This window comes from Cibotium barometz, chromosome 27 (genome assembly GCF_041138505.1).
Source record: "Cibotium barometz isolate CiBa-2024 chromosome 27, ASM4113850v1, whole genome shotgun sequence".
Lineage (NCBI taxonomy): Eukaryota > Viridiplantae > Streptophyta > Polypodiopsida > Cyatheales > Cibotiaceae > Cibotium > Cibotium barometz.
Window position 1 is genome coordinate 28,422,686 of NC_141072.1, and position 72,089 is coordinate 28,494,774.

At 38.3% G+C, this 72,089-nt stretch overlaps 1 protein-coding gene across 1 annotated transcript; it reads right to left on the reverse strand.

Moving 5' to 3' along the window:
* Positions 1-30,140: 30,140 nt before the first annotated feature.
* Positions 30,141-31,678, reverse strand: LOC147623256 (acid phosphatase 1-like). Its single transcript, XM_086821354.1, has 3 exons — positions 31,306-31,678; positions 30,918-31,127; positions 30,141-30,509 (listed from the first exon to the last, which is right to left on the reverse strand). Exons 1-3 carry the CDS (start codon positions 31,671-31,673, stop codon positions 30,332-30,334), a joined length of 756 nt encoding a protein of 251 aa, XP_086677480.1. The 5' UTR covers positions 31,674-31,678; the 3' UTR covers positions 30,141-30,331.
* Between the last annotated feature and the right edge of the window lie 40,411 nt (positions 31,679-72,089).

Genomic DNA, 72,089 nt, shown 5'->3' on the forward strand with positions numbered 1-72,089 from the left:
TTCTCCTTAGGAATAAAGCGACTAACGAGTCTGTAGATTTGGCAGGAAAGTCTGAAATTTCAAGGCCTGGAGTGATATAAAATGACACCATGTATCACTTTCAGCTTCATCATAATCATGGCCAATGAGAGAGGTTCTGCCTCAGCATCACACGCTGGTCGCAAGAGGTGTGGACATACTACCTGCAAACCACTTGTGCTGCCGTCTCTCCACTGGTGGTGGATCTGGGAAATACAAATTCTCGAAATGGCGTGCGAGTCTAACTCGGCTCGTTCGAGTTGTAGCGGAAGAGATGAGATGCTCAAAGGCGAACGCAGTCATGTCTTGTGGACTGAGTGAGGTCGAGAATACCAGATAAGTGTGGAACTTCCATCTATAAAAATAATTTCTTTGATTAAAAATACTTTATTAATGAAGCCTACGGAATGAAAATACAATATGAAAATGCTTTTTCTGAGTTTTTATTATCAATTTCTGTGATAAGAATTTGTTTGTCCATCTTAGCCTTTAAACAAGGCTCTGATACTAGTCGTGAGACCCCTGCCCCTCCATGATACCCTGCCGCCGTCGGTGGTGGAAGCGGCGTCGGGACGGGGATCCACACTCTTTGGGGCCTCGCCCGCGGATGTCTGGACGAGCGGCTAGCTTGGGTGGTTCCTCCGAAACCGGGCCCAGAAAAAACTCCCCTCGCCCGAAAGGCATGAGCGATTCCTCCATGGGAAAATATTAATACGGGGGAATTACTCTAACGAGTCAAAGTCTTAACTAGTTAAACTGATCTGACCGAACCTAAAGTCACATGGTCAGATCAAGAAGAGACTTGCTGTGAGATCCCTGTCCCCACCATGCGACGGATTCGGGGTACTAGCAACGGAAGTAGCACTTCATGCGCGGGGTAGGGATCCACACTCGGGGCCTCGCCCACGGATATCCGGACAAGAGACTAATCCGTCGGTTTGTCCAAAACCGAAACCGGAAAAACTTCCTTTACCCGGAAAGCATGGGCGATTCCACCAGGATAACTCTTTACTCTATCGTAGTCAAGATCATTACGGATCAACTGATCTGACTGCACCTTTAACGGTACTTGGTCAATTCAAGGAAGAAACTTGCACTTGGATCATTGGGATCAACGCTTTTTTCCCCATCAAGAGGCACAGCCGTTGATTCCTATCCATAGAACAATTTCTATCCGAGATTTACTTCATCTATCGTAATAATAGAAATTAAATCTCGATTTACGGATCCATCAGTCCAGCCTAACCCCATCCGATCCCACGGGTTAGCCAACCGCCCAACCACTGTAGTGATGGGATCCAATTTGGAATTTGGTTAGGTTTTGTCCCGGGTACCAAGGAAAAGAGTTCCGAGGCCCCCTAGCCGGAAGTTCATGCAAACATAAAACTAGCCACACCACTTACACACCCAATATGAAATTGCCTTTTTCTTAGCATCAGCTAACTTTAAAACAATCCTTTAATGAAACCATAGTACCACTGATCACAATCTTCCAATTTATCTGGTTGATTCATAATTTCCCATCAATCCTTCATCAGAGTATCTATGGCATCATTGGCAACTAGAACGCTCACCACCTGTCCACATAGGGGCCTTTTCAATAGTTCCTAGCCCATAATACTCGGCAAGATAATCACTTATAAAAATCAAGATGGACTCTCGTTGAAGATCAGCAAGATCAACCAACAGATCCATATAAAGAGCCATGGACTCATCCATTGAAGACCAGCAAGGTCAGCAACCAGATCCATGCTCGGTTTCGCAAAACAACTCTTACTCCTTGTTCCAATATCTTCCTCGACGCACGTGTGGGTATCCTAGGCGACCCAGAGCCCGAGCACCATATGGTCAGCACCCTCTAGGATCCTTTGCAGGTGACCTAGCGCTTCACTCATAGGCCGCTTCCTTGGTCCCTCATCCACCGTACCGGAAGCTCACCATTTTAATCGAACCGAGGCTGGTAAAGACCTCGGTCGACCTTGCTACGCGAGACGTCCTCCATTGACTCTCCGTCAGCAGTTGCAACTTTATCAGTTAGGTCTCCACGACCTTAATCACAAGACGGTCAAAATGCTTTCCCAGCATTCTTGACATAAAACAGCCATTTACAAACAGCATTTACAAACAGTTTACAAATACAATTTCTATATCAACTCTCATTTTTCCACATTTCCCTCATTAATCCACATTACTTATTCCACATTCCACTTATCTGTGTACTCATCTAATCACATCATTTTCCATCTCTTCACTTCAGATTCCTTCACATCACATATCATATATTCACATCCATATCCACATCCATACATCCACATCCACATCCATACATCCACATCCACATTCACATCCATACATCCACATCCACATCCACATCCACATCCACATCCACATTCACATCCATACATCCATATCCACATCCATACATCCACATCCACATCCACATCTACATTCATACATCCATACCTCCTTATCCACATCCATACATCCACATCCACATCCACATCCACATTCACATCCATACATCCACATCTACATGCTTACCTCCATTTTCACATCCTCATTTATACATCCACATTCATACATACACATCCATACATCCACATCCACATGCATACATCTACTATCACTTCCTCATTCATACATCCACATCCACATACATACATACATCCACATCCACATTTCCATTCACATCTATACATCCACATCTACATCCACATACATACATACATCCACATACATACATACATCCACATCCATATTCCACATTCACATCTATACAGCCACATCTACATCCACATTCACATCTATACATCCACATCTACATCCACATTCACATACATCCACATCCACCTTCCCATTCACATCTATACATCCACATCTACATCCACATACATACATACATCCACATCCACATTCCACATTCCACATACATCCATACATACATACATACATACATCCACATACATACATACATCCACATCCACATCCACATTCCACATTCACATCTATACAGCCACATCTACATCCACATTCACATTCATACATATACATCTACATGTATACATCCCTATCACATTCATACAACCATATTACATCCATTCTCGTCCTAACACATCCCATATGCATCTTAACACATCCTAACTCATCTTAACACATTCTATCACATCTCATACACATCTTATCACATCCTATCACTTTCCATACGTATCTTATCAAATCTTATCACATCTCATACACATCTTATCACATCTTTTTACATCTCATACACCTCTTATCACATCCTATCACTTTCCATACGCATCTTATTAAATCTTATCACATCTCATACACCTCTTATCACATCTTATCACATTTCATATCTTTTTTTTAGAAAGAGAATTCTTATATTTCATATAAGATTTCTCTACACATTTATTTATGTATAAATTCCATTTAAGGAGACTAACACTTTCGAAATTAAAATCAATCTTTTATGCATCTTCTTATGCATAAATTCAATTTGGTAGGAAATTACACTTTTAGAATAAAAGAATTTCTCTTATGCATCTAAGTTATGCATAAAATCCATTTATGAGGAAAATCGCACTTTTAGTATAAAAAGAATATCTTTTATGCATACCTATATGCATGAAATCCAATATGATAAAAGTAACACTCTTACAATAAAATAATCAACTTTTATGCATACCTCTATGCATGAAATTCAATTATGATAAAAGTCACACTTTTATAATAAAATAATCAACTTTTATGCATACCTCTATGCACGAAATCCAATATGATAAAAGTAACACTTTTGATATAAAAAATTTTCCTTTATGCATACTTCTATGCATGAAAATTAAAAATGATAAAAGTAACACTTTTGATATAAAAATTTTCCTTTATGCATACTTCTACGCATGAAAATTAAAAATGATAAAAGTAACACTTTTGATATAAAAATTTTCCTTTATGCATACTTCTATGCATGAAAATTAAAAATGATAAAAGTAACACTTTTAATATAAAAAAATTATCCTTTATGCATACTTCTATGCATGAAAATTAAAATTTGATAAAAGTAACACTTTTATGTTAAAATAATAATCTTTTATGCATACCTCTATGCATGAAATCCAAATATGATAAAAGTAACACTTTTATGTTAAAATAATAATATTTTATGCATAGCTCTATGCATGAAAATCAATAATGCATAATATAAAACAATTAATCTAGGATGATAATTCCTAGAATATGGTAGGAAGTCCTCTTTTTATGCTTTGGATGAAATTATTTTATGCATAATTTTTATAAAAATTTTGCCATAGCTCCGCTGCTATGACTGATAAATCTCAATTTTTCTAAGGGATAAAGCTTATCATTAACAAAATAAATAAAATGATCTCTAATTGGATCATTAATCCATAATGGATTGAATCATCAATATACATAAACTAAAAGCATAGAAAAAAGCCATTAATTTGGCCTCAAGCATAGCTTAATCTTGGGTTAAGGAAAAGCTTTATGAAAAGCTTGATTTGGATTGAGAATGGGTCATGAGTATGACCATTTCTTGAGTGAGATAGAGAATTTACATAAAAACCATTAGAATTTAAACATAAATGAAAATTAACTTCAATAGCATTTATTAAATTATGTAACTCTTCACTACTATTCACCAATTAACTTCAATAGCATTTAAAAAACCATACCAATTACGCTTCTCAAGCTTGAGAGGGGTTGAGAAGAGAGAAACATTGAGAAATTATAGAAAAGATCAATATTCACTAATTACCTTACAAATTGCTTGATTCTTTGTTCACGGTAGAGGCCCCCAACCAATCAATTGGTTAAGTATGTTGATGGAGCCACTAATGGGGATTGAAGAAAGAGGGAAGCTCCAAAAACTAGTGAATTATTAAATGAATTCACAGTTCTTGGCTTAGGTGGAGTAGAGTAACGATGCATAAACACTATCTATTTTTTAACAAGGGGGAGGCTTCTATTTATAGGAAAAATTGAGCTCCTAACCAAACAAACTGATTCTAGAATTTTCTAAATCAGTTTGGTCAATATTTGACCATTTTTAGGTCAGTTAAGCTAACTTTTTGGAACTAGACTTGAATGAGGAGAGAGGAGAGATGAAATATCTCAATTTTTATGAGTTTAAAACTCATTCAAGCATGTGAAATATGCACCTCCTTTAAAGAACTCCCCTTCCTTACATATGTGTCATAATGGAATCATTTTAATATTGCTCATAGTTTTTTTACTAATAAACCTTGTACATTTTCAACTCTTCATCTTATGTGAAATATGCACCTCCTTTAAAGAATTCCCCTTCCTTACATATGTGTCATAATGGAATCATTTTAATATTGCTCATAGTTTTTTACTAATAAACCTTGTACATTTTCAACTCTTCATCTTATGTGAAATATGCACCTCCTTTAAAGAACTCCCCTTCCTTACATATGTGTCATAATGGAATCATTTTAATATTGCTCATAGTTTTTTACTAATAAACCTTGTACATTTTCAACTCTTCATCTTATGTGAGCATTTACTCATTTTTGGATACCCAAAATATCTCATATTTTTAATATTGCTCATATTTTTTTACTAATAAACCTTGTACATTTTCAACTCTTCATTTGATGTGAGCATTTACTCATTTTTGGGTATCTTCTTTTACAAAATGGATTTATCTCCTCCCTACACATGGATTGATGCTATTGGCCCATAGGAACCTTAATTGGACCATAATCCAAAAATTTCTAAAAATCTAGACCCTTAGGCTAAGGTCCTTTATACCCATTTCTAATTAATTCCAATTGCACATTGGAAAGTTCTTTTTGAATTTCTGTTTTAGGGGAACTTATTTTAATAAGATGAGTTATTTTTCTATCCAAAAATATTCATAATCTGAATATTCTCTCTCTAGAATATTTTCTCTCTCTAGGTTAAAACAGTTAGAAACAAGATCTTTATATTTCTGAAGAGGGATTGATTAGAGGGGAATATACTAGATATCAAAAGAGGGTTGGGGGAGGAATCTTACATTCTACCCCACTTAAAAAATGCGAGATGTCCTCATCTCGCAAACTGGGATAGTTTCGCAAGATGCACGAATATGAGACTTAGAGAAAAATTTTAATCAAGGTTAACCACCAAGAAAAGTCTTAAAGAGAGCAAGATTCAAAATAAGAACAAGATTTAAACTTTATTCATTCTCGGAACTTATACAGTAAGGATAGAAGAACTCTTTACACTTCCATAAGCCCGTCCATCATATGATCACAAAAGCAGCACTCACAAGCTGCGCAAGTATAGGGTAACTCATCTATGGGAATGATTCTGCTGGTTATTGCCGCACCTATCTCAGTGGTATGAGGTGATCTAACAAAAGGACCTCTGAGAGGTAAGCCAAAAACGGGGTAAAGGCATATCTTCTCATGAGGAAGAAAACACGCTAGTAAGAAGACCCACTCAGAAAACCCAAGATGTCTTGATCTCATGACGCAGTAGTATCGAGAACCCAAACCCAAAGCTTCAATAACCATGGCCAAGCGGACATTGTTACGAAAGTGCTGCTGACCCCAAGGTGTTACCCTAGTTATGTTTTGATAGGTCCGCCATTTGGTCTGAGCTACAGAAGTTCCCAAGTGAGGGAAAAGTGAGCGCTCATACTGTTCTATAAAATCCTTCTTCACAGACTCGCTTGCGTCTTGAAGGTGAGAAATCATCATGGATAAAACTAATTCTTGTTGCCAAGCCATGAAGGAGATTAAGAAAGAAGGAGATTGATGGGAGTAAGATTACTGTGAGCGATAAGTAAAGTTACGACTTATATAAAGGAAGGAGCTAGCGTAACCTAGAAGCCAACGGTATCTTGCCACCACTGAAGTTTTACCGTCTTTCCATGATTTGGGTTTAGCACATATTTCTATGAAATACATTAAGAACTTTGAGATGAGGAGATAAAAGAAGCTCGTAAGCTAAGTCACCTACTTTCATTGAATCCAGATAAGGTTCACAATATCTGGGGGATAACTTCTTATACTCCCCAAGAGATAAAGAACTTCTTTTTGGGCCGTACTCGAATGAAAACCAAAACCGTGGTATCCAAAACACCGATTTTCACTTCTGAACTCATTGTTCTGAATCCTTAAAACAGGTAGGACTCCTGAGAAGTATTCTAGGAAAAGGATCTTCTTTTTTTTTTCTTTTTTCTTTTTTCTTTTTTTACAGAATCTTTCTTTTATTTTAGAGAGGGAATAATTATAAGATCAAAAGGGAGATTCTTACTCCTATATACCTCGAAGGTTGGGGAGGAATCTTACATTCTACCCCACTTAAAAAAGTGCGAGATGTCCTCATCTCGCAAGATAAAGGATAACTCTTTTTCTTAAGATCCAATTTTATTCTGGGGTTCCTTATATTCTGGTCAACCCAACAGAATACTGGGATAAATATCCCTTAGAACTCATCAACAATTCATTCAGATTATATCATTCATATCTTTAACATAATGGTCCATTAGACCGAAAAATTTTCTTCTGAACATTCCTCCACGGGAATTTTAGTCAAGTAAGTTCTCAATTTGTCATCCCTTAACTTGATCTAACGGTCAAGTATTAATAGTAGCAATCTGACAGCACAATCCACTAATCTCATAGTGATTTGCTGAAATCATTATCATCATTCCAGTTATGAATATCATCACAGGGACTCGTCCCATTCATCCTCATTGAGGTTTCGCTCAGCTTATTACATTTCAACTAAATTTCAAGGATCATCATTTTTCAATCAGAATCCAATTCAATCAGAATCCAATTCAATCAGAATCCAATTCAATTCATCAATTCTCAAACAGAATCCAATTCAATTCATCAATTCTCAAACAGAATTAAAAATCATATCAACCACATTCGAAATCATCCTCTGGATAGCATTAACGCTTATAATTTCAAGTCTTAGATTTACTCGTATATACTGTCAGTAAAGAGCTGTAGTATACTCTCGGTATATACGAGTAGTCACGGCCCTTGGAATTATAAGGTAAATACCATCATGTTTAGGCCTCAAGCAAGTCAGGGATTCTATATAATTGTGGTACTTCCATCTGAAGACCCAATTACCAAATTACAAATTTTAGTTTGAATATCAAATTGTATGACTTATATCACACAATTACAACCTTCTTGTGTTTCTTGATAAATTTTTGACATATTTGTCTTCTCAGTTGATCTTTATTAACCAAATGCTCTGATACCAACTGTGAGATCCCTGTCCCCTCCATGCGACGGATTCGGGGTACTAGCAACGGAAGTAGCACTTCATGCGCGAGGTAGGGATCCACACTCGGGGCCTCGCCCACGGATATCCGGACAAGAGACTAATCCGTCGGTTTGTCCAAAACCGAAACCGGAAAAACTTCCTTTACCCGGAAAGCATGGGCGATTCCACCAGGATAACTCTTTACTCTATCGTAGTCAAGATCATTACGGATCAACTGATCTGACTGCACCTTTAACGGTACTTGGTCAATTCAAGGAAGAAACTTGCACTTGGATCATTGGGATCAACGCTTTTTTCCCCATCAAGAGGCACAGCCGTTGATTCCTATCCATAGAACAATTTCTATCCGGGATTTACTTCATCTATCGTAATAATAGAAATTAAATCTCGATTTACGGATCCATCAGTCCAGCCTAACCCCATTCGATCCCACGGGTTAGCCAACCGCCCAACCACTGTAGTGATGGGATCCAATTTGGAATTTGGTTAGGTTTTGTCCCGGAACCAAGGAAAAGAGTTCCGAGGCCCCCTAGCCGGAAGTTCATGCAAACATAAAACTAGCCACACCACTTACACACCCAATATGAAATTGCCTTTTTCTTAGCATCAGCTAACTTTAAAACAATCCTTTAATGAAACCATAGTACCACTGATCACAATCTTCCAATTTATCCGGTTGATTCATAATATCCCATCAATCCTTCATCAGAGTATCTATGGCATCATTGGCAACTAGAACGCTCACCACCTGTCCACACAGGGGCCTTTTCAATAGTTCCTAGCCCATAATACTCGGCAAGATAATCACTTATAAAAATCAAGATGGACTCTCATTGAAGATCAGCAAGATCAACCAACAGATCCATATAAAGAGCCATGGACTCATCCATTGAAGACCAGCAAGGTCAGCAACCAGATCCATATAAAGAGCCATGGACTCATCCATTGAAGACCAGCAAGGTCAGCAACCAGATCCATGCTCGGTTTCACAAAACAACTCTTACTCCTTGTTCCAATATCTTCCTCGACGCACGTGTGGGTATCCCAGAGCCCGAGCACCGTATGGTCAGCACCCTCTAGGATCCTTTGCAGGTGACCTAGCGCTTCACTCATAGGCCGCTTCCTTGGTCCCTCATCCACCGTACCGGAAGCTCACCATTTTAATCAAACCGAGGCTGGTCAAGACCTCGGTCGACCTTGCTACACGAGACGTCCTCCATTGACTCTCCGTCACAGCAGTTGCAACTTTATCAGTTAGGTCTCCACGACCTTAATCACAAGACGGTCAAAATGCTTTCCCAGCATTCTTGACATAAAACAGCCATTTACAAACAGCATTTACAAACAGTTTACAAATACAATTTCTATATTAACTCTCATTTTTCCACATTTCCCTCATTAATCCACATTACTTATTCCACATTCACATTCACATCCACATTACTTATTCCACATCCACATTACTCATCATATCACATCATTTTCCATCTCTTCACTTCAGATTCCTTCACATCACATATCATATATTCACATCCATATCCACATCCATACATCCACATCCACATCCACATTCACATCCAGACATCCACATCCACATCCACATCCACATCCACATTCACATCCATACATCCATATCCACATCCATACATCCACATCCACATCCACATCTACATTCATACATCCATACCTCCTTATCCACATCCATACATCCACATCCACATCCACATCCACATTCACATCCATACATCTACAAACACGCCAGTAAGAAGACCCGCTCAGAAAACCCAAGATGTCTTGATCTCATGACGCAGTAGTATTGGGAACCCAAACCCAAAGCTTCAATAACCATGGCCAAGCGGACATTGTTACGAAAGTGCTGCTGACCCCAGGGTGTTACCCTAGTTATGTTTTGATAGGTCCGCCATTTGGTCTGAGCTACAGAAGTTCCCAAGTGAGGGAAAAGTGAGCGCTCATACTGTTCTATAAAATCCTTCTTCACAGACTCGCTTGCGTCTTGAAGGTGAGAAATCATCATGGATAAAACTAATTCTTGTTGCCAAGCCATGAAGAAGGAGATTAAAAAGAAGGAGATTGATGGGAGTAAGATTACTGTGAGCGATAAGTAAAGTTACGACTTATATAAAGGAAGGAGCTAGCGTAACCTAGAAGCCAACGGTATCTTGCCACTTAAGTTTTACCGTCTATCCATGATTTGGGTTTGGCACATATTTCTATGAAATACATTAAGAACTTTGAGATGAGGAGATAAAAGAAGCTCGTAAGCTAAGTCACCTACTCACAATATCTGGGGGATAACTTCTTATACTCCCCAAGAGATAAAGAACTTCTTTTTGGGCCGTACTCGAATGAAAACCAAAACCGTGGTATCCAAAACACCGATTTTCACTTGTGAACTCATTGTTCTGAATCCTTAAAACAGGTAGGACTCCTGAGAAGTATTCTAGGAAAAGGATCTTCTTTTTTTTTTCTTTTTTCTTTTTTTTTTTTAACAGAATCTTTCTTTTATTTTAGAGAGGGAATAATTATAAGATCAAAAGGGAGATTCTTACTCCTATATACCTCGAAGGTTGGGGAGGAATCTTACATTCTACCCCACTTAAAAAAGTGCGAGATGTCCTCATCTGGCAAGATAGAGGATAACTCTTTTTCTTAAGATCCAATTTTATTCTGGGGTTCCTTATATTCTGGTCAACCCAACAGAATACTGGAATAAATATCCCTTAGAACTCATCAACAATTCATTCAGATCATATCATTCATATCTTTAACATAATGGTCCATTAGACGGAAAAATTTTCTTCTGAACATTCCTTCACGGGAATTTTAGTCAAGTAAGTTCTAAAATTCCTCCACGGGAATTTTAGTCAAGTAAGTTCTCAATTTGTCATCCCTTAACTTGATCTAACGGTCAAGTATTAATAGTAGCAATCTGACAGCACAATCCACTAATCTCATAGTGATTTGCTGAAATCATTATCATCATTCCAGTTATGAATATCATCACAGGGACTCGTCCCATTCATCCTCATTGAGGTTTCGCTCAGCTTATTACATTTCAACCAAATTTCAAGGATCATCATTTTTCAATCAGAATCCAATTCAATTCATCAATTCTCAAATAGAATTAAAAATCATATCAACCACATTCGAAATCATCCTCTGGATAGCATTAACGCTTATAATTTCAAGTCTTAGATTTACTCGTATATACTGTCAGTAAAGAGCTGCAGTATACTCTTGGTATATACGAGTAGTCACGGCCCTTGGAATTATAAGGTAAATACCATCATGTCTAGGCCTCAAGCAAGTCAGGGATTCTATATAATTGTGGTACTTCCATCTGAAGACCCAATTACCAAATTACAAATTTTAGTTTGAATATCAAATTGTATGACTTATATCACACAATTACAACCTTTTTGTGTTTCTTGATAAATTTTTGACATATTTGTCTTCTCAGTTGATCTTTATTAACCAAATGCTCTGATACCAACTGTGAGATCCCTGTCCCCACCATGCGACGGATTCGGGGTACTAGCAACGGAATTAGCACTTCATGCGCGGGGCAGGGATCCACACTCGGGGCCTCGCCCCCACGGATATCCGGACAAGAGACTAATCCGTCGGTTTGTCCAAAACCGAAACCGAAAAAACTTCCTTTACCCGGAAAGCATGGGCGATTCCACCAGGATAACTCTTTACTCTATCGTAGTCAAGATCATTACGGATCAACTGATCTGACTGCACCTTTAACGGTACTTGGTCAATTCAAGGAAGAATCTTGCACTTGGATCATTGGGATCAACGCTTTTTTCCCCATCAAGAGGCACAGCCGTTGATTCCTATCCATAGAACAATTTCTATCCGGGATTTACTTCATCTATCGTAATAATAGAAATTAAATCTCGATTTACGGATCCATCAGTCCAGCCTAACCCCATCCGATCCCACGGGTTAGCCAACCGCCCAACCACTGTAGTGATGGGATCCAATTTGAAATTTGGTTAGGTTTTGTCCCGGGTACCAAGGGAAAGAGTTCCGAGGCCCCCTAGCCGGAAGTTCATGCAAACATAAAACTAGCCACACCACTTACACACCCAATATGAAATTGCCTTTTTCTTAGCATCAGCTAACTTTAAAACAAGCCTTTAATGAAACCATAGTACCACTGATCACAATCTTCCAATTTATCCGGTTGATTCATAATTTCCCATCAATCCTTCATCAGAGTATCTATGGCATCATTGGCAACTAGAACGCTCACCACCTGTCCACACAGGGGCCTTTTCAATAGTTCCTAGCCCATAATACTCGACAAGATAATCACTTATAAAAATCAAGATGGACTCTCGTTGAAGATCAGCAAGATCAACCAACAGATCAGCAAGATCAACCAACAGATCCATATAAAGAGCCATGGACTCATCCATTGAAGATGGACTCTCGTTGAAGATGGACTCTCGTTGAAGATCAGCAAGATCAACCAACAGATCCATATAAAGAGCCATGGACTCATCCATTGAAGACCAGCAAGGTCAGCAACCAGATCCATGCTCGGTTTCACAAAACAACTCTTACTCCTTGTTCCAATATCTTCCTCGACGCACGTGTGGGTATCCTAGGCGACCCAGAGCCCGAGCACCGTATGGTCAGCACCCTCTAGGTTCCTTTGCAGGTGACCTAGCGCTTCACTCATAGGCCGCTTCCTTGGTCCCTCATCCACCGTACCGGAAGCTCACCATTTTAATCGAACCGAGGCTGGTCAAGACCTCGGTCGACCTTGCTACGCGAGATGTCCTCCATTGACTCTCCGTCTCAGCAGTTGCAACTTTATCAGTTAGGTCTCCACGACCTTAATCACAAGACGGTCAAAATGCTTTCCCAGCATTCTTGACATAAAACAGCCATTTACAAACAGCATTTACAAACAGTTTACAAATACAATTTCTATATTAACTCTCATTTTTCCACATTTCCCTCATTAATCCACATTACTTATTCCACATTCCATTTATATGTGTACTCATCCAATCACATCATTTTCCATCTCTTCACTTCAAATTCCTTCACATCACATATCATATATTCACATCCATATCCACATCCATACATCCACATCCACATCCACATTCACATCCAGACATCCACATCCACATCCACATCCACATCCACATCCACATTCACATCCATACATCCATATCCACATCCATACATCCACATCCACATCCGCATCTACATTCATACATCCATACCTCCTTATCCACATCCATACATCCACATCCACATCCACATCCACATTCACATCCATACATCCACATCTACATGCTTACCTCCATTTTCACATCCTCATTTATACATCCACATTCATACATACACATCCATACATCCACATCCACATGCATACATCTACTATCACTTCCTCATTCATACATCCACATCCACATACATACATACATCCACATCCACATTCCCATTCACATCTATACATCCACATCTACATCCACATACATACATACATCCACATCCATATTCCACATTCACATCTATACAGCCACATCTACATCCACATTCACATCTATACATCCACATCTACATCCACATTCACATACATCCACATCCACCTTCCCATTCACATCTATACATCCACATCTACATCCACATACATACATACATCCACATCCACATTCCACATTCACATCTATACAGCCACATCTACATCCACATTCACATTCATACATATACATCTACATGTATACATCCACATCACATTCATACAACCATATTACATCCATTCTCGTCCTAACACATCCCATATGCATCTTAACACATCCTAACTCATCTTAACACATTCTATCACATCTCATACACATCTTATCACATCCTATCACTTTCCATACGTATCTTATCAAATCTTATCACATCTCATACACATCTTATCACATCTTTTTACATCTCATACACCTCTTATCACATCCTATCACTTTCCATACGCATCTTATCAAATCTTATCACATCTCATACACCTCTTATCACATCTTATCACATTTCATATCTTTTTTTTAGAAAGAGAATTCTTATATTTCATATAAGATTTCTCTACACATTTATTTATGTATAAATTCCATTTAAGGAGACTAACACTTTCGAAATTAAAATCAATCTTTTATGCATCTTCTTATGCATAAATTCAATTTGGTAGGAAATTACACTTTTAGAATAAAAGAATTTCTCTTATGCATCTAAGTTATGCATAAAATCCATTTATGAGGAAAATCGCACTTTTAGTATAAAAAGAATATCTTTTATGCATACCTATATGCATGAAATCCAATATGATAAAAGTAACACTCTTACAATAAAATAATCAACTTTTATGCATACCTCTATGCATGAAATTCAATTATGATAAAAGTCACACTTTTATAATAAAATAATCAACTTTTATGCATACCTCTATGCACGAAATCCAATATGATAAAAGTAACACTTTTGATATAAAAAATTTTCCTTTATGCATACTTCTATGCATGAAAATTAAAAATGATAAAAGTAACACTTTTGATATAAAAATTTTCCTTTATGCATACTTCTACGCATGAAAATTAAAAATGATAAAAGTAACACTTTTGATATAAAAATTTTCCTTTATGCATACTTCTATGCATGAAAATTAAAAATGATAAAAGTAACACTTTTAATATAAAAAAATTATCCTTTATGCATACTTCTATGCATGAAAATTAAAATTTGATAAAAGTAACACTTTTATGTTAAAATAATAATCTTTTATGCATACCTCTATGCATGAAATCCAAATATGATAAAAGTAACACTTTTATGTTAAAATAATAATATTTTATGCATAGCTCTATGCATGAAAATCAATAATGCATAATATAAAACAATTAATCTAGGATGATAATTCCTAGAATATGGTAGGAAGTCCTCTTTTTATGCTTTGGATGAAATTATTTTATGCATAATTTTTATAAAAATTTTGCCATAGCTCCGCTGCTATGACTGATAAATCTCAATTTTTCTAAGGGATAAAGCTTATCATTAACAAAATAAATAAAATGATCTCTAATTGGATCATTAATCCATAATGGATTGAATCATCAATATACATAAACTAAAAGCATAGAAAAAAGCCATTAATTTGGCCTCAAGCATAGCTTAATCTTGGGTTAAGGAAAAGCTTTATGAAAAGCTTGATTTGGATTGAGAATGGGTCATGAGTATGACCATTTCTTGAGTGAGATAGAGAATTTACATAAAAACCATTAGAATTTAAACATAAATGAAAATTAACTTCAATAGCATTTATTAAATTATGTAACTCTTCACTACTATTCACCAATTAACTTCAATAGCATTTAAAAAACCATACCAATTACGCTTCTCAAGCTTGAGAGGGGTTGAGAAGAGAGAAACATTGAGAAATTATAGAAAAGATCAATATTCACTAATTACCTTACAAATTGCTTGATTCTTTGTTCACGGTAGAGGCCCCCAACCAATCAATTGGTTAAGTATGTTGATGGAGCCACTAATGGGGATTGAAGAAAGAGGGAAGCTCCAAAAACTAGTGAATTATTAAATGAATTCACAGTTCTTGGCTTAGGTGGAGTAGAGTAACGATGCATAAACACTATCTATTTTTTAACAAGGGGGAGGCTTCTATTTATAGGAAAAATTGAGCTCCTAACCAAACAAACTGATTCTAGAATTTTCTAAATCAGTTTGGTCAATATTTGACCATTTTTAGGTCAGTTAAGCTAACTTTTTGGAACTAGACTTGAATGAGGAGAGAGGAGAGATGAAATATCTCAATTTTTATGAGTTTAAAACTCATTCAAGCATGTGAAATATGCACCTCCTTTAAAGAACTCCCCTTCCTTACATATGTGTCATAATGGAATCATTTTAATATTGCTCATAGTTTTTTTACTAATAAACCTTGTACATTTTCAACTCTTCATCTTATGTGAAATATGCACCTCCTTTAAAGAATTCCCCTTCCTTACATATGCACCTCCTTTAAAGAATTCCCCTTCCTTACATATGTGTCATAATGGAATCATTTTAATATTGCTCATAGTTTTTTACTAATAAACCTTGTACATTTTTAACTCTTCATCTTATGTGAAATATGCACCTCCTTTAAAGAACTCTCCTTCCTTACATATGTGTCATAATGGAATCATTTTAATATTGCTCATAGTTTTTTACTAATAAACCTTGTACATTTTCAACTCTTCATCTTATGTGAGCATTTACTCATTTTTGGATACCCAAAATATCTCATATTTTTAATATTGCTCATATTTTTTTACTAATAAACCTTGTACATTTTCAACTCTTCATCTTATGTGAGCATTTACTCATTTTTGGGTATCTTCTTTTACAAAATGGATTTATCTCCTCCCTACACATGGATTGATGCTATTGGCCCATAGGAACCTTAATTGGACCATAATCCAAAAATTTCTAAAAATCTAGACCCTTAGGCTAAGGTCCTTTATACCCATTTCCAATTAATTCCAATTGGAAAGTTCTTTTTGAATTTCTGTTTCAGGGGAACTTATTTTAATAAGATGAGTTATTTTTCTATCCAAAAATATTCATAATCTGAATATTCTCTCTCTAGAATATTTTCTCTCTCTAGGTTAAAACAGTTAGAAACAAGGTCTTTATATTTCTGAAGAGGGATTGATTACAGGGGAAGATACTGGACATCAAAAGAGGGTTGGGGGAGGAATCTTACACTTGCACTTGGTCCATGGAATCACCTCTTTGCCGCGCTGATCTCCTCCCACAGAACAAGGTCTTCTCAGGATTTAATTGGTCACAAATTTTTTGTGTTTAGGAACTAGAATTGGTTACGAAGTTTTTGCTTGATTCAGATTGAGAGATGGACAAGTAGGTTTACTGTCCATCCCTCTCGTAGTCTAACCAATTTCATTTGGTTTAGTTCTAACAAGGATTTCCTTCAGATAAACATCAAGTTTTGGGTAAATATCAATTTAGTGTTTTTTTCAATTAAAATATCCAAAGATATTCCTTATGCTATATAATTTCTCGACCTTAATTCATTAGGTAGAATTATGGTGGAAATTTATTAGGTAGAATTATGGTGGAAATTCATCTTTTGACACTAAGATTTAATTCAAATCCATCTTTTCTTAAATATCATAAAAATCCTTCTTTTAACTAAATACTAATACCTTTTTTTGAATAAAATAAAATCCCTCTTTTTCTCATTTAATGAGTGCAATCCAATTATCATGGGAATTTCTCTTTTACCATAAATTAAATCTATCTAAAATTCTTCTTAAAAATTACATAAAAATATCCATTAATTTCATTAAGCTAGAAATTTCACTTTTCTCAATCAAATGATTGAATTCCAAATATGGTAAGAATTCTTCTTTCATCATTTAAATTTATCTATGCAAAAAGATAAATTTAACTAAATTTTCTCTAAAAAATTAAATAAAAATCTCCATTAATTCCTTTACACTAGAAATTCCACTTTTCTCATTTAAATGGTTGAATTTCAATTATGGTGGGAATTCCTCTTTCATCATTTAAATTTATCTATGCAAAAAGATAAATTTAACTAAATTTTCTCTTAAAAATTAAATAAAAATCTCCATTAATTTCTTCACACTAGAAATTCCACTGTTCTCATTTAAATGGTTGAATTCCAATCATGGTGGGAATTCCTCTTTCAAAATTTAAATTTTTCTATGCATAAAAATAAATTTAACTAAAATTCTTCTTTAATTTTGAAATAAAATATCCATTATTTTAGTATTCCAAAATTTTCTCTTTCCTCATTGGAATACATGGAATTCTATTGTTATAGGAATTTCTCTTTTATCATAAAAATGAATTACTAGAAAGTCTCCTTTTTCCTAATTAACTATTTATGTATAAACATAAAAATCAGTTTTTCCATGGTTATGATGAGAATTATTCAATTAACCTAGGATGATTAATCCTAGAATATGGTCGGAAGTCCTCTTTTCATACTATGTATGAAAATGATTTATGTGTTAATTTTTTAGAAATTTTTCCATAGCTCTGCTGCTATTACTGATAATTTTCAATAATTTTAAAAACATAACGTTTTAGTTATACTATATGATAGAATAACTATTATTTGGATCAATATCCAATTATGGACTTGATTCCTAAGTTTTTCATAAATTAAATAGCATAAAAGCATTAAAAGCCACTTCTTTGGCCTCTAATTTGACAAGCATAGAAATTACTTTTAGATTTGAGAATTGCTTCATGAGAAGCATCATTTGAATATAGAATAGGTCGTAGGAATGACCATTCTTTGGGGGAGAGAGATATATGCTTAAAAAATATTTTTAATTTAAGCATAAATGCAAACTTTATAAGATTTATCACTAAAATTCATTAGAGAGCTCCAATGGCATTGAAGAGCCATTCAATTGAATGCTTCTCAAGCTTGAGAGGGGTTAAGAAGTGAGAAACATTTAGAGTGCGCAGACTTATGGCATAGACTATGAGGAGACATTCAGCCCGATTGCAAGAACTGTGAGAGCAGTCATTGCTATGGCTGCAACGAAGGGTTGGTCTTTACTTCAAATAGATGTAAAGAATGCCTTCCTACATGGTGATTTGCAAAAAGAAGAAGTGTACATGATGTAGCCACCAGGTTATGAGAGTGATGCACATCTAGATTTTGTGTGCAGGTTATGTAAAGCCTTGTATGACTTGAAGCAGGCACCCAGACCATGGTCAAACAAGATCGGGGAGTATCTTGTTACCATTGGATTTTAGATATCCAATGTAGATTTTTCACTATATGTGAAAAAAACAGATAGAGGAATCATGCTCTTAGTCATCTATGTGGATGACTTGATTATCACTGGTGATAGTGATGCAGACTTATATAATGTCAAGATGCTTTTGAAGGAGAAGTTTGAGATGAAGGATTTGGGTGAGCTGCGGTATTTCTTGGGTATAGAGATGGTGAGATCACCTCATGGCATTTTGTTATTGCAGAGGCAAGTATGACTTGGACATGCTGTCCAAGTATGGTATGACAGGCTGTAAGCCTATTTCAGTGCCATTGGAGCATAACACAAAGCTTTTCGCAGATAGAGATGAGCTTTTGGAGGACCCCACTACATACAGGTGCATAGTGGGTAGTTTGATCTACATGACCATTACAAAGCCAGTAGACTTGAGCTATGCTGTTGGACTTGTGAGTCAGTTTATGCAGGCCCCTAGGAAGCCACTTGGATGCGGCTAGACGGATCCTCAGGTACATAAAGTCCACAGTTGATTATGGACTTTTCTATGAGGCTGGTACAGAGATACAGTTGCATGGGTACATAGATGCTGATTGGGTTGGTAGTATTAGAGACAGGAGATCTACTAGTGGTTTTATGTTCTCATTTGGGAGTGTTGTTGTGAGTTGGGGTAGTGAGAAGCGGCCAACAATTGCCTTGTCGAGTATAGAGGCAGAGTACAGGGGTGTTGCTATGGCAGCTTGTGAGGTAGCTTGTTTTGAGAAGCTACTTGGTGACATGGGAGAGCTTGTGGATAGGGCAGTTGTCATATATTGTGACAACATGAGCAACATTGAGGTGCATTATCACTTTGTGAGAGAGAAGGTTCTAGCAGGAGATGTAGATCTAGTATATGTCAGCACAGAGGATCAGGTGGCTGACATCTTCTCACGAAGGCATTGGGCATAGAGAAGCTCCACAGGTTTAGGATTTTACTTGGAGTGCAGTGTGTGGAGTTGAGCTCAAGGGGGAGTTTTGAGATATCGAGCTCAACTAGTGCTACGACGGACATTGATGACCCGCCTGGGTGATAGCTTCCCCATCTACACCACTAGCATGGTTGGTGAGATTATGGGTGATATGCGGCCAATGGGATGATAGGCTATGTGACAGTCGTTTTGGATTACTAAAGACTGGCATAGTTATAGCACCAGCTCATTTAGTCGGGTTCACATTATGGACCGACCCTTGTATGTTGTAGTAGTTGAGTACTAACCCATATAGTGTGTACTCTTATCTTTATGTTATGTTGGTTGAGTAGAGAAGAAGAAGATAGAAGAAAATTCAGCTATCTATCTCTCTCTTGTGTCTTGCTCTCTCTTGTGTGTGTGTGTGTTTGCTTGCTAGGGTTTAAAACTCTCCCTCTCCCCCACATTCTCTTTAACACACACACACACACACACACAAAATCAAACCCCAAACACACACACACACACTCTCTCTCTCTCTCTTACACACGCTCTATACTTTACAACGAACCAATTTAAAAAAAAACTTTGGCCTAGCCTTTCAAAAATTGGCTTTATTCTACAATTGAGCATTTGAATTGAAAGCGATTTTATGAATTATTGAACTTTTTTTTTGAAATATACGTAGACAGGGGCCACTGAGCGAGCAATCAATGGAGGCTCCTATTGCATGCTCTCCACACCTCACACCCTTTAACCTTGCCCCAAGGCTCTAAGAAGAAGGAAAAAAAGATAGAGCCTAATTACATGGGCCCAGTATTATCTTCATTTTAGTGTAATTCTATTATCCCTCTATTTTGCCTCTACTTTTGGAAGCTTTGGAGCTTCACAATTCTCCATCCTCTCTTGGAGATTATCCTCCCCAACTTGGTGGCCAAATCTTGCTTTGTGGGCTTCACTTCTTTCTTTAAAGAATCAAGTCAAAATCAAAGGTAAGCCTTAATCCCAAGGTTTTTGACTTGATTCTTTCTTTAAAGAATCAAGTCAAAATCAAAGGTAAGCCTTAATCCCAAGGTTTTTCTATCTTTCTCAATGGTTATCTCCTTCCCAACCCCTCTAATGCTTGGGAAGCTTTCAATAAAATGGTTTTTTTTTAAATCAAGCTTCTTAATGATTCATAATGTTTAAATGGTTTAATACTAATCTTTATGCTTAATTATAGTGTTTTTATTAGTAAATCTCTCTTTTTGGAAAGATTAATCATCTTTATGGTTAGATCCTTATTTAGAAGGATGGTTCTTAATGATAAACTCATTATCTTAAACAAAACTCTAGGCTTGACAAATGGATATGAGAAATGGATATTTAAGAATAATCAAGAGATTTAATCATAATTATGCTTATAATTATAATTATGCTATGTATGCATAATAAAATTTTAGTTTAAAAGAGGAGTTCCTATTACATTTCATAATGAAATTTTAGTTTAAAAGAGTTCTTATTACATTTCATAATTATGGGTCGGCGACTCCAGTGCATAGAGAAGCCTGGAGGTCTCTGAGTACCTGGGACATTCGATGCAGAGGGCAGCGATTGCAAGACTGCTACGCATGGAGAAGGCAACGGTTGCAGGAGTGCTACTATGCAAGGACCCTCCATGCAACTAAAAAACACGACACGTGGCACATGGAGGATTCCCCGTTATATATAATAATATATACATTGGGTCGGCGACTCCAATGCATGGAGAAGCCTGGAGGTCTCTGAGTACCTGGGACATTCGATGCAGAGGGCGGCAATTGCAGGACTGCTACGCTTGGAGAAGGCAACGGTTGCAAGAGTGCTATATATATATATATTGATTTCAAAAAAAAAGCTTGCCTGTGTAACTCCTAGTGACTAGTCTCCTTCCTCTAATACTGTCGTAAATCTACGTTCATTATTTCAATCATATTGGCAGATAGCTAAGACAAAAACCCATCAAAAAATCTTGAATGCAAATGGCGTAAGATCCTATGATGGAATCGGTGCTTGAAAAAAAAAACAGTGTACACTGCACAACAGGTGTAATTACAAGTTCAAAATTTAGAAAATACCCCCAAATTTTGAGTGTGAAGGTTTGTTTTTTTAAAGAGGTGCTAGTAATAGAACCTATTAATTTTGTAAAAATTGAGACCTTGAAGCTCTGTCAGATGGAGGGTTTTCCACCTGTAAATGAAAAAGTTTTTTTGTGTATGATGCCATTACACCATGTGATGTTATAAAAAGGCACGTCGCATAGCAATGTGAGAAATAGTAGCTAAAGGGTACCAATAATAACTAGTCAAGAAACACGAGGTATAGCCTTTGAATGGGACCAGTGTTAGGAAAAAACCATCTTTTAGTGTAATTTTCACGGTTGAAATTGACAAAAACCAGTTATAATTTTACCTAGCCTTGAATTTAAAGGTTTGAATCTTTGAAGTTTTAGTTATAAAAAAAAGTTTGTTTCTGACCTTGAATGGGACTCAGGAGGCGACAAGAAGGTTGATAATTGAGAGTGTGGATCCCCCGCACGGGGCGGGGATCCACACTTGGGGCCTCGCCCGCGGATGTCTGAACGAGAGGCTAGCCTGGGTGGTTCCTCCGAAACCCGAGCCCAGAAAAAACTCCCCTCACCCGGAAGGCACGGGCGATTCCTCCATGGGAAAATATTTATACGGGGAAATTACTCTAACGAGTCAAAGTCTTAACTAGTTAAACTGATCTGACCGAACCTTAAGTCACATGGTCAGATCAAGAAGAGACTTGCACTTGGTCCATGGAATCACCGCTTGTTGCCGCTGATCTCCTCCCACAGAACAAGGTCTTCTCGGGATTTAATTGGTCACGAAGTTTTTGTGTTTAGGAACAAGAATTGGTTTACGAAGTTTTTGCTTGATTCAGATCGAGAGATGGACAAGTAGTTTTACTGTCTACCCCTCTCGTAGTCTAACCAAATTCATTCGGTTTAGTTCTAACAAGGATTCCCTTCAAATAAACATCTAGTTTTGGGTAAATATTAATTTAGTGATTTTTCCAATTAAAATATCCAAAGATATTCCTTATGCTATATAATTTCTCGACCTTAATTCATTAGGTAGAATTATGGTGGAAATTCATCTTTTGACACTAAGATTTAATTCAAATCCATTTTTTCTTAAATATCATAAAAATTCTTCTTTTAACTAAATACCAATACCTTTTTTTTGAATAAGCTAAAAAATCCCTCTTTTTCTCATTTAATGAGTTCTCTTTTACCATAAATTAAATCTATCTAAAATTCTTCTTAAAAATTACATAAAAATATGCATTAATTCCATTAAGCTAGAAATTTCACTTTTCTCATTCAAATGATTGAATTCCAAATACGGTAAGAATTCCTCTTTCATCATTTAAATTTATCTATGCAAAAAGATAAATTTAACTAAATTTTCTCTTAGAAATTAAATGAAAATCTCCATTAATTCCTTTACACTAGAAATTCCACTTTTCTCATTTAAATAGTTGAATTCCAATTATGGTGGGAATTCCTCTTTCATCATTTAAATTTATCTATGTAAAAAGATAAATTTAACTAAATTTTCTCTTAAAAATTAAATAAAAATCTCCATTATTTTCTTTACACTAGAAATTCCACTTTTCTCATTTAAATGGTTGAATTCAAATTATGTTGGGAATTTCTCTTTCAACATTTAAATTTATCTATACATAAAAATAAATTTAACTAAAATTCTTCTTTAATTTTTAAATAAAATATCCATTATTTTAGTATTCCAAATTTTTCTCTTTCCTCATTGGGAATACATGGAATTCTATTGTCATGGGAATTTCTCTTTTATCATAAAAATAAATTACTAGAAATTCTTCTTTTTTCTAATTAACTATTTATGTATAAACATAAAAATCGAATTTTCCATGGTTATGATGAGAATTATTCAATTAACCTAGGATGGTTAATCTTAGAATATGGTAGGAAGTCCTCTTTTCATACTATGTATGAAAATGATTTATGTGTTAATTTTTTAAAAATTTTGCCATAGCTCCACTACTATTATTACTGATAATTTTTAATAATTTTGAAAACATAACGTTTTAGTAATACTATATGATAGAATAACTATTATTTGGATTAATATCCAATTATGGACTTGATTCCTAAGTTTTTCATAAATTAAAATAGCATAAAAGCATTAAAAAGCCACTTCTTTGGTCTCTAACTTGACAAGCATAGAAATTAATTTTAGATTTGAGAATTGCTACATGAGAAGCATCATTTGAATATAGAATAGGTCGTAGAAATGACCATTCTTTGGGGGGGAGAGAGATATGCTTAAAAAACATTTTAATTTATAAGATATGCATAAAAAACATTTTAATTTAAGCATAAATGGAAACTTTATAAGATTTATCACTAAAGTTCATTATAGAGTTTTAATTACATGAAAGAGCCATTCAATTGAATGCTTCTCAAGCTTGAGAGGGGTTAAGAAGTGAGAAACATTTAGAGATTAAGAAAAAAGACCATAAATCACCCTTTACCTCTTAATTTGCTTGACTCTTTAGTCTATGGAGAGGCCCCCAACCAATAAATTGGTTTATTATGTTGATGAAGACTCCAAGGAAGGTTGAAGAGAGAGAGAAGCCCCAATCTCTTCAATTTGTAGCGGATTTTTAGAGAATAATAGAAAATATACTTATTTTAGAGTAATACCGATATAGTTTATTTCACAGATGAGAATACAAAAGAATGAGGGTCTATTTATAGGTGAGGGAGGCCACTAACTGAGTCCAACTGAGTTCTAGAATTTTCGAGCTTCAGATTTGGTTGAATTTGGACAAGATTTGGACCAGTTTGGCTCCCTTTTTGATTTGGTTTTATCCAGGAGAGAGGAGAGATAAAAATATCCTATTATTTTTTAGTTTAAAACTTCTCCACACATGTGAATTAGGCACCTCCTTGAAGGCTCCCCCTTTCCTTACCAAGGTGTCAAAAATGAATAATTACTCTAAAATATCTCATTTTTTAGTAATATTTCATAATTTTTAACTAATAAATCTTATACTCTTGTCAACTCTTCATCTTATGTGGGCATTTACTCATTTTTGGATATTTCATTTTATTCATTGGATTTATCTCATCCAAACACTTGGATTAATCTTATTGGTCCATAGGAACCTTAATTGGACCATAATCCAAAATTTTCAGAAAATCTTAACCCTTAGGCTAAGGTCTTCTAAATCGTTTTTAATTAATTTCAATTGCACCTTGGAAAATTTTTTTTGATTTTCTATTTTAGGGAAACATATTTGTGATATTTGTAGAAGTTATATATCTAAAAATATCTCAATATTGATTTACCACTCTAGAAATTTTTATCTCACTAGGCAAAACAAGAAAAAATAATATTTTCTTGTATTCAGAAACAGGGAATGATTACAAGGGATTGAAGTGAAGGCTTATTCATTATTCAGGCGCGCTGAGGAGAAATCTTACACAGTAGAAGCAATTGTTGTGTACATTATGAATAGGACACTCACTGCAGCTATTCATGGTATGACTCCTGAACATAAGTTTATAGACATAAGACCGGATGTGTCTTCATTGGTTATGCTATGGAGCAAAAAGGTTATAGATGCTATAACCTTACCACTCTTGAGATGTGAGTAAGCAGAGATGTTGTCTTTGATGAGATGAGCAGCTGGTATGCACCAGTACTACTGAAGGCAACAGAAGATGCAGATGTAAGAAGTGCTGATGTTGCACCACATGTAGAGCATCAATCACGTGCTAAGTGGACCTGGGGAGTCCTTTAGCAAATGTTAGCCCATGGTCAGGCAGGGCTGAGGAATGATGCAGGTATACATGTATCACGAAAAGGGAAGGAAAAGGTAAATCAACCTTTTGTGCTTGATCTGTCAGCAGGTCACTCATATGTGGATGGTGACTCTAGTGGCTCTGAGCAGAGTCTTGATGAGGGGTTTGGCATTCCATCTATGGTTACTCCTAGTGTAAGGAGAACCAAGGTTGTTTTGAGGACACCTGGCAGTGATCTAGGTGTATGCAGGTCTATGAGGGTTAGATACCCTGTTGAGACAGGTTGAGATATGATGGATATATAAGCCATCATTATGCTTACATGGTAAAAGCAATATAGGAGGTTGAGCCCACTTGCTTTGAGTAGGCAATTTGAAATAAGAAATGGGAAGATACCATGGATGAGGAGATGGCAGCATTGGATGCAAATGCAACATGGGAGTTAGTGCCTTTGCCTAAGGAAAAGAAGGCATTGGATGTATAAGCACAATGCTGATGGTTCAGGCAAGATTGGTTGCCAAGGGCTGTGCAGAGACTTATGGCATAGACTATGAGGAGACATTCAGCCCGGTTGCAAGAATGGCAACTGTGAGAGCAGTCATTGATATGGCTGCAGCAAAGGGTTGGTCTTTACATCAAATGCATGTAAAGAATGCCTTCTTGCATGGTGATTTGCAAAAAGAAGAAGTGTACATGATGTAGCCACCAGGTTATGAGAGTAATGCATATCTAGATTTTGTGTGCAGGTTATGTAAAGCCTTGTATGACTTGAAGCAGGCACCCAGACCATGGTCAAACAAGATCAGGGAGTATCTTGTTACCATTGGATTTTAGATATCCAATGTAGATTTTTTACTATATGTGAAAAAAACAGATAGAGGAATCATGCTCTTAGTCATCTATGTGGATGACCTGATTATCACTGGTGATAGTGATGCAAACTTATATAATGTCAGGATGCTTTTGAAGTAGAAGTTTGAGATGAAGGATTTGGGTGAGCTGAGGTATTTCTTAGGCATAGAGATGGTGAGATCACCTCATGGCATTTTGCTATTGCTGCAGAGGCAAGTATGACTTGGACATGCTGTCCAAGTATGGTATGACAGGCTGTAAGCCTATTTCAGTGCCATTGGAGCATAACACAAAGCTTTCCACAGATAGAGATGAGCTTTTGGAGGACCCCACTATATACAGGTGCATAGTGGGTAGTTTGATCTACATGACCATTACAAGGCCAGTGGCACTTGAGCTATGCTATTGGACTTGTGAGTCAGTTTATGCAGGCCCCTAGGAAGCCACTTGGATGTGGCTAGACGGATCCTCAGGTACATAAAGTCCACAGCTGATTATGGACTTTTCTATGAGGCTGGTACAGAGATACAGTTGCATGGGTACACAGATGCTGATTGGGTTGGTAGTATTGCAGACAGGAGATCTACCAGTGGTTTTATGTTCTCATTTGTTGTGAGTTGGGGCAGTGAGAAGCGGCCAACAGTTGCCTTGTCCTACAGAGGCAGAGTACAGGGGTGTTGCTATGGCAGCTTGTGAGGTAGCTTGGTTTCAAAAGCTACTTGGTGACATGGGAGAGCCTATGGATATAGGGCAGTTGTCATATATTGTGACAACATAAGCAGCACGCAGTTGGCCAGTAACCGAGTTTATCATGCTAGAACAAAGCACATTGAGGTGCATAATCACTTTGTGAGAGAGAAGGTTCTAGCAGGAGATGTAGATCTAATATATGTCAGCACAGAGGATCAGGTTGCTGACATCTTCACGAAGGCATTGGGCATAGAGAAGCTCCACAAATTTAGGAGTTTACTTGGAGTGTAGTGTGTGGAGTTGAGCTCAAGGGAGAGTTGTTAAGATATCGAGCTCAACTAGTGCTACGGCGGACATTGATGACCCACCTGGGTGATAGCTTCCGCATCTACACCACTGGCATGGTTGGTGAGATTATGGGTGATATGCGGCCAATGGGATGATAGGCTGTGTAACAGTCATTTTGGATTACTAAAGATTGGCATAGTTATAGCACCAGCTCATTTAGTCGGGTTTACATTATGGACCGACCCTTGTATGTTGTAGTAGTTAAGTACTAACTCATATAGTGTGTACTCTTATCTTTATGTTATGTTGGTTGAGTAGAGAAGAAGAAGATAGAAGAAAATTCAGATATCTATCTCTCTCTTGTAGGCTTGCTCTCTCTTGTGTCTTGCTCTCGTGTGTGTGTGTTTGCTTGCTAGGGTTTAAAGCTCTCCCTCTAACTTGGTGGCCAAAGCTTACTTTGTGGGCTTCACTTCTTTCTTTAAAGAATCAAGCCAAAATCAAAGGTAAGCCTTAATCCCATGGTTTTTCTATCTTTCTCAATGGTTATCTCCTTCCCAACCCCTCAATGCTTGGGAAGCTTTCAATTAAATGATTTTTCTATCTTTCTCAATGGTTTTTTTTTAAATCAAGCTTTCTAATGATTCATAATGTTTAAATGGTTTAATACTAATGATTCATAATATTTAAATGATTTAATACTAATCTTTATGCTTAATTATAGTATTTTTATTAGTAAATCTCTCTTTTTGGAAAAATATCCTTATTAGAAGGATGGTTCTTAATGATAAACTCATTATCTTAAACAAAACTCTAGGCTTGACAAGCTAGAGAAAAAGATTAGGTATTTTTATGATTTTAATCTAGTAAAAAATGATGATTAATTTCTTTAAGCTTGTTTATGATTAAGAAAAATCATATTAATTCATTTAAAGTTGAAAGAGGGTTATGCTAACATTTTTGGAAATGAGAAATGGATATTTAAGAATAATCAAGAGATTTAATCGTAATTATGCTTATAATTATAATTATAATTATGCTATCTATGCATAATAAAATTTTAGTTTAAAAGAGGAGTTCCTATTACATTTCATAATTATGGGTCGGCGACTCCAATGCATGGAGAAGCGTGGAGGTCTCTGAGTACCTGGGACATTCGATGCAGAGAGCGGTGATTGTTGCAGGACTGCTACGCATGGAGAAGGCAACGGTTTGCAGGAGTGCTACTACGCAGGAACCCTCCATGCAACTAAAAAACACGACACGTGGAGTCTAATATTACCTTAGTCAAGTGGTATGATTAGTTGGGTCATGTTGGACTCAAGTTTGGATGAAAACTACAGGAAGTCTAATATTATCTTAGTCAAGTGGTATGATTAGTTCGGTCATGTTGGACTCAATTACGAGTGTTTAGGGTAACATGGGCATATTACCTTAGTCAAGTGGTATAATTAGTTGGGTCATGTTAGACTCAATTTATGTGTGTTTCACTATAGGTGACATGGGCATAGACCATCATTGGGAGCCTATATATAGACCAATAGTGTAGCTCCCTATTCATCATTCACTCATCTACCTTCACTTCTTGTACACCCTTTATTCTCTATGCATGAAATTAAAGTTGTTTCCACTAGAGAACATGGGTATTATAATCAATTTTTCATCAACAACGATTTAGTAATACTGATCCCCTCTAACTTTGTTCATTTGAAAGTTATGAATTGTTTTGCCTATGGAAGAGTTTCTATGTTCACATCATGTATTTATCACATTCTCTAACTTCTTATAGCTAGAAGCAACATGATGCCCTTGCTTATTTTGCCCTTACTTAAATAAGCAAGCACCAAGGCCATTTTGTAAGAATGTATGATCAAGTTACAACTCCACAAATAGTTTGGTTGATGGTGATGCTCATAACATTCCCCTTCTTTTAGTCGTTTTTGTAAGAATCTGTGTGATCAAGTAACAATGCAATAAATAGTTTGTTGGTGCATGCCCATAATTATCCCCCTCTTTTAGTTATTTTTGTAAGAATGCATGATTAGGTAACAGCTCCAAAAATAGCTTGTTCAAGGGTGCCTCTTTTAGCTATTTTTGGAATGTATGATTAAGTAACAAGTCCACAAATAGTTTGTTTGATTGTGCATGCTCATGATAACCCCCCTTTTCTAGTTATTTAGAAGGAATTTGTAATAAGGTTCACATTCATGTGTTGAAAAAATCCTTCATCTATAGCAAGAAATCCATTTGTAAGGTTGTCACTCCCTTCCCTCTCTCTCTCTCTCTCTCTCTCTCTCTCACACACACACACACACACACACAGAGTTAGATAGTTACAATTCTATTAGTGGACAATAAGGTTAGTTGTCTCTACAATGTAATGTAAAGGAAGAAAGTGCATTAATTAGATTACAAGAACATAGAAAAACTCTCAATAATTTCTATTTTTGCCTTAGCCTAAGGCCTTACACACAAAGAAATACAAATGCACTCACTATAAATCGAGCGCATTGGGTTGCTTTAAACACATGATTTAACCGTGCATCAATTTTAGTGGGCTAATTATTATGGTTTGCTTGTTGGCAACAACAAGCAAACCATCAACCTATGTAGAACATGGGGTTGGGCAGCTTGAAGACACGGTTGCCAACAGAGTAGCCTGTAATGTCACTCCACTGGTCCCCAATGTTGCCCACTATGATGTAGCCTTGGTCCTCTAGGGCCTTGCGTTTCCCTGACTTGTACAACTCTGCCTTCACACCATGGTCCGCGCTTTGCCTGTTTGCAAGTAATTAGCCATACCCCTGTCAACTAATTGTATACATTATTTACCGCCGTCATTAGTGATAGTAATGGCATTGATTTACCTTAGCTGCAAAAGGCTTAAAATTAGCTTATCGGAAGCAAACGAGTAAGGTTTGCTAAGAGAGAGAGGGAGGGGTCATAACCACTCCAGCCATATTTAGTAGCTTAATTTTGACAATTAATAAGGTGAATGTTCGGACCCCAAAAAAAAAAAAAGGCAATCTTGGTAAGGGGAATCTGACCTTGAGATTTAAGCCCTCCCATAGAGGTCAAGTTCAAGAGATTGTCAAGAGAAAAGAAGCTACTCTTAATAACCTCAGAAGATTAAGCTTCTCAATAAGGAGATTACCTCGGGGGTAAGCTTCTCAATAAGGGGATTACCTCAAGATTAGGCCTTTCCAGCCTTTATAGCCTGCTTTGAGGAGATTCTTAACAGTCAAATTGCGTTGGCTCTCGTCGCGCCCAGTCAAGAAGAACACAGAGTATCCGAGCTCTTTGAGCTTGTAGAAGAGCTTGAGCGATGCAGGGAGAGGGGTGGCAATGCCTTTTTCAACCCAAGCCTCAAATGAGGTGTCATTGAAGGCTTCAGCTCTGCAGGCAAAAGAGGAACAGACGGAGTTATGGGGATAATGAATGTACAGGACGTGTACATACCAACACAACATGGGGCGGTTTCATATTTATCTGAGTGGCCGCTGCCCAAGTGAGAAAGGGACAACAGGCTTGTTTTTTTTTTTTTGGCGGGTTGCTTTCAGGGGGGGAAGCGTACCCGAAACTGTGTTGGGCGTAATAGGCGACAGTGGAGAGGCTGGTGTCGTCGATATCAAAGACCCAAATGTATTTGCCACCATCGCTCGTCTTGTTGTAGGCTTCGGCGTAGGCTATGGCCTGCTGTGTGGCAGCTTCAGAGTCGTCAAGGTAGGCGGAGCCCGTCATGTAGGCCGCCACGTAGGCTTCACACTTTTCCGGCACCTCGGCCCACCCCCTCAGATTGTTCACGTCCACGTTGAAACGCCAGCTATGGCACAGCTGCTCCCTGTGAGAGCCCGCCCATGTGGCGGCAGGCAGCAGAAGCACAGAGGGCAAGACGAAGAAGAAGACGAAGAAGCAGCAGCAGGAGCATAGTGGGGATGCCATGGATGCGCATCACCAACCAACGCTCAAGCTTCTGCTTTTGTAGGCTAGCTTGCCCTTTCGTACGCGCCACACGTGTTGCGTCACCCCACGTCAGTCTCTCCGGGTCTCTTGTCTTTTTGGAGTACACACAGTGCGCACATCATTTTTGGCCGGGTCTCTTGCCTTTTTGAAGTACACACAGGGCGCGGCCTGACGTTGTTATCTGTTGCGAGTCTTGGTCCCGTTCTCTCCTCCATTCAGCAAAAATTCGAACCTTTAAATTCAAGGCTAGGTGAAATTATAACCGGGCTTTCTCAATTTCAGCCGTGAAAATTACAAGCAAAGGACGGTTTTTTCCTAACACTGGTCCCATTCAAAGGCTGTATTATTGGTACTATTTCTCACATTGCTGTGCGACGTGCCTTTTTATAACATCACATGGTGTAATGGCATCACGCACCAAAAACTTTTTCATTTACAGGTGGAAAACCCTCCATCTGACAGAGCTTCAAGGTCTCAATTTTTACAAAATTAATAGGTTCTATTACTAGCACCTCTTTAAAAAAAACAAACCTTCACACTCAAAATTTGGGGGTATTTCCTAAATTTTGAACTTGTAATTACACCTGCTGCACTATACACGTTTTTTTTTTTTCAAGCACCGATTCCATCATAGGATCTTATGCCATTTGCATTCAAGATTTTTTGACGGGTTTTTGTCTTAGCTATCTGCCAATATGAAATAATGAGCGTAGATTCCTTTATTATTACGACAGTATTAGAGGAAGGAGACTAGTCACTACTAGGAGTTACACAGGCAAGCTTTTTTTTGGAAATCATATATATATATATATATATCTTATTATATATAACGGGGAACCCTGGCCTTCAACGACCACCTTGTGGATCTAAACATGGTCTTGTTAAGCATTCACACTACTCAACCATGGCAACTCCTCAGAAAGGAAGCCTTACATAATAGAGCTAGCCAATACCCATGCATTTACAAGTAGAGGTTGAGCAATGATTCTCAAGAATTCTCCTCATTGTTAATTGTAGGTGAAGTATCTCTTTAATTTTATCCCAAGCCAAAAGAGATGCCATTGCGCATATAAAGTGAAACGTAGAGATCTCATTGTTCTTTGTGCAAGCATTTTTCTTTATCATATAGCTCTGGTTGTAGTAGCACAACTTCATTGGCTGCTCCTACAAGTGTTATGCCTATGTCTCCTGAAATCCTCATGAACCATATTGCTTTACATAAATATGAGAAAGCTACCTTATACTCACTCTTCATAGATGAAAAGGCCATGCTAGGATATCCTTTGTTGATCTAAGATACACCAAGAGAGAATTAGTAACATATCATTGGGTGTTTTGTGTTTGAATTACCTACCTAATTTGAGTCGTAATAGTTTAATAGTTGGTAACATTAAAGACTAGGCAACACCATGCATTATTATACATTTAATATATATTTTAACATTTCCCTACATTCTAATGGTTGTCTTAGGGATTATTTGAGAATGTAAGGACCCCTACCCGTAGGCGGGGGAATCCTTTTGATAGGCGGTTAAGTCTCGTGTTATTTTTCGATTGACGACACCTCGATCTCGTAGAAATACGAGGTTACGAGCAAACGGAGGGACCTAACTCTATCTCGCAGGGGAAGCATAGTCATCCTAAAGGAAATTCTAATCCCCCCAGCACGGAATGTGCGTGGAGATGGAATAAGACCCACACTTGGTTCAAGGAAGCCAACGCCTTTTTCCCCCGTATTTCATGAGGCACGGTCGCTGGCTCGGTCCCCTAAAGCAAGTCTTGTTCGGGACTCTACTATTTCCTAAGTATCGTAAGTTACAACTAGTAGAAAGCTACCCGACTGATCGGGTCCACCCATCCTTAGAATGGTGCCGTCAGGGCATCCATTCTCCCACTTTCCACACACTCACCCGTTCAATTGTTTTCTACCACTTTCCACACACTCACCCGTTCAATTGTTTTCTAATTAAGTCCTACCACACTATGAAACACTTAAAAAGAAATTCCTTTGTTAATTAATTACACTTGATTCCTTAAAAGAAATCTGCCTTAGCACAACATTGAAATCAACAAACATACTTACAGTGAAAAATATTTACAAAGACCCTGGAACCGGGCCGATATTCCAATCCAAACTTCCATGTCCAAACCATAACCATAACCATAACCACAATCCAATCACAACCACAACCACAACCACACCGATGATCTAGAATTTGATCTTCGAGCCTCAACCAGCTGGGTAAACCTCACGGACCATCTCCCCTCGTCGTCAGCTAGCCGATGAGGGCCAAGCCGTCCTGTCACCCCCTCAGGTACTGTCGCTTGTACCAAACCCTCTCGCCCTTCGGAGGGGATGTCTCCTCATGAGGTGGGGTTAAGTCACCGCACTAGCCTGGACCCACAGAACTAGGCAGCATATATACATCACCTTGGTGGTGAAATCCAATTCCCAGTGGCATAGGAGGGGATTGCCCTGGGCCGACTCCCGGCCTTGCTATATCCTCCGCCCGGCTACACAGGCAAGCACGGAGTTAGCTAAGGGGGGGGAGAAGCTGTACCTGCATGTTAGCAATAAACCAGTAGTGTATCCAATAAAAAGAGACATAACCTTTATTCAATGAATTCACACATTAACAAAAAACCATCGTTTCGAAAAGACAATGATTCAAAAGCAAGATTATTTTCTTATAACTTTACTTAAGAATAACCATAAGGTACTTTAGGCCATCTATACTAGGGGTTTAACCTTGGTTCCTTTCCTATTATTTCGAATCTTTGCATTAAGCTTCATAAGAGAGAATTTTACTTAAACTTGTTAAATGACCAACTTGGTTATCGTTTTCGTGCCTATTCCCTTCAAGAGGAGCGAAGTCGATCGCAGGGACGCGATTCGCTTCATTCCCTCCTTGGGCAGCGCATGGTTCTTCATTTTGGCGGCGTTTCGACGCCATAGGAGCACTAGAGTTTTAAGAGGATAGAGAGAGAACGGGGTGAATATAAGAGGTTGGGAACTTGGAGAGAATAGAGAGAATTCTACTGGTTCAAACGGATTCAAAAACGGAGTCCGTTTGGGGTAGGAAAAGCTTGTTGGGCTTATGGGTAGGAACGACCTCTTAGCCTAAGTTTAAGTCGCCGCATATGGGGGGGGAATTGAGAGGGTGTCCTTAACTTGGAGAGCTCTTGAGAAGAGTGTACGTCTAGGGAGGCCTAGGGAAGAGTAAGGCAAGGGCTGGAGGAGAAGCACACTTTAAGTCTATTCACACGGGGGGAGAGAGAGTGTAGGACATGTCCTAGAGCTTGAGGGAGGGCTTGCGCCTAGGGCCTTGCTGGGGGGGCTTGTCTGGAGAAGGGGGCTGGGAGGGTCCTTTTATAGGTGCTGGAGGGTGGACGTCCGGGTGCGGGAAGGTGACACCTGGGTGGTGTACGTGTCCAGGAGAGAGTGTGGGCGTGAGACACCTGGGGGTGGAGGTGTCTCGAGGAGAGAGAAAGTGTGACACATGGGGGTGGAGGTGTCCCCAAGAGAGAGAGAGCGCGACACCTGTGGATAGAGGGTTCTGGGAGGAGGGGGTACGTGTAGGGGTGTGCTGGAGGGTGCGTCTAGGTCGTGTACACGCTTGGGTGTCCCGGGTGGATTGTCGGTTTTTTTCACGGGCGGCGCCCGTGGTGGGGCCCACGCCGGCCGCCCTCGCCGCCGTCGTCCCGGGGGATCAAAAAATTTTTTTTGACGAAAATGTCCGGCCTTGCCCCGTGACCATGGGGGCGTGTTCCGTTCGTTGATTAGACGCCTTGATAGTTACTATTTTAGGTCGGAAGTTCGCAGATTAAAGGCTTAAAAGCTTAATTAAACCCATTCTGGGTACCCGTTTTTAGTTCAAAAAAAACTATTTTAAGCGTAAAATTACACGTAGATTCCAAATTTGGATTCAAAATTACAAATTTCTAAGCAAAAATGGCTCATTTTCTAAAAATAGAAGTTTTTTGATCGTAAAAATGACAAACTAAGTTATATTTTTCAACTCTGAAGCAAGTACATTGTTATTTACAATGGGTATGTTACATTTTTCAACTCTGAAGCAAGTACATTGTTATTTACAATGGGTAGGTTACATCCTTCCCTACTAAAAGAACTCGAGATGTCCTCATCTCGGCACGAACTCTGGGTAGTTCTTTTGGAGGGTTGACTCTTCCTCCCAAGTGGCATCCTCCTCAGGGTAATCTTTCCATTCCACTAAATGTTCCCTAAGGATTCTATTGCGAAGCACTCTTTCCCTAGAGTCGATGATTCTATTAGGTCTCATTTCAAGGACTCCCTGAGTTGGCATTACAACTTGTTCATCATCAAGAACATGATCAGGATGAGGCACATATGGCTTTAGTAAGTTTACATGGAATACATCATGGATTTTGAGGTGGGTCGGGAGGCGAAGTTTGTAGACATGTTTTCCCAAACATTTGATGACTTCATAAGGCCCACAATACCTTGGACTCAGCTTCCTAAATTTTCCAAGAGATAAAGAACTTCTCTTTGGCCGCACTCGAAGAAAAACTTTGTCTCCTTGCTGAAAAATTCTTTCAGATCTTTTGGTATTAGCATAATGCTTCTGTCGATCCTAGGCGGCTTTAATATCCTTACGAATAGCTTTGGTTTGTTCTTCCATTTCTTCAAGCATTATCCTGGAGGCTTCAACCTTTAGTGTGGGGTCAGAGAAATTTAAGGGAGACAAACATTCCTGACCATAAAGAGCTTTGAATGGTGACATCCCTATGCTTTGGTGATAGGATGTATTGTAAGAGAATTCCACTAGAGGGAGATACTGAATCCACTTCTTTGGTTCACGCCCACAATAGGCTCTCAGGATGTCAAGCTGTACTGAAACAAAGTTGTGTTCCAATAGCCTGGAATAATGATGTCCAGAACTTTGAAGTGAAGTCAGAGTCCTGGTCACTGACTATTCTTTTTGGAAATCCATGAAGCCTAAAGATTTCCTTGATGAAAAGGCGGGCCATATCAGAAGATTTAAATGTCTTCTTTACTGGGATAATATGGGTCACTTTGGTAAGCATATCCACAACTACTAAAATAGAATCATATCCTCCTTGTGTTGTGGGAAGACTTGTGACAAAATCCATACTGATACATTCCCACTTCATCTAAGGAATGTCCAGAGGTTGGAGTTTCCTAGGCATTTTGATTCTTTCAGCTTTAATCCTTTGACATGAAAGGCATTGTCTGATGTATTGAAGGATATCTCTCTTCATTCCAGGCCAAAAGTAACTTCTCCTTAAGGCATTCAAGGTTTTTGCATAACCTGGGTGTCCTGCTATGGGGCTATCATGAGCTTCATACAAGATCATCTTCTTCAGTGTAAGATCTTTGGGAATACATAACCTATGCATGAAGTAGAGGCATTCATCGAGGGTGTATCCCTTGATCAATACATTTTCCTTTTCTGTGTTGGTGCCTCCTTCTAAACTAGGCTTACTAGCTTTTGGTAATCAGGGTCATGAGGTGAAACCTGCTTTACCTTCTCTAGGATGGGGTTATTTGGCATAGAGATTGGACTTAGGAAGGATTTGCGACTGAGGGCATCTGCTACAACATTATCCTTTCCAGGATAAAATTTGATATCAAAATCAAACTCTTGCAGAATCTCAATCCACCTCCTTTGCCTCATGTTGAGATTGGCCTGGGTGAAGATCCACTTTCAACTCTGAAGCAAGTACATTGTTATTTACAATGGGTATGTAACATACCCATTGTAAATAACAATGTACTTGCTTCAGAGTTGAAAAATGTAACATACCCATTGTAAATAACAATGTACTTGCTTCAGAGTTGAAAAATGTAACATACCCATTGTAAATAACAATGTACTTGCTACATTTTTCAACTCTGAAGCAAGTACATTATTATTTACAATGGGTATGTTACAGAGAACTTGGTCAACACACCAATCACAAAGCTAATGTTTGTCCATGTGTGAACACAAAGATACGGCTCTTCACAATCCTTTGCTATCAGGTGACTCCTCTATCAATGTAGAAGTATCAATAGATAGCCTTACAGTCAACATACTTTCACACTCTCCCTTAATTACATAAATATGTGACACCACACTTTCCAAGACTCCCCCTTGGTGTCACACTTTCCCCTTAATTACATAAATATGTGACACCACACTTTCCAAAACTCCCCCTTTGTGTCACACTCCATGAATACGGAAACACTTGACTAGACCCATGGTATTGCATCGTTGCATCATTGTTGATGCATAATAAGTAATAGTTATTACTTATGATTATAGAAACATTCAGTCTAAATGCCACTATAGACTCATCTCGCCACACATATAAAAGACATGAAGGATACAAAATCTATAACCAGCCTACTATGTAATGAAAAGATATACTAGTCTAGTTGTTGCTAAGCTCTTCCTTGCACATGTAGCAGTGATGTTGGAGGGGTTGATCAACTTGTTGCAAATTTCACTTTTCTAGTCAATACTAGGCTCTTCGTCTCACTCATATAGATCACTCATATGGATGATGTGGATGGATAAATCAGAAAGCATGTGCATAGAGTAGAGCTACATAACCATGCATAAAATGCCTATTAAAAGACACCTTATTGGTTGTAGTTGTTTTTAGGCTCTTTCTTACACATGTAGCTCAGTGATGTGGAGGGGTTGACCAACTTGTTACAAATTTCACTTTGGTTGTATTTGGGTGCTTAGCCTTGTAGGGGAGAAGGTGATTACGGAGATTAATTCTTAAGAAAATTTATGAAAGCTACTTAGTAAGGAATCCCTTACTATCACACTATCCTTGCTCCTTCTTTTCTATCCGTACCACCTCACTCATGCAATGGGAAGTAACCCACCACCTAAGCATGTAAGGAATATCTATTCATTTCTATCATTTCTCACTTATGTAATGGGAACAATAAGAAGAAGTAACCCACAACATAAGCATGCAAGGAATCCCATACTATCACAATTGCAAAGATAGTAAACAAAGATCTCAAAAGAGAAGCGGATTCACAATTTTTTAAAATGGGATCGTTTCCTTTCTTATTAGAAAAAGGGACTTATGTGTGACCCATTGTTGACACATTGATTGCCCATAGCCACTTAATACTTCTATAAGTATGAGCAGTTTGATATCTTGATCTTGGTTATAGAAGAAGCACAGTGCCCACATAAGAAACCACATCTTATAAAAGTATCCCAAGATCTATGTTATGGTTAGTTTTTTGTGGAAGTTGAGGGGTTTTGTAATGGCCTTCTTACCATCATGTCCATTGTCTAGTGCTAAAGAATCTAGATGATCTTTAAGGATCTGGCTATTGCTTGGGCTATCGCATTCGGAACCTATTTTAGTAAAGTTAGTAACCTTCCCCACCATGAATGTATGTTTCCCATTCTCTTTTTTTTTTAACTTTGAATTAAGGAAGGTTAAATACATCATTTGGGTGCTTCTCCCTCATTTCATTAAATTCATTCCATCCCCATTCCTTCCTTATGTTGGTCTTCCTTGTCTTTGTCTTGTTTTTCCACCTTAGTTGGTGTGAAGATTTTTCTGATGTTGCAATGTTGATCTTCATTATTGTTTTGGTGGTTCCATGTTTTGGTGGTTCCATGTTATTTAAGATATATCTAGCCATGTCCATATCATTTGGCAAGGTATCATCGTTCGATTATGGATGCAACATGGATGTCTGAGAATGCATAGTGCATGCTTTTTTCTTACCCCTAGAGCTACATGTAGACAAACACATAAAGCAATATGATTCCCTATTCAAGTCAAGATATTACCTTATCCTTGCCAAAGTATGTGTCATGGGTCTTGAATTTGGGTGTGCTAGCTCACCGAGTCCTCACTTGTCATAACGGAATTCTCCTTGCTGAAGGGATATAGGGAGAGATCAATGCCTAGATGGAGGTAAGAAAAGATGGTTTTTCATGATGTTACCTCTTGCAAAGGCAAGGGAAGACGAAGAAAACCTACAATGAAACCTACCTAGCATGCATCCAATCAAGCAAGCAAGATTCAAAAGCATACAAACAAGCAAGAAGAGTGAAGAAGAAGAGCTCACAAGCTAACTACAATGAAACCTACCTAGCATGCATCCAATCAAGCAAGCAAGATTCAAAAGCATACAAACAAGCAAGAAGAGTGAAGAAGAAGAGCTCACAAGCTAACTATTATAAAGGAATGATTGGGGGTTGTCAATGAGGGAGCTTGGTGGAGGGAGCTTTAGAGGGAGTTTTTCTTGGCTACCTCTCTCTCTCTAATTTAAAAACTCTCTCTCTAACTCTGCCCACCACCATCTCCTCCCACCACCTCCCAACCTAGCCCAGCCCAGCCTAGCTCCTCCCTTTCTCTCTCTATCTAATACCATTTCTGTAATGCTCCTTGCATTATAAGCTTGAGGACTTGTAAGACTAGTACTTTGATTCTCCACTCAACCATATCCGAAATAGTCCCTAAAATCATGGTTAAATAGGCCTAAGTGGTGCTGTATGAGCTTCCAACTTCAAGCCCTTGACCTTTCATTGACTAGACATTGTCTTTTCCTTGTCCAATGCCTCTTCAACCACCCTCTCTTCAACCACCCCTAGAAGGGGGCGCCTACTTCTATGTCCCTTGGGCTTCCATCGTGAACCATCTACTTCCCTTTTTACTTTAACTTTAATTCCTATTAACCATTACTTAGGTATTTCCTATTTGAAATCCTCTGAACCTTATTTATATGCAACCTTTTACATATAAATAATCTTTCCTAGTCTTATCTTTGTGTTTCCTGTTGGTCTCAGAACATTTCCTCCCCCTTGCAAGAAATATTTTTGTCCTCAAAAACAAACTCAGGAAATCTTTTCTTTAATGTAGCTACTCTTTCCCAAGTTGATCCTTCTTGTGGTCTATCTTTCCACCTTACTAAACATTTTTCAAACATAAAATGTCTAGTTTTCTTTTCTCAATATTTGAGAATAGCGGCGTCAACCTCCCGCGCGGGGCGGGGATCCACACTCGGGGCCTTGCCCGCCCCGCCGCGGACGAGAGGCTAGCTCGGGCGGTTCCTGATAGAATTTCGTGGTGCTCGTGCTAGATCATTATGTGGAGGAGAGAGACTCACAAAATACAAGAAAATATCTTGTTTATTAAGTTGCTCAAAATACAACTAGGCTTCTTGCTCAATACAAAATGCATCCTAGCTTCACCTTTAAATAGATGAGCTAGTGGACCTTAAGTCCCTTCACACACACACCCTTCTCTCCCCCTTTTACATAACCTTAGTCTCTTAATACCCCCCCTCAATACCAACTATGAAAAAAAATTGGAATAGCTGGTATTGGACATAGGATGCCTTTATAACATTAGGTGTACAAGGTTAGGAATATAGGTGTGGTTGCATTGAGATTTAAAACAATTTCTCAGTGGAGTTAGAGACTGATACAAAGTTAACTCTTTGTTAGGAAATTTAGAAGTGATATATCCCATTTGTTTGCACTTATTACATTTCATTTTGTTGGGATATTTGATCCAACAATTATTTGCCAAATGACCCACCTTTTTGCAATGGGAATCTTACTTTGATCACTTGACAAAGCTTGTTCGATATTCGATGAAGTTGTTGCATTTGAAGATTCAGCTCCTCCCTTTGGCCTCTTTTCTTCATCAAGACAAGATTGAATGACTCCTTCAAGGGTGGGATTAGGTATGTTCTTCAAGGTGGTGACTAAGGTGGGGTACACCTTCTTGACTGCTTTTAGCAAAACAGTCACTGCATCATCTTCATCCATTCTCGCATTCACTGATGCAAGTTGAGCCATAAGGCTCTTCAAGTGAGAGATGAAGGCTCCAATGCCATCTCCCTCTTTGAGTTCCAAGCTAAAAAATTCAATTTTAAGTGAGATCTTGGAATTCTTACCACGAGCTCCGTAGAGCTTATCAAGCTTATCCCATTTCTCTGTAGTCGGAAGAGCTGGTCCACATGGTGAATGAGAGCCTCATCTCAAGATGAAGCATGATGATGGCTTGTGCCCTCTCATCATCTTCAATATCTTCAGCCTTAGTTCGATCAATAACCTTAGTGTTGGAGATAAATGGCCAAAAACCTTTGGACCATCTTGTACTTAACAAGGACTTGCCAAGTGTGGAAGCCCTCTCCTGAGAACTTAATTTGGGTGTTGTCCTTTGACATTGGGTAATGGGGGTATTAAAGGAGATTACTAGAGAGTAATGGGTTGAATTATGAAGAGGAAAAAACCAGAAATTTTTGATATTTTGGCTTAAGTAGAAAGAGAAATGCTTATGAGAGTGCAACAACCCTTAATCAAGCCAAGGATGTTGCATAAAAAAGGAGATTAAGATGGTTAAGCTTATGGTTTAGCACTTAGGGTTTGTGCCCAACCACTAATTCTGATGGGGAGAGCTTCATTAGTGTCAATGAACACTTTATTTGGTGATTAAGATCACAATTAGTGTTTAAAAAACACGATTAGGACTTAAGAGCACATTTCTAATGTCTAATGACACTTGCATTGGTGATTAGATTCACCACTAGTATTTAAGAACACTCTTAGTGTTTGAAAATACTTTGGAATGACTCCCCTTTGTTGGATTAGAAGCCTCATTAGTGTTAATCAACACTATTAGTACTTATAAGCACACTTTGAAAAGCTTTGTGCACTTGAAGATGATGTTGATGATGGAGCTTGATGAGAATGAGGCTTATGAATACCTCATGGTGTATGGCCACCGCTTCAAACTCAAAAATAGGATCAGCAACAAGCCCTCACAAGAGCACTTAGGTGATTAGAGCAAAGAGGAGAGGATTAGAGCAAGAAATAACTTGATTTTGAAGCTTTAATGGTGAGCTTCAATGGCTTTGAAGGGGGCCACCATGGTTTTTCCACTGTAGCAAGAAATAACTTGATTTTGAAGCTTTAATGGTGAGCTTCAATGGCTTTGAAGGGGGCCACCATGGTTTTTCCACTGTAGCAAAGCGCGTCGAACCACCATTAGGAGTAAAACTTTGACTGTATACTCTTGGGACCATGGGCTTCAAAAGCCCTAAGCCAATGTAGCCTACACGTGCGCCTATACACGCGGCGTATTGTTGTACGGCATCAGCTGCGCAGCAGAAACAGCGCCGACTCACTTAGGCGGCAATGCCGTGGCATCACGAGGGAGGGTCTCCATCGATTAGCCATACGAATGTGTGCGCTCGGCTGTCCTCTACATTTTCCCTTATGAAAACAAGTTGAGATATTCCACGAGATGCTAGAAGGCCTCCACTGCCACCACGAGGTTCAGCTCCACAAAGGAAAAGATTACTCTAACGAGTCAAAGTCTTAACTAGTTAAACTGATCTGACCGAACCTGAAGTCACATGGTCAGATCAAGAGAAGAGACTTGCACTTGGTCCATGGAATCACCGCTTTTTTCCTCTTTTACGAGGCACAGCCATTGATCTCCTCCCACAGAACAAGGTCTTCTCAGAATTTATTTTAATTAATGTAACTATGAGGCCAAGAAAATCATGGAAAAAAGAAAACAAAACAATGAGGAGAAAACAGATTTACTCTCAATGCCTAACCGTTTCAAGAACTCTACAATTGATGATCGAAGAGTGGTCCAGTTAACAGCCACTAGGGTAAAAGAGGAAGGACCGACAGAAGTCAAGGAAGTTATATTGCGGAATCAAGGGAAGAAGCAAGGCCTGTATATATTGCCAAAGGATTGACCTCTGCAGAAGAAGTAGAGCTTCTCGGAAGGTGCTCCAAGCTGGACTTTGGTGGCTCACATTATTCAGGGATGCCCATGAGTTTGTCAAAAGATGCGAGGAATGCCAATGTTTTGCGATCCTACAAAAAAGAGACGAGATGCCACTAACCCCCATCATTGTCAGGCAACCATTTGAGAAATGAGGAATAGATTTTGTGGGACCTATAAGTACGACGGCTCATCCATCTCACAAGCCCACTACATAATCATAGCCACACTGATTATTTCTGAAAGATCCCTGTCCCCTCCACTGATTATTTCTGAAAGATCCTTGTCCCCTCCACGCAACGAATTTAGGGGAGCTAGCATCGAAAGTAGCACTTCTTGTGCGGGGCAAGGTCCCTCACTTGGGGCCTCGCCTACGGATATCCAGACAAGAGACTAAGATAAGAATTATTCATTTAACCTAGGATGACTAATCCTAGGCTATGGCAGGAAGTCCTCTTTTCATATTTTGCATAAAAATGATTTATGTGTTAATTTTTAAAATTTTGCCATAGCTCTGCCTACTATTATTGATAATTTTCAATAATTTTGAAAAGCATAAGGTTTAGTAATACAATATGATAGAATAACTATCATTTGGACCAATATCCAGTTTATGGACTTGATTCCTAAGTTTATCATAATTTAAGTAACATAAAAGCATTAAAGAGCCACTTCTTTGGCCTCTAGCTTTGACTAGCATAGAGTTTACTTTTAGATTTTGAGAATTGCTTCATGAGAAGCATCATTTGAATATAGAATTGGTCATAGGAATGACCATTATTTGGGGGGGAGAGATATGCTTAAAAAAATATTTTAATTTAAGCATAAATGTAAACTTTTTATGGTTAATCATTAGAATTCATTAGAGAGCTTCGTTGGCATTGAAAAACCATTCAATTGAATACTTCTCAAGCTTGAGAGGGGTTGAGAAGTGAAAAACATTTAGAAGATTAAGAAAAAAAATCATAAAGTCACACCTTACCTCTTGTTTTGCTTGATTCTCTAGTCTTAGGAGAGGCCCCCAACCAATCAATTTGTTAGTATGTTTAGGAAAGCTCCAAAGAAGGTTGAAGAGAGAATCTCCAATCTTTCCAAATTGTAGAGGATTTTAGGATAATAGAAAATATGCTTATTTTAGAGTAATACTGGCATGGTCTAGTTCACAAATGAGAATACAAAAGAACGAGGGTCTATTTATAGGTGAGGGAGGCCACTAACTGAGTCCAACTAAGTTCTAGAATTTTCCAGCTTTAGTTTGGCTGAATTTGGACAAGATTTAGACCATTTTGGCTCCCTTTTTGATTTGGTTTGATCGAGGAGAGAGGAGAGATAAAAATATCTTAATATTTTTGAGTTTAAAACTCCTTCACATGTGTGAAATAGGCACCTCCTTGAAGGCTCCCCCTTTCCTTACCAAGGTGTCAAATTTAAATGATTACTCCAAAATATCTCATTTTTTTTAGTAATATTTCATAATTTTTAACTAATAAACCTTGTACTCAGTCAACTCTTCATCTTATGTGGCCATTTACTCATTTTTGGATATTTTCTTTTATTCATTGGATTTATCTCATCCCAACACTTGGATTAATCTTATTGGTCCATAGGAACCTTAATTGGACCATAATCCAAAAATTTCAAAAAATCTTGACCCTTAGGCTAAGGTCTTTTAAATCATTTTTAATTAATTTTAATTGCACCTTGGAAAATTTATTTTGATTTTCTGTTTCATAGAAACATATTTTTGATATTTGTAGAATTTATATATCCAAAAATATCTCAATATTGAATTACCACTCTCTAGAAATTTTTATCTCACTAGGCAAAAACAAGGAAAAATAATATTTTCTTGTATTCAAAAAGAGGGAATGATTACAAGGTATTGAGGTAAAGGCTTATTTATTATTCAGGCTAAGAAGGAATCTTACATCCTCTCCCGCTTAAAAAACACGAGATGTCCTTATGTCGCAAAGTGGGGGTAGTCTTTCGCCAACTCTTCTTCTTTCTCCCAGGTGGCGTCTTCTAGAGGGAAGAACATCCACTTTATTTAAAATTCTCTGAGGACTCTGCTCTTGAGAATCTTCTTTCGAATGTCAAGGATTTCCTCAGGTTGGAGTACTATATGGCCTTGAGTCAGAGAGATCAATTGTTCATCATCATTAAGCACGTGACTCGGGCTAGGTACATACTTCTTAAGCAAATTGACATCGAATACATTATGTACCTTGAGATGGGAAGGCAGAAGAAGTTTGTAGGCTAGATCGCCCACTTTCTTTATAACAACATATGGCCCACACTATCTGGGAGAGAGCTTCTTGTACTTTCCTAAGGATAAGGAACTTCTCTTTGGTCATACCATATCTGATTCTTCAAACTCTCTCTCTGATCTCTTTTTATCTGCATACTGCTTTTGCCTATCTTAGGTTGCTTTTATATCTTTATGGATTGATTGCATTTGCTGGTCCATGTCATCAAGCATTTGTCTAGACATTTTGACTCTGATCAATGGTTCAAACCAAGTCAACGGTGTAAGGCAATCTTCCATAATACAAAGCTTTGAAAGGACTCATCCCAATGCTTCGATGATAAGAAGCATTATTGTAAGCAAATTCGACCAGATGCAAATGGCTTAACCACTTCTTGGGTTCCCTGCTGCTCTGCAGCATGACCGAAGGATATCTTCTATTACTTGATTCACTCTTCCAGTTTGGCCATTTGTTTTGGGGTGAAAGGCTGTGCTGAGATCCAAGAAAGTTCCTACTGCTTCGAAGAATGCAGTCCAAAATTTTGATGTGAATTTGGGATCTCTGCCACTTACTATCCTCCTAGGTAAGCCATGCAATCTGAAGATTTCTTTAAGGAAAACTTTGGCAACATCCACTGCAGTGTATATTTCTTTCACTGGAATCAGATGGGCAACTTTGGTTAGCTTGTCAACTACCACAAAAATGGAGTTGTAACCTGATTGCACTGAAGGTAATGTGACAAAGTCTATACTGATACACTCCCACTTCATCTGTGGAATGACTAGAGGCTGCAATTTCCTTGGCATCTTGACTCTCTCTACCTTGATTCTTTGACATATTAAGGATTTTCGCACATGATCAAGTACATCCTTTTTGAGTCCTGGCTAGAAAAAGCTTTTCTTAACAGACATATAGGTTTTTATAAACCCTGGATGTCTAGCTATCAGGCTATCATGGGCTTCTCTCAAAATTCTTCCCTTTATTCCCAAATCATTGGGGATACATAGCCGATTATTATAATACATGCATCCTTCATCCAATTTGTACCCAAGAACTCGACTCATTTCCTGAGGAGTCTTGCTTTCCTGCATTAGAAGGGTAGAAATAGGGGCAAAGAATTTGTCCTGCATGATTTTCTCCTTTGCTTCACTGATCACAATGGATTTGACACCATTGTAATTGCAAGCAAGGAGGCTTTTCTGCTGAGCGCATTTGCAACCACATTTTCTTTCCTCGGGCTGATACTTAATTTCAAAATCAAATTCCAACAGGATCTGCATCCATCTCCTTTGACGCATGTTGAGATCCCTTTGGGTGAAGATCCACTTCAGACTTTGATGATCTGTTCATCAAGGTGAACCTCTATCCCAAAAGATAATGTCTCCACAACTTCAGAGCATACACTACTGAGAGTAACTCCAAGTCATGGTTGGATGGCATAAGTTTTCTCATGTGTTCTGAGTTTTCTAGATTCATAGGCCACTCCATGGCCTTCTTGCATAAGAGCACCACCTAAGGCAAACCCACTGGGATTAGTAACTACCTCAAAGGGTTTGGTAAAATCTAGCAATTTAAGGACAAGGTTGGTTACTAAGGTTGTTTTTAGCTTGTCAAAGGCACTCTGACACATTGCAGTCCACTGAAAAAAGTGTACTCTTCTTGAGAAGGTTAGTTAAAGGGGATGCTATCTGAGCATACCTAGGTATAAAGATCCTATACCATTCGGTTAGTCCTAGGAATCCTCTGACTTCCTTTACTGTCTTGGGTTCTGGCCATTCTACGACTGCTTGGATCTTGGCAGGGTCAGGAGAAATTCCATCCTTTGATACTATGAATCCCAAGTATTCCTCCTGGTCAACAGAGAAAGAACACTTGCTCTTTTTTGCAAAGAGTTGGTGTTTCCTTAGGATTTCCAGGACCTTGCACTGAAAAAAGTGTACTCTTCTTGAGAAGGTTAGTTAAAGGGGATGCTATTTGAGTATACCTAGGTATAAAGATCCTATACCATTCGGTTAGTCCTAGGACTCCTTTGACTTCCTTTACTGTCTTGGATTCTGGCCATTCTACGATTGCTTGGATCTTGGCGAGGTCAAGAGAAATCCCATCCTTTGATACTATGAATCCCAAGTATTCCACTTGGTCAACAGAGAAAGAACACTTGCTCTTTTTGCAAAGAGTTGGTGTTTCCTTGGGATTTCCAGGACCTTGCGCACATGATCTTCATGATTTATGATCTTCATGATCTGCAGTATTCTTTGAGTATACCAAGATATCGTCAAAGAAGACAAGAAAAAAATCATCCAAGTATTCTCTGAGAATATCCTGCATAAGACGATTAAACGTCGTCGGGGCATTAGTCAATCCAAATGGCATGACTACAAACTCATAATGTCCATAGCGAGTATTAAATGCTGTCTTTTGGATGTCTTGCTTCTTGATTCTGATCTGGTAGTACTCAGATTTGAGATCTATCTTTGTGAACATTTGGGTCCCACTTAACCGATCTAAAAGTTCATCAATCCTAGGAATAGGATACTTATTTTGTCATGTTTTTCTATTTTCACTCCCTCTAGCTGTCTATTGACCTCTCCATCTCAAATAATTATGTCATGAAACTCTCTCCAACTGTCTTTGCCCCTCTCTCTCTTCACGGAGGAGGGTGGGGATGATATCTCTTCATGGAGGAGGGTGGGGATGATATCTTTTTAAAATCCACTCGCCCAATTCCCAAAAAAGTGCTCCCTATAGAAAATGCTTACCAAAAAATGCTCTATTATAGTTGTTTTGTTTTCCTAGTCTTTTGGAAACATTATGCACCTAATGCATTTGCCAGTGTTGTAGTGATTTAAAAACTTTAGGGCCTAATGCTTCTGCCATTGTTGTAGTGATTTAGAAACTTTTCCAAATCACTACAATGCCATAAAGACCATCATGTCCAATTGTTGGATCCTTATCACATTTTAGTGATTTTGTTGACCTAGTCTTCTAGCAACATTATGCACCTAATGGTTTTCCCAATATTGTAGTGATATAGAGTCTAATTCTCCCCTAATTCTTTTGCCATTGTCATAGTGATTTAGAAACTTTGCCCAATCACCTACAACGTGATAGAGGCCGTCATATCCAATTGTTGGACCCTTAGGACATTGTAGTGATTTTGTTTTCCTAGTCTTTTAGCAACATTATGCACCTAATCAACAGGCGAGTCATGAAAAATGACAACAAAATCATGCAAACGATAACTCAAATCCATTTTTGGAAGAAAGAAAAACCAAAAAATGTACCTTTTTCTAAATTTATGGGGACAAAAGACACACTTTCATGTCAAACATTTTAAAAAAGCCACTACTTTTGTGAAAAAAAGAATGCATAAAACATTACTTATATTTTACTCTAAATCCAAAAACGTCCAATATTACAATTGAAAAAAGAGTTCTCTTCTTCAATTTGGAAAACATGATAAATTACAAGCGAGAAGAAACTCTTCCAATCAACTAGGAGAGCCATTGGACTTTTTTCTTTAAAATATCAGTTGTTTTGTGGCATGAGTGTCCAGAAATTTTTAACTCAAATCTAGACATGAGAATTTCTATATCATGCAAATTAAGCATGTTCACGTCGCCGAATTGTACTTTTCTTTCCCTTTTTTGCTTTGTTTAAGCATCTCTAGATCATAATCTCCCCCCCTGAGCATGGATAAGTTTTGTACCAATACATCTTTCTAGACTGCGTGTTGTACGTAACATCCTATCCACAAACTGATGGGGGTGGTAAAATTGAAGTTACTTTTAAACCCAATATAATTTGATGAAACTCTCTTACATGGGACTAGTCCATTGTCTAAGAAATAAATTTTCTTTGTATACAAAAGTTGCTCCAATGGTTAAGGATATTTTGATATTACGATAGGTAGGTATATTATGGAGTCTATGGCCATAGAAGAGGTTTATTGTTGAAAGTAAATATATCTCTAGATTTAGATAGAAATTGAACGATCCAGACAATCAAATTCAAGAACTTGATAGTGAGTACTACAATTTATTAGTTTATTTTTTTAGATCTAACACTTCGATTTAAAGTTATAGCCTTTGCAAAAACATAGTTTTTGGTTTATAACGGTAAGATTCTGAGCCATGAAAATGGTTTTTTTTGCCAAATCACGCGTTAAGTGTCATCATGTCCAATTGTTGGACCCTTATTGCATTGTAGTGATTTTATTTTTCTAGTCTTTTGGAAACATTATACACCAGGTGATGCTTTTGTTAGTGTTGTAGTGATTTGTAAACTTTGGAGTCTAAGTCCCCCCTAATGCTTTTGCTTGTGTTGTAGTGATTTTTGCCAAATCTCTATAATGGGATAGGGGTCTTCATGTCCAATTGTTGGATCCTTACGCGTTGGAGTGGTTTTGTATTGTCTTCCTAGAGACATTATGCACCTAATGCTGTAGTGATTTAGGAACTTTGCCAAATCACTACAATGCATTAGGGGTCATTATGTCCAAATTCTGGACCCTTATGGCGTTGTAGTGATTTTGTTTTCCTATTCTTTTATCAACATTATACACCTGATGCTTCTACCAGCGTTGTAGTGATTTAGAAACTTTGGTGTTTAATTCTGCCACCCCAATGCTTCCACCATGATTTAGAAACTATCACTATAATGAAAAGATGCAGGGGAGAAGAGAGCTTGAGCTCTTGCAAGCACAAACACACTCACAAAACCCTAGAAGAGAGCACACAAGGTGAGAGGCTAAAAATTCTTCTTCTTCATACAACAAAAGAGGTCTACAAAGAAAATAAAGTGACTCACACACATAATAGAGTATATACAAGCGGTCCATAATGTGAACATGCTAAGAGGAGTGGGTAGATGTGGACTAGTCGATGTAGTCCAGCTGTAGAATCTCTCGTGAAGATATGTCGGTGCCAGCTACCAAACTCGCATGATATAAATTTCGATTGGTCAAGAAGGTGCCTCGTGAGCGTCAGCTCATATTGAGCTTGGCATCTCAACACTCCCCCTCAAGCTCAACTCTAGATCATGAACTCTAAGCATATCTCAAAATTTACTCAGCTCCCAAAGACTTTGTGAAGATGTCAACAACATGATCATGTGTGCTGACGTAGGCCAAGTTGATGTCGCCTACCAAGACTCTCTCCCCCTGATGAAGTGGTAATGTACCTCAATGTGTTATGCATCACACAATGTCCAGATATGGTTTACATGGAACCTACATAAACTGGCTCTCTAAGCTAATAGTGTAGCTCAAATCTAATCTACTAATTGTGACATAGATCAAACTCCTCACAATCTTCCTATACATAGTGGGATCCTCCAACACATAACTTGCATCCGCGTAAGCTTGCCATTTTGATCTAATGGCACTGAGATTGGCTTACAATCAGCCATCCTATGCTTGGACAACATGTCCAATGTATACTATCTCTATGTGATAGGCAAATACCCTCAGGTGTGTGAATGACCTCAATTCCCAAAAAGTAGCGCAGATCTCCCAAATCCTTCATCTCAAACTTCCTTTTAAGAAGACTTTTCACATGCTCAATCTCTTCCAAGTTGTCACCCCCAACAATAAGATCATCTACGTAAATGGTGATGATCACAATACCCTTATCACTCTTGTGCACATATAAAGAGTGATCTGCATCTGCCATATGAAAACCAATAGTGACAAGATACTCAACAATCTTGTCATGCCATGCTCGTGGAGGTTGCTTCAGTCCATACAAGGCCTTATGAAGCTTACACACATACTCTGGGTGACCTATATCCTCAAAACTTGGTGGCTGATCCATATATACCTCTTTGCAAGTCACCATGCAAGAACGCATTTTTGACATCCATCTAATGTAAAAACCAGCCTTTAGCTACAGCCACCACAATCACAACTCTCACAATTGCCATCTTTGCAACTAGGGCAAAATGTCTCCTCATAATCAATCCCATGTGTCTACGCATACCAATCTAGCCTTGTACCTGCTTATGCTAACATCACTGTTATGTTTCACCTTATACACCCACTTACAACCAATAGCTTTCTTGCCTTCAAGAAATGGCACCAAATCTCCAAGTCTCATTTCCATACAATGCATCCATCTCCTCATCCATAGCTTTCTCCCAACACACATTTCCAATAGCCTCATCAACACATGTGGGTTCTACAACCTGCACAACTTTTGCCATATATGCATAGTGATGTGCCACATAACTATCATAAGTCAACCTCTACACAAGATTTTTGACTCTTCCAGATCTTCGTAACTTTGCATTCATGGCTTCCATAGCCTTCTTCACACCAGGTGTCCTCATTGCTGGAATCCCAAGCTCCCCATCAAGGCTCATCTTCAAGCCACTAGAATCTCCATCAACAAGAGAATGCCATGCAGAAACGTCAGGCATACCAAGGGGCTCAACCACTTTCTCTTTGCCTTTATGTGATGTACCAACTATATTTTCAGGACTCATATTATAACGCAGCCTGCCACTCCATGGTCTATCAACAGAACCGCTGGATGAGGACTCTCCTAGTCCACTCAATGATTGTGATTGCTGACTTGCATTTTGTGCAACCACATTTCCACTTGCATCAGCCCTAATAGCATACTTTTCAGTAGCATACTAGATACTCATCTCATCAAATACAACATCGGTGCTTAACCTCAATTTACAATGTAGTAGGATTATAATATCTATATCCCTTTTGCTCAAGGGAATACCCAATAAACACACATTTTTTTGCTTTTGGATCCAGCTTGGTACGTAACTCATTTGGCACATGCACATATACAATATATACATGCACATTTTTTTGCTTTTGGATCCAGCTTGGTACGTAACTCATTTGGCACATGCACATATACAATATATCCAAAAACTTTCAAGAGAGACAAATCAGGTTTCTTGCCAGTAAACTTCTCCTCTGGCGTTACATTATGTATGGCTGCCAGTAGGAGTCTTATTCATGATATAAACTGCTATAGACACAGCCTCAGCCCAATAGCTGTGGCATATTCTTCTTAACCCATCAATGCTCGTGCTATCTTTGTTGCAATGTGCCTATTTTTTTGCTATAGAGTGTATCTACATGTTGTCTCTGAATGCCATTCTTTTGCAAGAATTTAGAGCTCATTGGAGATGTATTCTCCCCCTCCATCTAACCTTAGGCACTTCACATGCTTTCCTGTTTATTTTTCAGCCATAACTCTGAAATTCTGAAAATGAGTGAACACTTCACTCTTCTCCTTCATGAAGTACACCCACACTTTCCTCGTGTGGTCATCAATGAATGTTACGTAGTACCTGCAGCAGCCGCCACCCATAGACATAGTCTTTGCAAGACCCTATACATCTAAATGCACAAACAACATCTAGTACATTCCTGCTCACATTTCTATCATGTGAAAATACATGTTTTGTTTGCTTTCCAAATTGATATACCTTCACAAACTTTATGCATACCTTCAACTTTAAACTTAGGCAGCCCTATCACAGTTTGTTTAGTCTACATAGACTTCATTCTTTGCACATTAACAAGCCCAATTCTCTTATGCCAAATGTCTGTATTTGCAACAACTCCTGAACCATTTGCAAACATTGCAGCACTCACTTTAGGCATATTTACATTTCAATGTAAACATTCTACGCACTCTGTTGCCTTTTGCAACAACCAACCTACACTTATCTTTAAAGTCTTCTTCATAATAGCCATCATCAGGGTTAAACCAAACCTGCAAACCTTGCTCAATCATTTGGCCAATAGAAACTAGATTCTTTGTAATGTTTTGGAACATGAAGTATGGTACTTCACCTTACCATCCTGCATAGACAATGGCACATCCCCAACATGGGAAATCGGATAAGCAGTGTCATCCCCTATTTTAACAAAACCTAGTCTTTCAAGACTCTTCATTTCCTTGAACCACTCACCATGACTTTTTATGTGGCTCGAGGCACTTGAATCAACATACCATACATCATCCTTACATGCTGCTACATCATTTTCAGACACAGGATTAACCACATATTGCATAACAAACAACCTCTGATTATCCTCATTATTTCTGCTAAAGGATGCATAGTTGTTTTGCTGCACTTTTCCATTTCGCATGTCACTCCGCTTCTTATAGGCAATCTGGCTGCACATGCCCAAGCTTACCATAGTAAAAATAGCCTTATGTATCATTATGCTACCTTTGCCAATTACCACGACCTCGTTGACTTCCCCTGCCTCTAAACTAGCCTGCTAATTACCACGACCTCGTTGACTTCCCTTGCCTCTAAACTAGCCTCTTCCACTTGTATGTTGTTGTGAATCCTAGGACTATTGCTGTTGCTGTGCTGACCATGATTTTGATTACCTTGGCCATGTCCATGACCTCTACCTGCACTTATGTAAAAGGTCTGCTGCTCTGAACTGTTTATATTTCGTGAAGACTGTTGATCTTCACCCAAGTTCTTCTCTTCAATGATCAGCATTGACACAAGATTTGTGAAGTTGGGAATGTTCTCCCGAGTCTGAATAGACGTCTTGATGAACGCCTTGTATTGTGGCCCGAGACCATGTAGACACACTTCCACCTTATCATCATCAAACAGAAACACCAACTAGTGCAAGGGATTCCACAATGCCCTTGATCTTCAAAGTTTAATCATTCACAGACATATTCTTCTTTTCCACAGTATAAAACTCATTCTTCAATTGAATTTTTCATGCCTTGGTGTTGGTTTCATATAGCTTCACCAAGGTGTCCATGCCTCCTTAGGTGACTTAGCATCCTGTATATGCCCAATCATAGTATCATGTATGCTGATAGAAAGCCAATACATGAGTTTCCTTTCTCCTTGATTCCAATCCTTGAACTCTTTTATATTTGCAGTAGTTGGATTAATCTCCGGTATCTCCAGTGCCTCCTCATGTTCACCTTCAGTAACCTTTTTCCATCAAGAAATTTGTCAATCTAAACTGCCAAGCATGGAATTTATTCTTGTCAAGTTTCTCTGCAACAATTTGGTTTATTCTATCATTTGACATCTTTTCTGCAACACAAATTTACCAGCAACAACACTCTCGCTTGACCTACACAAACTGTTATATTCTATGCAATGGTACTATACTGCACCCAGATTGTCACAACCAGTGACCTTACTTTGCATACATACACCCAATTGTAACTTTGAGACCTCTTTATAGCACACACAGTGTCTGCACAACCAGTTGTCCTTCCTGCAGTTCCAAAAACACAGTTCTGCAGAGAATCGAAACTTACCTGCAATGTTGGTGAATGCTTGCGAACTGAAAAACGGAGGTCTAAACAGACCCAAAACGAGTTTTTGACCAGAAATTTCTTCAATGAACATTTTAGTTACCGTATAGCTTTGCTCCCGCGAAGAAAGCTCCTCAATCGGAGTTCATTTGCCGGTGTCTTCCGAACAACTCCTGATGTGACAAGGGTGTAGTAGCCAACACAAAGGGGGAAGAGTAGATGAAGCTCTTACTCTCATACCGTTTCCAGCTCTTGCAAGCACATACACACTCACACAAACCCTAGAAGAGAGCACACTAGGTGAGAGACTAAAAATTCTTCTTCTTCTTCACACAATAAAAGAGGTCTACAAAGAAGATAAAATGACTAACACACATAATAGAGTATATACAAGAGGTCCAAACCTTAACACTATTTGAGCATGGAATCTTCACTACATGACAGATCGTGATACAATTTCTCAATACACAGAGAGATTTTGGCAATCACTTCTTATGATTTGCATGCTCGAGGATATTCTTGAAGAGTCACTCCAACAAATGTATGAAGATGGTCTTGAGACAACTATTCAAGTGGATGTGAACATGTTCAAGCCAACTTCTCTTGATGATGCAATCTCTCTTGCTCATGATTCCAAGCACAAGAAAGGTTTGCCTCGTGAATTACCTCATAGTGGGTCAGTATGCTTCTCCACCCAATCAACCATCTTCTTTCGTGTGGGGAATCAAGGTTTTAGATCTTTTTTTCGACGCCCTCAATTTTATCAATCTCCTTCATTACAACAACAGTGTCCATGGAATGGTAATTTTAGAAATGGTAGTCTATGGGATGGCGGCATGGATCCATTGGTCTTGCTTTAATGGAAATCTATTCACGCATGGTGCATGGCGATTATTTATTCAACATTGGCATGGATCCATTGGTCTAGCTTTAATGGAAATCTATTCACCCATGGTGCATGGCGATTATTTATTTGACACTGGCAGTGATATTTTATGTGCACATTAGTGTGCAACATTTTGATATACATTAGTTCTATTTCATGAGTGAACCTTAGAGTGTTCACATTTTTGTATTTAGGCTTATGCAAGCCCAATGTGGAGATCCATATTTTTTGGCTACATGTCACTTTTGGCTCTTGCTTTTTGTAGAAGGAAATATATTTAAATACACCATGAAGAGGACATGAGAGACTCTCATGGTGGGGGAGATTTAACCCATTCTTGTGTCGTGTGCATAAGATTTCTTCTAGTTTGAGCTTGAGTATTTCTTTCAAGTTGATTTTTATAGAGGGCCAACCGTGAGCTTCCAATAGTAGAAGTGATAAACCTGCAAAAAAACTCAGAGTACAAGTTTATTGTATTCAAAAGATAAAAACTACGCGGTGCGAAAAAGAAGCGGGATACTTTTACAGTATAACAGTGTTTTTTCGCTATTATATATGTTGCTTAGCAGCAAGATAATGCTATAGAGTAGCGACAAATCGCTTCACAACATCGTTAAAACCCTCGATATTTTCGTTTCGAAAATACAGTAAAAAAACATTGCTGTGCTCCCGATGTGTTGTAGTAGATTTCTTTGGGATTCCATTCATATCATTTTTGACAACACACAATCATCCCATTTAGCTTAAATTCATATTTAGTCTTCTGAGTTTTTGAGTCTTGAAGCCAAGATAGGGAGAGCACATCATATACATAGTGTATATGGGTTTCTTGAGACTACCCTCAAACCTCTTGGTGTATGCTCATTACCATGTCATGGTCTGCAAGCTTACACCATTTACTCTGATCACAATCAATAGTGGAAACCCTTTGCAGTGATTCAACCTCACACATAAAAAATACAAGTTGGTTGTGCTCTCTCCTTCAGAATTCTATTTATGAAAGTGTAGATCCTTTTTTTTAATGTTGGGGCATCATTAGAAGCATTAATAGGTGCATAATGTTGGGGGATTAATAGGTGCATAATGTTGCTAAAAGACTAAGAAAACAAAATCACTACAACGCGCTGAGTCACACAATTGGACATGACAATCCCTATAGTTTTGTAGTGATTTGGAAAATTTTCTAAATCACTACAACATTAGTGGAATCATTCAAAGAGAATTAGACTTCAAAGTTTACAAATCACTACAATAATGGGAGAAGCATTAGGTGCATAATGTTACCAAAAGACTACAAAAACAAAATCACTACAACGTGATAAGGGTCCAACAATTGGACATGATGGCCTCTATGGCATTATATGTTTTGAGATGTCAAGCTCAACATGAGCTGACACTCACGAGGCGCCTACTTGACCGATCGACATTTATATCACTATGGCGGGTTTGGTAGCTGGCACATCGACATATCTTCGCCACCCATAGATTCTACAGCTGGACTACACTGACTAGTCTACATCTACCCACTCCTCTTAGCATGTTCACATGAATTGTGTAAAAGAAGAAAAGTAGACTTGAATTTGTCTTGGAATTGATCCCAAGTGAGAGGCTTGGTAGGACCCATGCAAAGTGCGTTCCACCACAAAGAAGCTCGATCACTAAAATTATTAGAAGCACACTTTATTTTATCTTCCTCGGAGAATCATTCACCAGCAAAATAATCATCAAATTTATTTAACCAAGAAAGAACTAGACGACCATCTTTTTTGAAGAATGTCAATGCGCATGGCTGATCTTGGAGTCCATTGCGAGTCAAAAATGGATTTGAAAATCTTGCTTAAGCAATCATCTTCGGGAGGCATGACATCAAGAGATTCTTCATGAATGCGCTGGCGTTTGTGCTGTTCTTCAAGTTGCATCTCGAGTAGAAGAATGGCTCCTCCAAAGTAGGAGCGGGAAGAGGTGACACATTTGAAATGGTTGGTGGTTGAGTGCCATCATCAGAATCCATGGCTGGCGTTTGCGCTGTTCTTCAAGTTGCATCTCGAGTAGAAGAATGGCTCCTCCAAAGTAGGAGCGGGAAGAGGTGACACATTTGAAATGGTTGGTGGTTGAGTGCCATCATCAGAATCCATGGCTGTAGATGCTTGGTAGAAATTGGGAATGTAGAGGAAATAAGAATTGGAAAAATATACCCCTTCAAAAGATATATATATATATATATATATATATATTGTTGTTTTTTTAAATACTTCTTCTCTTTCCCACTTCTCTTATCTCTCTCTCCTTCTTCTTCTCTTTCCTCTTCTCTTCTCTCTCTACCTCTCTTACCCTATCCTCCTCAAACTCAAACAAGGTATGTCTAATATTTTCCTTTATCTCTTATGCAAACAAGCTTTCCATGAAAGCTTTCTTGTTGTGAGTATTTCCTTTCTCTTTCCTCTCTTTTAAGTTTTTATTTTCTTCTTTTTATATTCTTATTAAAGCTTAACCATTACAAGTATTTTCCTTTCTTCTTTCTTCCTAATTAAGAGATCTCCATTAAGGTTTCATATGGTAAAGATCTTGATTTTTTAATTTTTTTTTCTTAACTTGGTTTAATTTTGTAGGTTTTCAACACATACAAGCCTCACAAGAGATCTCTTTCTTGTATGTTTCTTTTTTCATGCTTTTACATGTTTATAGGGTTTGTAAGGTTTAGGGATTTTAAGATTAGGTTTTGTTTTATTAATACTTTTTTTCCTTAATTTGGTTTGATTTTGTAGGTTTTCAACGCATACAAGCCTCACAAGGTAAGATATCTCTTTCTTGTATGTTTTTTCTCTTATGCTTTTACATGTTATAGGGTTTGTAAGTTTTAGGCGCTTAAGATTAGGGTTTGTTATTTACTCCATGCTCTATGGATTATTGTTTAGGGATTTAAGTATGGACTATAATGTTTAGGGTTGTATCCATTGACATTGTGTGTGTGTGTGTAAAATAATGTATGTAAATATATGTGTGTGTATGTATGTATGTAAATATATGTGTGTGTAAAATAATGTATGTAAATATATGTGTGTATGTATGTATGTATGTATATAATGCTATAACTCTCTCTCTCTCTCTCTCTCTCTCTCTCTCTCTTTCTCTCTCTCTTCGCTCTCTCTCTCTCACACACACACACACACTTGCTTTCACACAATCAACCCCAAACACATAAACACAAATACACTTGCTAGTCAAATTAAAAAAACATTTTCTAAAAACTTTCAACATATTTCAAATTATTCAAAAAAAATTATAAGCTCCCATATTTTGATACTTCCATAATATGGCTTTTTTTTATAAACATTTTAATAATCTTCTCTCTCTCTCTCTCTCTCTCTCTCTCTCTCTCTATCTCTCTCTCTCTCACACACACACACACTCACACATGATAATTTCACACACACACACACTCTCTCTCTCTCTCTCTCTCTCTCTCTCTCGCACGCGCACACACACACACACACACACACACACACACTTGTTATTCAAATCAAAATTTTTCACTCTCTCTCTCTCTCTCTCTTTCTCACACACACACACACCTTAAACACAACCACACACATGGCAAGATAATGCAAAAACTCTCTCTCTCTCTCTCTCTCTCTCTCTCTCTCTCTCACACACACACACACACACACACACACACAATCACACCCCAAACACAAACACAAAAGCACACCCCAAACACAAACACAAACACAAAAAAATATTTTAATAAACTTCTCTCTCTCTCTCTCTCTCTCTCTCTCTCTCTCTCTCTCACACACACACACACACACACACACACACACACATAATACTTTCTCTCTCTCTCTCTCTCTCTCTCTCTCTCACACACACATGACACTTTCACTCTCTCTCTCACACACACATGATACTTTCACTCTCTCTCACACACACACACATGATACTTTCACACTGTCACTCTCACACACACGTGATACTTTCACTCTCTCTCTCTCTCTCTCTCTCTCTCTCACACACACACACACACACACACACACATAATACTTTCACTTTCTCTCTCTCTCTCTCTCTCTCTCTCTCTCTCTCTCTCTCACACACACACACACACACATAATACTTTCACTTTCTCTCTCTCCCTCTCTCTCTCCCTCTCTCTCACACACACAGATGATACTTTCACTCTCTCTCTCTCTCTCTCTCACACACACACACACAAAGATGATACTTTCACTCTCTCTCTCTCTCTCTCTCTCTCTCTCTCTCTCTCTCACACACACACACACACACACACACACACACATGATACTTTTACTCTCTCTCTCTCTCTCTCTCTCTCTCTCTCTCTCTCTCACACACACACACACACACACACACACACACGATACTCTCTCACACACACATGCTATAACTCTCTCTCTCTCTCTCTCTCTCTCTCTCTCTCTCTCTCTCTCTCTCTCTCGCACACGCACACACACACATACACTTATTATTCAAATCAAATTTTTTCACTCTCTCTCTCTCTCTCTCTCTTTCCTTAAGCACTTTCACTAAAATATTTCTCTCTCTCTCTCTCTCTCTCTCATACACACATACATGTTGAGATATCGAGCTCAACTAGTGTTACGGCAGACATTAATGACCCACCTTGGGTGATAGCTTCCACATCTACACCACAGGCATGGTTGGTGAGATTATGAGTTGTATGCAGTCAGTGGGATGTGTGACAGCCATTTTAGATTAATAGAGACTGGCATAGTTATAGCGCCAGCTCATTTAGTCAGTTTCACATTATGGACTGACCCTTGTATATTGTAGTAGTTGAGTACTAACCCATATAGTATGTACTCTTATCTTTATGTTATGTTGGTTGAGTAGAGAAGAAGAAGATAGAAAACAATTCAGCTATCCATATCTCTCTTGTGTCTTGCTCTCCCTTGTGTGTGTGTGTTTACTTGCTAGGGTTTGAAGCTCTCCCTCTCCCCCACATTCTCTTTGTGGTATCAGAGCCTAGTTTGTGTGAGAGCTGAGGCAAGAACAAGCAAGGAAGAAAGCAGTACTACATAGGTAAGAGAATCATAATCTCTTTCCCCTTCTTGGTTTAGGTATAATACTCGCTCAGTAGCTCTGGGAGCTACACATCTCCAATTGAGGAGCTGTCTTCGGCAGGAGAGCGGAGCTACAGGAGAGCAGGTATACTATCTTATTAGACATCATTTTTTCAGCCGACCAAATTCGTGTTTCGGGTGTGTTACAGGCCCCGTTTCGTCACTGGTTGGAGGGTATTTTTGATAGTTTTCTGAAAGTTCTAGTAAAAAACTGTTTCTGCTCGAAATTTGGTTATTGCAGTGCAGCAGTGCATTTTGGAAGTGCTGCAGACAAGGTTTACACATGTATTGTTGATACTGGGTGTATGTACATGTACTCTGGTCACATTTGGTGACACAAAGGCTGTGCTGAAGTATCACTACTGCAGCAGTTATTACAGGAGATACTGCTGTATTACAGGTTGCATACATAAGTTTTCTATTTCCAGGTTATTTGATTGCCGCAGGAAAACATGTATGATGGAATTAATCAGATTGTTAGTGAGAAGCTGGATAAGAATAACTTTCATGCCTGGAAGTTCAGAATGACCAATTTCCTAATGGGTAAAGGATTTTGGGATTATGTAGAAGGAGACAATGAGGGGCCTCTAGAGTTATTTTTTGGAGAATGCCACACCTGCAGATATAAAGGCATTCAAGGATTGGAATCAGGGTGCAAGAAAAGTCATGTACTGGCTTTCAATTAGTGTCACAGACACTATGGTAGGACGAATATAAGCTGCAAGCAGAATCTAGTTCAGATGTTCTAGACTAACACAAAGGCAAGGAAGCTGCAGCTAAAGCAAGAGTTTCATACTGTGGAAAAGAAAAGCATATCCATCAATGAATATGCCTTAAAGATCAAGGGCATTGTTGAATCCCTTGGGTCTATCAATGTATCAGTGGAGGATGATGATTTGGTGAGTATCTGTCTCTGAATGGATTTGGCAAAGAGTATAAGCCATTCAAAACCTCCATTGCAGTTAGGGAGAATATTCTCAACTTTCGGAGACTAAATATCTATGCTGATCATAGAAGAAAAGGCTTTAGGTGAGGATTCTTCTTCACTAAGCAAGAACACATCGAAACAGGCCTTCTACTCTAATTTAGGCAGAGGCCGTGGTAAGGCCAAGGTGGTGGCCGACAAGGAAATCAGAATTCTGGATAACAATAGTCCAATGATTCACAACAATCATACACAGGTGGAAGAGGCCAATCTAGAGGCAGGAGAAGCCAAAGAGGCCGAGGTGGTCAGCAAAGAAATCAAAATGCAAATAGCATAGAGTGCTATTACTGTGGAAAACCAGGACACATGGCAAAGGACTGCTACAAAAAGTAGAATGACATTAAAAGTGGGAAGTTACAACAAGGCAACTATGCATCATCTAGCAAACATGGAGGTGATGACAGAAGTGAGCAGCTATTTGTGGTGTAGTACATTCTTAGTTCCATAACAAGGGATGTGTCAGGATCTCAAGATATATGGTATGTGGATTCTGGTGCCTCTAACCACATGACCAGTCATGCTAAGTGGTTTAGGAGATATGCAAAAAATGAAAAAACCAAGTTATGTAGAAACAGGTGATGATACTGCACATCCCATTGTGCATGTTTGTAAAGTGCCATTGTCTATGCAAGATGACAAAATGAAGTACTTGTCTTATGTACTTCATGTTCCGAATATTACAAAGAACCTAGTTTCTGTTGGACAGATGGTTGAGCAGGGTCTACAAGTGAGGTTTAATCCTCAAAGATGTTTTGTAGAAGACTTCACTTGGTTGCAAAGGGTAATAGAAATGGCAGAATGTTTACTTTGGATATGAACATACCTGAGATAAAGGCAGCCATGTTTGTGCATGGAACATGTGTTATTGCAAATATTAACATATGGCACAAGTGCATTGGTCATGTGAATGTACAGCGACTGAAGTCTATGCAGGCCCAAAATATTAAAATGATAATTGCAAATATTAACATATGGCACAAGTGCATTAGTCATGTGAATGTACAGCGACTGAAGTCTATGCATGCCCAAAATATTGTTGCAGGTTTGCCAAAGTTTAAGGTTGATGGTATGCATAAGGTATGTGAAGCATGCCAATTTGGTAAGCAAGACAAACATGCTTTCCCACATGAAAAGCATGTCAGTGCAAGGCCATTGGATGTCATACATTTAGATGTATGGGGACCGACCAAGACTGCAACAATTGCAAGTTGCAAGTACTATGTTACATTCATTGTGATGACCACACTAGGAAAGTGGGGGTTTATTTCATGAAGGAGAAAAGTGAGGTGTTTGCTCACTTTCAGGGATTTAAAGCCTTGGTTGAGAAGGAAAAAGGCATGCAAATAAAATGCCTAAGATCAGATGGTGGGGAGAATATTTCTCTAATGAGTTCAGTGATTTCCTGAGAAAGCAAGGAATCAAGAGACAATTTACGTGTAGGTACACTCCCCCAACAACAATAGAATGGTGTTGCAGAAAGAAAAAACAAGCACGTTACAGAAGTGGCACGTGCCTTGATGGTTGAAAAGAATATGCCACATTACTTTTGGGTAGAAGCAGTATGTGAGACCCCTGCCCCCTTCGCGCACCAGCGGCGGCTCCATAAGATGATTGAATGTCACCAGGGCATTCGTCAATCCAAATGGCATGACTGTGAACTCATAATGCCCATAGCGAGTATTGAATGTTGTCTTTGGGATGTCATGTTCCTTGATTCTAATCTGGTAGTACCCGGATTTGAGATCTATCTTTGTGAACATTTGGGTCCCACTTAATCAATCCAGAAGTTCATCAATCCTAGGAATAGGATACTTATTTTAAATTGTTAATTGGTTCAATCACTCGGTTTGACGAATCCCTACTCTAATAGTTGTCTTAATTGTTCCTTAAGTTCTATGGCTTCAGGGATTGGCATCGTTGGGCCACTGGCTGAGCTCTGGTTCTTTAGCCTTGTTTTTTATGTCTACTGGATTCATTTTAATGATGTACACATCTTGCCTCTTTTTGAGCCCTTTTAATAATTTGGAAGCCTTGACTAATTGTAGCACTAGGGATCCGAAAATTCCAATTTCTTGAACTTTATTCCCGTGAAGGTCAAGGAAAGAGATGGTTCCTTTGTGACAATGAATGTCAGCTTGATTCTTTTGGAGCTAATCCATTCCAAGGATTCCATCATAGGCTCCCAATGGTAGGACTCTGAACTGGCACTCTGTTATGTTCCCATCTAGGCTAAACTAAATAAGGTCAGTCTCAAGGTGTGTGAAAAGAATCTTTCCACCACTGTCCAATTCCACTTGCACAGGTTTCCCTGATTTTTGATTTAGGACTAATTTACACAGACATCCTGGGGAAATAAAAGAATGAGTATTGCCTGAATCAATCAAAAGCTTGAATTTCTTACCTTGGTACTCTGTTGGAGTTTGGAGAACTAAAAATTGATGGTTATTCCCCTGATGCTCTATTGCTGCATAGATTTGTCCTTTCTCTTACTCCACTTCTTTAGCAATAGTGATAGCACTGGCTGCTGCTGCAGTCTGAGGCGGAACTCTCTCTCTTTGGTTATTCCAATTCTGGGAGGGAGTTCAAAGACTGCTTTGCATAGAGGCTACAGGCTGAGCTGGCACTCTTCTCGGGTTACCCTCATTTTGGCGTGGGGGACCTAGATTTTGGTGTGGGGAACCTTGATTGGACTAATATGAAGGAGTCTACTTTGAATTCTGGGACCCTGGCTTCCTTGGCCCACAGAAGGAGATGGGCAATCTTTGAGCTGGTGCCCAAATCCCTTACATCCGCCGGAAGCATCTGTTCTCGCTTCGAAGCTCTTCCCTTTGCATTCTTGTGAGAGCCGGATTTCTTGAGAAAGTACTTCGAGGAAAGGTCTTCCTTCATTCCTGAAGCTTCCCATCTCCAAATTCTGGTTGGGACCTTGGTGTCTCTTTGGAGGCGGAAGGTTGGAAGAACTTCTCGGTGTCTGAAATCTCTTGAAGGATGAGGGAGCTGCTTTGGCGGGACTTTCACGAGATGAAAGCTTTGGAAAAGTCCTTCGCCATTCTGACAGCTTTTGCCATGGATACTGGCTTGGCATTCTTGACCCCCAGTGTGTCTAAGGGTTCGTTCATTCCCCAAATGAACCTGGCCACCATGAATTGCTCTTCATCTAGAGGTGGTGAATATTTGAGTAGAAGAGCGAATGCTTGGTGATATTCTTCGATGGTTTTGCTTCCCTATTTTAGTTCTAAAAATTCATTCATTTTGGTTTCTAAGAACCCAAGGGGACAAAATTTCTTCCTCAAATAGGTTTTAAGGTCAATCCAGGACTGAGTATTTCTGTCCAGATGGTTGGTGTCACAATGGTTCCTCCATGCCACCTTGGCTCTTTCCACTATTTTCAGCTTGGCAAGAGCCATTTTGTTCCGTTCATTGTAGCATGTGACATCAAAATATTCTTCCATAGCTTCCACCCACCATTTCTCCACAGCCTCGCCCAGGTTCTCCCCTTCTCCTTTGAAGGGTCTTGACTGAGTTATGTGATGAGCCTTGCGAATATCGGGGTCAAGCTCTTTATTTTCAAAGAGAGGGCCTGGCTGACGGCCACGGTTTCCTCATCTCATGATTCTGCCAAAAATGATATATTATTAAATTTTTATTTTGATATCGTCCACGAGATCTAAGACTTAAGAGGTTCGGAAACAATTTCTTAAACAAGATAAATGATCTTATTGGAGATCTATGACATATGTCCGGTAACATTTTTTTTATCAGTTTGTCCATAAAAAATCACGTATACAACAGAGAATTTTTCTCTAGAAAACATTTCTTTATTTATATAAAAGTTACAATATGTACATAGAGCAGCTCGACTCCTGAAGTCAAAATCTCCTCAAGAGACGCATAAGATGACGGTACTGGGCTATACAAATGTTCCCTTACTGCCAAGGGAGCTACTATATTCTCCTTAGGAATAAAGCGACTAACGAGTCTGTAGATTTGGCAGGAAAGTCTGAAATTTCAAGGCCTGGAGTGATATAAAATGACACCATGTATCACTTTCAGCTTCATCATAATCATGGCCAATGAGAGAGGTTCTGCCTCAGCATCGCACGCTGGTTGCAAGAGGTGTGGACATACTACCTGCAAACCACTTGTGCTGCCGTCTCTCCACTGGTGGTGGATCTGGGAAATACAAATTCTCGAAATGGCGTGCGAGTCTAACTCGGCTCGTTCGAGTTGTAGCGGAAGAGATGAGATGCTCAAAGGCGAACGCAGTCATGTCTTGTGACTGAGTGAGGTCGAGAATACCAGATAAGTGTGGAACTTCCATCTATAAAAATAATTTCTTTGATTAAAAATACTTTATTAATGAAGCCTACGGAATGAAAATACAATATGAAAATGCTTTTTCTGAGTTTTTATTATCAATTTCTGTGATAAGAATTTGTTTGTCCATCTTAGCCTTTAAACAAGGCTCTGATACTAGTCGTGAGACCCCTGCCCCTCCATGATACCCTGCCGCCGTCGGTGGTGGAAGCGGCGTCGGGACGGGGATCCACACTCTTCGGGGCCTCGCCCGCGGATGTCTGGACGAGCGGCTAGCTTGGGTGGTTCCTCCGAAACCGGGCCCAGAAAAAACTCCCCTCGCCCGGAAGGCATGAGCGATTCCTCCATGGGAAAATATTAATACGGGGGAATTACTCTAACGAGTCAAAGTCTTAACTAGTTAAACTGATCTGACCAAACCTAAAGTCACATGGTCAGATCAAGAAGAGACTTGCTGTGAGATCCCTGTCCCCACCATGCGATGGATTCGGGGTACTAGCAACGGAAGTAGCACTTCATGCACGGGGTAGGGATCCACACTCGGGGCCTCGCCCACGGATATCCGGACAAGAGACTAATCCGTCGGTTTGTCCAAAACCGAAACCGGAAAAACTTTCTTTACCCGGAAAGCATGGGCGATTCCACCAGGATAACTCTTTACTCTATCGTAGTCAAGATCATTACGGATCAACTGATCTGACTGCACCTTTAACGGTACTTGGTCAATTCAAGGAAGAAACTTGCACTTGGATCATTGGGATCAACGCTTTTTTCCCCATCAAGAGGCACAGCCGTTGATTCCTATCCATAGAACAATTTCTATCCGAGATTTACTTCATCTATCGTAATAATAGAAATTAAATCTGGATTTACGGATCCATCAGTCCAGCCTAACCCCATCCGATCCCACGGGTTAGCCAACCGCCCAACCACTGTAGTGATGGGATCCAATTTGGAATTTGGTTAGGTTTTGTCCCGGGTACCAAGGAAAAGAGTTCCGAGGCCCCCTAGCCGGAAGTTCATGCAAACATAAAACTAGCCACACCACTTACACACCCAATATGAAATTGCCTTTTTCTTAGCATCAGCTAACTTTAAAACAATCCTTTAATGAAACCATAGTACCACTGATCACAATCTTCCAATTTATCCGGTTGATTCATAATTTCCCATCAATCCTTCATCAGAGTATCTATGGCATCATTGGCAACTAGAACGCTCACCACCTGTCCACACAGGGGCCTTTTCAATAGTTCCTAGCCCATAATACTCGGCAAGATAATCACTTATAAAAATCAAGATGGACTCTCGTTGAAGATCAGCAAGATCAACCAACAGATCCATATAAAGAGCCATGGACTCATCCATTGAAGACCAGCAAGGTCAGCAACCAGATCCATGCTCGGTTTCACAAAACAACTCTTACTCCTTGTTCCAATATCTTCCTCGACGCACGTGTGGGTATCCTAGGCGACCCAGAGCCCGAGCACCATATGGTCAGCACCCTCTAGGATCCTTTGCAGGTGACCTAGCGCTTCACTCATAGGCCGCTTCCTTGGTCCCTCATCCACCGTACCGGAAGCTCACCATTTTAATCGAACCGAGGCTGGTCAAGACCTCGGTCGACCTTGCTACGCGAGACGTCCTCCATTGACTTTCCGTCAGCAGTTGCAACTTTATCAGTTAGGTCTCCACGACCTTAATCACAAGACGGTCAAAATGCTTTCCCAGCATTCTTGACATAAAACAGCCATTTACAAACAGCATTTACAAACAGTTTACAAATACAATTTCTATATTAACTCTCATTTTTCCACATTTCCCTCATTAATCCACATTACTTATTCCACATTCCATTTATATGTGTACTCATCCAATCACATCATTTTCCATCTCTTCACTTCAGATTCCTTCACATCACATATCATATATTCACATCCATATCCACATCCATACATCCACATCCACATCCACATTCACATCCATACATCCACATCCACATCCACATCCACATCCACATTCACATCCATACATCCATATCCACATCCATATCCACATCCATACATCCACATCCACATCCACATCTACATTCATACATCCATACCTCCTTATCCACATCCATACATCCACATCCACATCCACATCCACATTCACATCCACACATCCACATCTACATGCTTACCTCCATTTTCACATCCTCATTTATACATCCACATTCATACATACACATCCATACATCCACATCCACATGCATACATCTACTATCACTTCCTCATTCATACATCCACATCCACATACATACATACATCCACATCCACATTCCCATTCACATCTATACATCCACATCTACATCCACATACATACATACATCCACATCCATATTCCACATTCACATCTATACAGCCACATCTACATCCACATTCACATCTATACATCCACATCTACATCCACATTCACATACATCCACATCCACCTTCCCATTCACATCTATACATCCACATCTACATCCACATCTACATCCACATACATACATACATACATCCACATCCACATTCCACATTCCACATACATCCATACATACATACATACATACATCCACATACATACATACATCCACATCCACATCCACATTCCACATTCACATCTATACAGCCACATCTACATCCACATTCACATTCATACATATACATCTACATGTATACATCCCTATCACATTCATACAACCATATTACATCCATTCTCGTCCTAACACATCCCATATGCATCTTAACACATCCTAACTCATCTTAACACATTCTATCACATCTCATACACATCTTATCACATCCTATCACTTTCCATACGTATCTTATCAAATCTTATCACATCTCATACACATCTTATCACATCTTTTTACATCTCATACACCTCTTATCACATTCTATCACTTTCCATACGCATCTTATCAAATCTTATCACATCTCATACACCTCTTATCACATCTTATCACATTTCATATCTTTTTTTTAGAAAGAGAATTCTTATATTTCATATAAGATTTCTCTACACATTTATTTATGTATAAATTCCATTTAAGGAGACTAACACTTTCGAAATTAAAATCAATCTTTTATGCATCTTCTTATGCATAAATTCAATTTGGTAGGAAATTACACTTTTAGAATAAAAGAATTTCTCTTATGCATCTAAGTTATGCATAAAATCCATTTATGAGGAAAATCGCACTTTTAGTATAAAAAGAATATCTTTTATGCATACCTATATGCATGAAATCCAATATGATAAAAGTAACACTCTTACAATAAAATAATCAACTTTTATGCATACCTCTATGCATGAAATTCAATTATGATAAAAGTCACACTTTTATAATAAAATAATCAACTTTTATGCATACCTCTATGCACGAAATCCAATATGATAAAAGTAACACTTTTGATATAAAAAATTTTCCTTTATGCATACTTCTATGCATGAAAATTAAAAATGATAAAAGTAACACTTTTGATATAAAAATTTTCCTTTATGCATACTTCTATGCATGAAAATTAAAAATGATAAAAGTAACACTTTTGATATAAAAATTTTCCTTTATGCATACTTCTATGCATGAAAATTAAAAATGATAAAAGTAAAACTTTTAATATTAAAAAATTATCCTTTATGCATACTTCTATGCATGAAAATTAAAATTTGATAAAAGTAACACTTTTATGTTAAAATAATAATCTTTTATGCATACCTCTATGCATGAAATCCAAATATGATAAAAGTAACACTTTTATGTTAAAATAATAATATTTTATGCATAGCTCTATGCATGAAAATCAATAATGCATAGCTCTATGCAGGAAGTCCTCTTTTTATGCTTTGGATGAAATTATTTTATGCATAATTTTTATAAAAATTTTGCCATAGCTCTGCTGCTATGACTGATAAATCTTAATTTTTCTAAGGGATAAAGCTTATCATTAAGAAAATAAATAAAATGATCTCTAATTGGATCATTAATCCATAATGGATTGAATCATCAATATACATAAACTAAAAGCATAGAAAAAAGCCATTAATTTGGCCTCAAGCATAGCTTAATCTTCGGTTAAGGAAAAGCTTTATGAAAAGCTTGATTTGGATTGAGAATGGGTCATGAGTATGACCATTTCTTGAGTGAGATAGAGAATTTACATAAAAACCATTAGAATTTAAACATAAATGAAAATTAACTTCAATAGCATTTATTAAATTATGTAACTCTTCACTACTATTCACCAATTAACTTCAATAGCATTTAAAAAACCATACCAATTAAGCTTCTCAAGCTTGAGAGGGGTTGAGAAGAGAGAAACATTGAGAAATTATAGAAAAGATCAATATTCACTAATTACCTTACAAATTGCTTGATTCTTTGTTCACGGTAGAGGCCCCCAACTAATCAATTGGTTAAGTATGTTGATGGAGCCACTAATGGGGATTGAAGAAAGAGGGAAGCTCCAAAAACTAGTGAATTATTAAATGAATTCACAGTTCTTGGCTTAGGTGGAGTAGAGTAACGATGCATAAACACTATCTATTTTTTAACAAGGGGGAGGCTTCTATTTATAGGAAAAATTGAGCTCCTAACCAAACAAACTGATTCTAGAATTTTCTGAATCAGTTTGGTCAATATTTGACCATTTTTAGGTCAGTTAAGCTAACTTTTTGGAACTAGACTTGAATGAGGAGAGAGGAGAGATGAAATATCTCAATTTTTATGAGTTTAAAACTCATTCAAGCATGTGAAATATGCACCTCCTTTAAAGAACTCCCCTTCCTTACATATGTGTCATAATGGAATCATTTTAATATTGCTCATAGTTTTTTTACTAATAAACCTTGTACATTTTCAACTCTTTATCTTATGTGAAATATGCACCTCCTTTAAAGAATTCCCCTTCCTTACATATGTGTCATAATGGAATCATTTTAATATTGCTCATAGTTTTTTACTAATAAACCTTGTACATTTTCAACTCTTCATCTTATGTGAAATATGCACCTCCTTTAAAGAACTCCCCTTCCTTACATATGTGTCATAATGGAATCATTTTAATATTGCTCATAGTTTTTTACTAATAAACCTTGTACATTTTCAACTCTTCATCTTATGTGAGCATTTACTCATTTTTGGATACCCAAAATATCTCATATTTTTAATATTGCTCATATTTTTTTACTAATAAACCTTGTACATTTTCAACTCTTCATTTTATGTGAGCATTTACTCATTTTTGGGTATCTTCTTTTACAAAATGGATTTATCTCCTCCCTACACATGGATTGATGCTATTGGCCCATAGGAACCTTAATTGGACCATAATCCAAAAATTTCTAAAAATCTAGACCCTTAGGCTAAGGTCCTTTATACCCATTTCCAATTAATTCCAATTGCACATTAGAAAGTTCTTTTTGAATTTCTATTTTAGGGGAACTTATTTTAATAAGATGAGTTATTTTTCTATCCAAAAATATTCATAATCTGAATATTCTCTCTCTAGAATATTTTCTCTCTCTAGGTTAAAACAGTTAGAAACAAGGTCTTTATATTTCTGAAGAGGGATTGATTACAGGGGAAGATACTAGACATCAAAAGAGGGTTGGGGGAGGAATCTTACATTCTACCCCACTTAAAAAATGCGAGATGTCCTCATCTCGCAAACTGGGATAATTTCGCAAGATGCACGAATATGAGACTTAGAGAAAAATTTTAATCAAGGTTAACCACCAAGAAAAGTCTTAAAGAGAGCAAGATTCAAAATAA

Coding starts and splice junctions, on each gene's coding strand:
- LOC147623256 (XM_086821354.1), bottom strand. CDS start 31,673: ATGGCATCCCCACTATGCTCCTGCTGCTGCTTCTTCGTCTTCTTCTTC. Junction 31,128..31,305: donor TACGCCCAACACAGTTTCGG/GTACGCTTCCCC, acceptor TTTTGCCTGCAG/AGCTGAAGCCTTCAATGACA. Junction 30,510..30,917: donor TGGAAAGGCCTAATCTTGAG/GTAATCCCCTTA, acceptor ACTTGCAAACAG/GCAAAGCGCGGACCATGGTG.